Source organism: Melospiza melodia, chromosome 11 (genome assembly GCF_035770615.1).
Source record: "Melospiza melodia melodia isolate bMelMel2 chromosome 11, bMelMel2.pri, whole genome shotgun sequence".
Classification (NCBI taxonomy): Eukaryota; Metazoa; Chordata; class Aves; order Passeriformes; family Passerellidae; genus Melospiza; species Melospiza melodia.
This window is the reverse complement of record NC_086204.1, coordinates 30243093-30314579: the sequence shown is the minus strand read 5'-3', so window position 1 is coordinate 30314579 and position 71487 is coordinate 30243093. Positions and strand designations below refer to the sequence as shown.

Below are 71487 nucleotides of genomic sequence, written 5' to 3'. Positions count from 1 at the left end.
AGAGAAGCAGGAATCCATCCCTAATTACAGGTTTAAATGACAAACTCCCCACGTTTGAGAGGCAAAAAAATTAATAACAATCCACTGTTATTTAGATTCCTGTTGAGAGATGAGGTTGTTTTATATCTAATAAAAAAAGATAATTTGAAATTATCAAATTGTCAAAGATATCAAAGATAGTTTGAAATTATCCAGTCTGGATCTCCATTCAATTCCCACAGATTTGGGGAGCCTGGAATTTTTGGGAAGGGAATTTTTGGTTGGGAAATCAACCAAAAACTGAACTAAACCAACCAAAAGCTGAATTAAACCAACCAAAAGCTGAACTAAACCAACCAAAAGCTGAACAAAACCATAAGTTTTCCAGTATTAAAACACCCAGAATCTCAACAAGGCTAAGAAAACCAAAAATAATTTCCAGATGAGTCCCAAAAGATCAATTGCATCTTTAGGAAATATTCCCTGGGAGTGGTTGGGTGCTCATCTGCTCACCCTGAATTGATCCCCCATGTCAGGCAGGCCCTGCCTCTGTCCGAGCTGAGCTTTCCAAGGCGTTCCCTGGCACAGGAAATTATTTGCATTCAGCACACGCATGCAGGGTTTGGGGAGAACAGCAAACCTGGTGCCTTTCCCTTCCCATTTGTCCTAAACTGGATTTGGAACAGTTTTTTCCATATTAAATCCCCCACAAAACACAATTTATCTGCCAAAAAATACAACTTCATACCACGCTGTGATGCCCCTTTTTTCTTACAGGTATTTCTCCTGTTCCCTCCTAGTAACTGGGAATAAATTGATATTTATAAGTTCATTATAAATTTATATCATTTAGATTTTATTATCAAATTATATAAGCCACCAGGGTGTGATGTAAGAAGGGAATTTGCTTAGCAACTTGGGATTGTGCCTGATTTATTCCCAGAGAACACTGAAATGCCTTCTATATATCCAGAGTGAGTAATCCCATATGTCAGAGCAATCTGTATTAATTGTGATTATTTCCTCATTTCACAGCTATAGATTACAGAAGGTATTTGTAATATATTATAAAAAAAAAATCAATTTATTCCTCACAGGCAGAGACCTCTAGGGTGACTCCAGAGAAAGGACAAGCTGATGGGAAAACTCTAAAAATTTTGTATATCTTGATGAGAAAAGGTTTTGTGTTAAATACAGAGATGGAGCAGGGAATATTCCCTCCTGGAAAGGCTTTTCCAGCCCAGGGCAGGGGTGGAATCTCCATTTCTGGTGGGATTTAAAAGCTCTGTGTGGATGTGGCACTTGGGGACACGGATGGATTTGGTGACCTCAGAAGCTTTTCCAACCCAAACAATTCCTTCAGTTTTTAATACAACGACAAATACGGAAAAGAAATCCAAAATATTGCTCTGTCACTTCTTGGTGCTACCAAATAATCCCCTGGATCTAATCCAGACACCCACTTTGCCCAGCCATTTTTGCATCCTGCCATGGATTCCCATGGAAAACTGCCCCAAAAAAAGACAAAAAAGGAATTTTGGAGCACCCTCCTCTTCCTTGCCACAAAAGGACTGAAATCATCTTCACCAACCCACAAATTTCTCTGATATTGGTCCCACAATGGCTGAGGAACAGAAAATTACACCTTTCATCCAAAGTTGTGTATTTCCCTCCTGCTTTCCCAGACTTTCAGTTGATTTACACAAATAATCCCAGTTTCATTCCAGAAATTTTATTTCTTTGTGTCTCAGCTCATCTCCCCCTTATCAGCTCCCTCAGATTAACCAGAATCAGGTTTATAAAGTGGATTTTTTTACAGCTATTTTTCCCTAAGGAATTCCAGGCAAAACCCCCAACATTCCCTGCCCCACAGCTCCCAGCTCTGCCAGTGCCTCGCGTTTTGGAGCTGGGAAAGGGCAGGATTTGCTCTGCTGACAGAATCCCCGGGAAGCTTTGTCCAGTATGGCTTAATTAAAGGAATCAATCCACAGCCAGAACTCCTCGAGAGCAGCTCGGTGCCACTGCCAGCAGAAACAGGGTCAGGGAGGGGTGGCTGGGGCTGGCCAAGAAAAACAAAAATTCCATGATTTTTTAAAGGGATTAACGTCTCCCGCGCTGGGTAAAAGCCCCTGCAGCTGGGGTGAGGCAGCAGCAAGGGACAATCCTGCATTCCCAATCCTCTGCTTCCTCCCAGGGACATTCCCAGGGCTCTCCAGGCCTCTGCTCCAAATATTCCAGCAGGGAATTGCTTTTTACAAAAGGGAAAGCTGGAAATATTCCAGATGGAGGTACTGAAAACACATCAGGAAAGGTCCAAAGGCATCGCAGCCTCCCAGGGCCAGGTGGACCAAGAGGAATTTGGGAAACTCAGGGAGCAACTTGGCCACAAGTGTTTAAAAGTGGGATTTATAGGTGGATTTTGGGGAGTTCTGCTGGGAAATCACAAAATCATGGAATCACAGAAGCATTAAGGTTGGGAAAGACCTTTAGGATCAGCAAGTCTGACCATCAGCCAGCACCACCTCCATGTCCACCACTGACCGTGTCCTCAGGTGTTACAAACTAAAAACTGAATGAAACCAACCAAAAACTGAATGAAACCAACCAAAAACTGAAGGAAAACAACCAAAAACTGAACAAAACCAACCAAAAACTGAAGGAAAATAACCAAAACTGAACTAAACCAACCAAAAACTGGACAAAACCAGCCAAATCCTGAACCAAAATAACCAGTTTTCAGTTTAAAAACTGAAGCAATCAGTTTCTTTCTGTTAAAAAACTGAAGAAAATCAACCGAAACCTAAACAAAACCAACCAAAACCTAAACTAAACCAACAAAAAACTGAACTAAACCAACCAGCAACTGAACTAAGCCAACCAACAACTGAACTAAGCCAACCAACAACTGAACTAAACAAATAAAAAACTGAAGGAAAATAACAAAAAACTGAGCTAAACCAACCAAAAACTGAACTAAACCAGCCAAATCCTGAACTAAAATAACCAGTTTTTCAGTTAAAAAACAGAAGTAACCAGGGTTTTTTTCAGTTAAAAAGCTGAAGAAAATCAACCAAAACCTAAACAAAACCAATCAAATTAGGAACAAAACCAACCAAAAAAACGGAACAAAACCAACCAAAAACTGAATGAAACCAATCAAAAACTGAAGGAAAATAACAAAAAACTGAACTAAACCAACCAAAAACTGGACAAAACCAGCCAAATCTTGAACTAAAATAACCAGCTTTTCAGTTAAAAACTGAAGTAATCAGGGTTTTTTTCAGTAAAAAAGCTGAGGAAAACCAACCAAAACCTAAACAAAACCAATCAAATTTGGAATAAAACCAACAAAAAACCTGAACTAAACCAACAAACAATTGAACTAAGCCAACCAAAAACTGAACTAAACAAATAAAAAACAGAAGGAAAATAATCAAAAACTGAACTAAACCAACCAAAAACTGAACTAAACCAGCCAAATCCTGAACCAAAATAACCAGTTTTTCAGTTTAAAAACTGAAGTAATCAGGTTTTTTTCTGTTAAAAGACTGAAGAAAACCAATCAAAACCTAAACAAAACCAATCAAATTTGGAATAAAACCAACCAAAAACTGAACTAAGCCAACCAAAAACTGGACAAAACCAGCCAAATCCTGAACAGAAAAAACCAGTTTTTCAGTTAAAAAACTGAAGTAACCAAGTTTTTTTTTTAGTTAAAAAGCAGAAGACGACCAATCCAATTCGAAACAACACCAACCAAAAACTGAACTAAACCAACCAAAAACTGAACTAAGCCAACCAAAAACTGAACTAAGCCAACCAAAAAGGAACAAAACCAACCAAAAACTGAACTAAGCCAACCAAAAACTGAACTAAGCCAACCAAAAAAAAGGAACAAAACCAACCAAAAACTGAACTGAACCAATCAAATTCTGAATAAAAACAACAAGAAAAGGAACAAAACCGACCAAAAACTGATCAAGAACACAACTCTGATGCTGGAGCCACGGGAGGGTTTGGGCTGGGAGGGCTGCAGAGCTCAGCTCACCCCAGGGATGGATGCCCTGCAGCAGCCGGGCCCAGCGGGTTGTGCAGGTGAAAACAAACGGGGTTTGCTCTTTCCCTGGAGATGAGTTATCATTAGTCAGAAAATCCTGTCAACTTCGTGTCTGATTCAGCTTTTCCATCAACTCTATTTCCATAATTTTCATTTATTTTCTCTGCTAGCGAGGGTGAAGTTTGAAGAAAATATTTCAGAAGCTTCGTTGTCTTCTGCTGATTAACAGTGACTCATTTCTTCCCCTTCCACACACATCCCAAGCTGTCTTTTTGCACTCAGGATTGAGGTGTATAATTAAAATTGAATCATTAAAAGCCTTTTTTTTTTGTGTGCTTCTGTTTCCAACCACTTTCATCTCCAGGCAAAACCCTGCAGCTCTGAACTAACAGGCTCATCCTTGATAAAATTATTGGGATCACCTTGCAATTCACACAAAAAGGGGATGTTATGTGGAGTATTTGGAGTAAAATTCAATGAATTCAATAAATGGAAAGGAATTAAAAGATTAGGTGGCAACAACAAAATACAAGTTGTGGACAACAAGTGATGTTGAAATAACCATAATTTTAATTCCTGACCTATGATTAATCCATCTTAAAATTCCTCTGGGTAACTACACCTCATATTAATCATAGCTCTTTTATTTAGGCCTCCAAGAAAACATAAAGATACAGGTTTTTGAAGCTGCAAGAGCTTCAGAAACTGATGGCACCAGCCAAAATCTAAATATAGGCAGACAAAACACTTCTCTGGGTATTTTTAGCTGAGAAGTAACAGCAGACTCAAGTCAGAGAGAGCAAAATCACCTTTTTTTCCCAGGTTTTTTTTTGGGATAGGTTGACATTTGCAATGACACAGCAGCGGCGACCTTGGGATATTTGGCCTGCCCACGTCTTTTTTTGATAGAAAGGAGTTTTGGGGTTTATTTTGATAGAAGATCTCCAGGATTTGGGGTGGGATGTCAGATGTGACCCCTCAAAGCCCTGAGTGCCACACACGGCCATGGCCTGGGTCTGTGGCTCTGGCAGAGCCTCAATTCCACATGGGAACAACCCCATCCCATCCACAGCAGGAATGTGGGATATTCCCTGTGGGAACACCTCAGAACATTGGGAATAACCCCATCATAATCACACCAGGAATGTGGGATATTCCTGTGGGAACACCTCAGAACATTGGGAATAACCCCATCATAATCACAGCAGGAATGTGGGATATTCCCTGTGGGAACACCTCAGAACATTGGGAATAACCCCATCCCAACCAAGGATATATTCCCTAGAGGAACACTACAAAATATTGGGAAAAACCCCATCCCAACCACATCAGGGATGTGGGATATTCCCTTTGGGAACACCTCAGGACACTCCTTCAGGTTTTTTATTTTTCTCACCACATGGGAAGCTTGCTCATTTTTTCCCCTATTTTAAGTTTACAGCACATTCCATCAGTTCTTATCTCCTGGAGTTTGAAATTATCTAAGAAATAAAACTCCAATTTCCCAGGGTATTATCACAAAGTCAGAAACTGCATTGAAAAAACAAAAGAAAATTTAAAAACCTCAAACCCACATTCCTCCAAAACATTGTCTCCTTCTGAATTTCTGGGATTCATCCTATGGCTCCTGTTAAACCTTCCCAGATATTTCATTTCATCCATGGGATATGGAAGGAGCTTGGTTTCTCAGCCTGATTCCAGCTTTGTTATCCTTAATTCTCCATGCAAATCTCAACCCCTTTATCATCCTAAATTTCCTTATCTACCCCTCAATTAATCCCCACTTACCCATCCCTCAATTAATTCCCATTTTATCAATTGCCCAATTAACTCCCATTTTATCAATCTCTCAATTAATTCCCATTTTATCAATCCCCCGATTTCAATCTCCCATGTAACTCTCATGTTACCAATCCATCAATTAATTCCCATTTTATCAATCCATCAATTAATTCTCGTTTCATCAATTCCCCATGTAACTCTCATGTTATCAATCCAACAATTAATTCCCATTTAATCAACCCCCATTTAATTCCCATTTCATCAATTCCCAGCAGCCTCCCAGGGAGGACGGGCTGGCTCTGGCTGCAGCCAGAATTCCCGAGGAATGTTTGGAGTAACTCAGTTCCCAAAATTATCCCGAATTTCGGGCTGATTTAGCTCTTAACGCTGTTTTTAATTTGCTGCCCACCACCACCATCTGGAGAACAACGGGAGTACTACAGGAGTAGAGACTGAGTAGATTTATCCCAGTTCCAGGTGGATGTGGGGAATAGGATCAATCCCTTCATATTTTCCTTACAGATTCTCATCTCCAGGCTCCACAATAAAATTATTCCAGAAGAAAAAGGCCATAAATGAGGGATAATAAGGCAGTAAATCTATATTTTAATTAAGTATTTATTGCCACATCCTAAATATTTACCAGCCTCTCCAATCCTTGAAAAAGTGCATTCCAATATTTAATATTAAACCAGATCAACTCCTCATGGAATTCTTAAAGCCTTGATTTCTTCACGCTTTGGGATTCACCACAAATCCCTTCTTTGTTTCAACACCAAAATTTGCTGCAAACCCTTCAAAATATCCAAATACCCCCACACACCTGAGGGAAACGTGGAGAAATTATGGGAATGAGCAGCCAAATCTAACCCAGGAGATGCTAAGGAGCAAAAAAAATTGGGAAAAGAACTCTTCTGGATGCTCCAAGTGTAGCTACAAATTTATTCTTCACACCCTCACTCTTCCCTCCTGCCTGGATTTCCTAACACAAAGCTGGAGTCAGAAAATATGGAGCAGGATTGGGGAAACATTTGAACAACTTGGATGAAAACAGGGACAAAAACTGTGGAGAAGAAGCTTGGAAGACTTCTCCACTCAGACTGTCACCTGAAGATCCCTATCCCATGTCCGTCCCGCCTTGCAGGATCCAGAAAAGCTGTTTTGTGGGAATATTCCCTTCCTTTTCCACAGAAAATGTTACTACATCACACCTGGTTTGGAATTACTGCTTTGGGATCAGCCCCCCTTGTTTTTCTGGCTGTCTCCAGAAACATCTTCCATGTTTTATCCACTGTTTTTTTTCCTTCAAATCTTCAATTAACTTGGGTTTTGGATCACTAACAAGCACTGAGCTTGCAGCTCTGTTGGATTTCTATCCCAAATCCACGATCTTCTCCAACCTTAACATTCCATGATCCCATGGCTGTACTCCTGAGAGGGTGGCAGGTCCTGAGTCATTGGGAATTCTGTAGGGAAAAACTGCCTGGAATGGGGCAGAACTCAGTGCTAACCTGGTCCAGAACCCCTCAATGCCTAAAACTCCAATAAAAAATTGGAATGTTCAGCCCAGTTTTTACAGGATCAGCCAATGTAAGTGGATAGGGAGGTGAGGATTAGAACTGAAATAAAAAAATGGGAATTCTGAACACAGTTTTTGTAGGATCAACCAAGGTAAGCGATCAGGGAGGTGAGGATTAGGATGTCAATAAAAAATGGGAATTCTGAACACAGTTTTTGTAGGATCAGCCAATGTAAGCGATCAGGGAGGTGAGGAGGACGCAGGAAGAGGAGCTGGGACAGCGCAGCATCCCAGTCACACCAGCAGCTCCCAGTTCCTGTGGAAAACCGGGAATTTTCAGCACTACAGAACAGCAACAACCCGAGCAGGGCTGTCAGGGCTCCAGGAAAATCCACACGAGCGGATCCTGCTGGGCCGGCAGAGAGGAGCAGCGATGCCCTCTTGTGTTCCAAGCGATAAATCCATGACGAATCCCTGGCAATTCCTCCCAAACCATGGACAGAGGCACATTCCAAGCTCAGAGCGAGTCCATCCTTCCCAGCCCACCCTATGGAAAGGCTCCCGCTGTCGGGAATGCAAATTCCTGCCCCACAAAAGGGAACATTCGCACAATGCCCACAAAGGTGAGCCAACCCTTTTATTGCCAAAATTCCCAACCCATCTGAAATCAGGGAACTTGTTTGGTTGCATTTATCCCAGCAATTAATCACAAAACCTGGACAAAAGCTCCTGCAATTCCTCTATCTCAGCTATTCCAGGGCAGTTTAGAAATCCTATTTTCAGCAGGAAAACTCTTTCCAAAGGACTTTAACAAATGGATTTGGGACGTCCTCTAGAGCTGTTCAAATGGAAAGTGCTGAGCTTGATAGAAAACCAGACTCCAACTTGGAATAATGACGGGAGCATGAACCAGCAAACGGAGCCAAGACAGGAAAGTTTGGAATCTAAAACCAATCCTAAACCCAAGTGTGAGCACAGAATGTCAGGTGCAATTAATATAACCTCAATATTCCCATGAAAAGCACAAGATACATCCTTATTTTGCCATAACACCCAAGGCTTTGCCTTCCTCCTCTCCCTCTGGATTGACTCCCTTGTTTTGGCACTTCACCCCAGTTCCAGTTCTGGATCTCACCTCGGAGCAGCCCCGTGTAATCAGCTCTCTGCTGCTTTCTTGGGACTTACCTCGAGCTTATGGGATCCTCTCCAGTTGTACAAACGCAGAGAGTGCTGAGTTTAACAGAAACCCAGACTCCAGCTTAGGAACGTGAACCAGCAAATGGAGCTGAGAGTGGAGCATTTATAAACTAGAACCTAAAACTGACTCTAAACCCAAAGTTGAGAGCACAGAATTTAAGGTCACACTGATATCACCTCAATGTTCCTATGACAAGCAGGACACACATCCTTATTCTGCTGTAAAATCCAATTCCAGCACAGGAGAACTCTCCTCTCTCTGGATTGATTCCCTTGTTTTGGCACTTCACCCCAGTTCCAATTTTGGAATTCACCTCAGAGCAACCCCCTTGTAATCAGCTCTCTGATGCTTTCTAGGGGATTTATCTGCAGTTTAACTTTAGATCCCAATGGGATTTTTCCAAGCCTTTTTCCTCACACAGGGGATGAGAAACATACAGAGAGTCAGAGCCTTTTCCTCAACCCTTTGTGGCAGAGTTTAGCACCATTCTGAACTTGTGTGGGTGCCAAGTTAGGAACACAAATCCTCCGGTTGAGATCAGAATCAGAACTTTCGAGAGAGGTTTTTAACCAAGTAGAATTTAAAAAAAAAATTAAAAATAATTTGTTTTATAAACTTATAACCGTGATACAACAACCGATAGAGGTTGATTAATCAGGCTAATACATATGAGATAATCAGACGTGTGCTTATAACAAAAAAGAAGGGAAAAAAGCCAATTTGGAACCAGAAAACACACAAACGGATCAATGAATCACTAAAGGCAGACGGAAAGGAGACTCACCAGTCGTGGTAGGTGGTGATGGCGATGCTGGGGGGCGGCAGCAGGGGCAGGGTGGTGGGCCTGCACACGGTGTCCCTGTCGGGGGTCCTGGCCCGCTCCGTCTGCCGCTGGGCCAGCGGGGGCAGCTGCAGGTTCCCCGAGCAGCAGCGGCGGCCCCGCCACAGGTCAATGCCCAGGGCGTGGCTGGACGTGCTGTAGGATTTGCTGAGCCCACACTCCAGGTAATCCAGGGAGCCCTGCAACACAGAGGCCTCTGAAACCTTCTGGAAACAGGGCATTTCCTCCACCAGGGTGAAACACATTCCATTCTCCGGCCAGAACTAGCCCACCACTCCAGAACTGAATTCTCCAAACAAGTTATTTCCTCCATGAGGGTAAACTACACTCAATTCTCCAGCCAGAACTATCCCACAACTCCAGAACTGAATTCTACAAAGGATTTCCTCCACGAGGGTAAAACACATTCAATTCTCCAGCCAGAACTATCCCAGGAGAACTCCACAACAACTCCAGAACTGAATTCTGCAAACAAATTATTTCCTCCATGAGGATAAACCACACTCAATTCTCCAGCCAGAACTATCCCACAGCTCCAGAACTGAATTCTACAAAGGATTTCCTCCACAAGGATAAAACTCAATTCCTCAGCCAGAACTATCTCAGGAGGAAGGGAACTCTACAGGTCCAGAACTAAATTCTACAAATTATTTTCTCCATGAGGGTGAACCACACTCAATTCTCCAGCCAGAACTATCCCACAACTCCAGAACTGAATTGTACAAAGGATTTCCTCCACAGGGATAAAACACATTCAATTCTCCAGCCAGAACTAACCCAGGACATGAGAACTCCACAAGTCCAGAACTGAATTCTGCAAATTATTTCCTCTGCTAGGATAAACCACACTTGATTCTCCAGCCAGAACTACCCCACAACTCTACAATTCTACAAACAAAGAATTTCTTCCACAAGATATTTGCACATAAAAATGTGGGATCTAGAGCAAATATTCCATAAATCCCAGCAGCATTCCCTGCTCCCTGCCCACACCACACTGTGTCTGCCCAAAGACCATCAGAGCAAAAACACCTGGATAAAACAACTCCAAACCTTTCCAGGGCTTGATTTGTTCATTTTTTAATGTGCTGCTTTTATTTTCTTCTTCCTATCTAAAAATCCTCCAAGATCACCCATCAGCAATCAAAGCCAAACCAGTTTACATTTACCAAAGAAGACAAAATCGACTTTTTAGCTCATTTTCAGAATGTAAGGAAAAGGAAAGAAGAATAAGGAAAAATAAACCTTCAGCAGGAGCTCACCTCATCTGCAGTCACGGTCATGACACTTCTGCTTTTCTTCATCATCAAGTTTCAAGTGCAGCCCAGGATAAAAAACTTCAGGTAAACAGAATTTCCTCAGAGGGCCAACCTGAAAGAAAAAATGGTTATATTATTTTATTTATAAACACATGGAAATTATATATCTATATAATTAAATTTAAATATATGCATATAATTATATACATATAGTAATTACATATAATTATATGTTGCTTATATATTTTAAAATTAATATCTATGAATATGTATGAGTTATTTAGATGTAATTATATATAATATATCTAATTATGTATATAAATATGTAATATATATTATAAAATTATGTCTATAAATTCCATACAATTATATATAAATGGTATATATATTTATTAATTATATATTATATAACATATATTTATATCAATACACGATTATACATTAATTATTTAATTATATAATAAATTTCTATTAATTATACTAATTAACTATATGATAATCACTACATATATATTTGTATATAAATGTTTACATATTTGAATACTAAACTACATACATATTGAATACTAAACTGGGTTTGATAACAAATAAGCCACTAAATTCCCCGCTGGTTTATTCCTGACTGCCCATTTGGATAAAATTTTGGAATTTTTAAGGTTGGAGAAGATTTTTAGGCTCACCAAGCACATCCCTGAAGCAGCCCCACTGTGTCCCCAGTGATCCATGTCCCCAGGTGCCACCTCTCCCCATCAGCACTGCCCTCCTGCAGCTATTTCCCAATCTTATCCCAAATTTTGCATGGCTCCAGGGGAGCTCTTTTCCTGAGCACGAGGCTGCATCTCCTCAGCCCTTGCTGATTTTCATGGAAAACCATCTCCAATCTGCTGAAAACCCTGCTGGGCAAATTAAAAACTGAACAGCTCAAGCCCTGGAAAAGTTGGGAGTTGTTTTATCCAGTTTTTTTTTTTGCTCTTGTGGTCTTTGGGCAGTGTGGGGTGGACAGGGAGCACGAATGCTGCTGGGATTTATGGAATATTTGCTCTGGATCCCACATTTTTTATGTGTAAACATCTCAACGTTCCAGCAGCTCAGCACCTGCGGTGGTGATGCATTTTTTATTTCATTATTACTCTAATCCTCATCAGAATTCCCTAAGAATTCAACTCCAGTTCCCATTCTCTAGTGGGTTTAGGGTTAGGATTGGGATTAAGGTAGGACCTGCACAGCCCCCAGGGTGGGTTTGGGGTTACAGTTAGGCCAGGATCTGCACAGCCTCAGGATGGGTTTAGGATTAAGGTTAGGGTTAAGATTAAGGTTAGGGCATGACCTGCTATTCCAAATTATTCCAAATGTCCCTTTTATCCACCGTGAAAAATTCCCTCCTTTGCCCTTTGAGCAGCAGAAATGTTGTGCTCAAGCAGCAGAACCCAATTCCAGGTTATGTGCAACGATTTTATCAATCCCTAACAATGAAGAGAATTTTAAACCCTGTTATTAAAAGGATTAAATGATAAATCCCCAGATATCAACGGTAAATATGGCCACGACATGCCCAGATAGGGATAACATGGAATGAATGCTCACTGCCAGAAAAAATACAAATTCCCTTTGTATGTGGACAAAATTCATGGAAAAACCAAAAGGAAGCAGCAGAATGAAGCAGATTTGTGTTTAATAGAGTCCAATTTGGGCTTAATAAAGCCCAGTTTGGGGTGTTTGTCACTGCCCTGATCTGCAGGGACTGGGATCCCAGCATAAACTGGAGCAGCTTCCTGAAAATGTGGAATTGCACAAGGAAACACAAAATGAAGAAACACCCACATAAATAAATATCCAGAGCAACCCCTGAGAATCAAGGAACCATCAAGGCCAGAAAAGACCTTTAAGGTCATCAATTCCAACCAGCACCACCTCCATATTCTCCACTAAACCTCAATCCACACATTCTTTGGGGAAAAAAATCCAAAGCAATGAGAGTTTAAGGATATTTCTCAAATTTTGCTGAACTCCAGGATCAGGCTGGACAGCAGGAAGTGGAGGGAAGGACCAGACTGACTGGAAGATCATTCTGTGAAAATCTGACCCCTCTCACACCACAGCTTTATAAATATTTATTGATTTGTCAAAGTTAATTTAAGCAGAATATGGATAATGACAAAATCTAGCTTTTGCTCTGTGGGGATTGCAGTTCTGAGGCCTGAAGAAAACCCAACACTTCCTTTAGTCATGACTAAATTCCCATTAAAATCTGACTCATTCTTTCCTGTGCCTTCCCAGAAAAATCTGACACCTGGGATGAACATTTAAGGGGAGAATAAACCAGAGCAAAACACTCCAAAGAGGCTTCCTGGGAATTCTTTCCTCATGAACATTTCCTCATTGATGCAGACTTTTATTACAATTCCAGTACCCAAATCCTCCAAAAAAGCTCTGTATCCTAGAACATTAGTTGGGTCTGGGCTCAGGGAATGCTGCCCAGCAGCAAAGCTTTGCATTTGTTAATAAATTGTGAAGAATCAGCTGGGTCTGATCCATTTTCCTGGAACATATCCCATGTGGAATATGAATTTTCTTTTTACACCAAGCTTCCACCTGAATATTTTTGTGTTCCATGTGTTTCAAAACTGGGAAAACACTCCAGCAATTCCAGAGGGATCCAGCCAGGGGATGAATTAAAGGGTTCCCAAGAAGCAGCTGGCAATGAGGATAAAATCCCATGGATGCTTTTCCTGATTTTCCTACACACTTTCCAGCTCATGCAGTGTGAAATCCATTTGCAGCAATTCCTAAAACACATCCTCATGTGCAGCTTTGGGAGGGTTTGGAATGTGAGACCCACGTTCCACCCTGTGCCTTCCCACACGCTGGGGCTTCTCCATGGGCAGGGTCAGAGCTGCAGGGGGATGTGAGGGGCAGAGGGATCCCCTCGGCCCTAAAGGACCCCCCTGTCCCACAGACACAGCCAAGGCTGGCTCCCAATCCCATTTCCCCACTCCAGGAACAGCAGTTTTGGGAAGCAGAGCTGTTTATCCAGCTCCTCCCACTCTTCATGGAGGCAGGACACAAACACAGAGTGAAACCCAAAGCAAATCCCAGTGAAATCCCAGCAAAAGCACATCCCACTGTCCCATCTGCTTCTGCCTCACTTCCACCACAGCACCAGAGCAGGATTTTCCCTCCCAACAAGATGGGGATCCTGAAAATGCTCAGAGATAAACCCAGGCACCTGAATTGTGAATTACTGCAGAAGCTTTTCTAAGGAAAGGGATGAAGGAGATCATCTGATCCCACAGGGAATTACATCATTTGTGAGCTGGGATTCAAACTGGATTCTCTTTCAAATCCATGAGCACTTCACAGGGAGAGGCACCAACTCAGACAGGGTGACAGCCACCAAAAAAAAGTGACAATCTCAGGTCTGGCTCTCCCAGGAGGAACAGATGGGCTCCTGCTTCACATAAAATCATGGAGTGCTGTGGGTTGGAAGGGAAATTTAAATTCATCCCATTCCACCCCATCGTGGGCAGGGACATCTCCCACTGTCCCAGGCTGCTCCAACCTGGCCTGGGACACTGCAGGGATCCAGGGGCAGCCACAGCTGCTCTGGGCAATGAGAAAGGAGGGAAAGGCTGGAACCCTTCCAGATGGAGTCACTCCAACACCTCCCTGGGCAACTTATTCCAATGCCTCACACCCTTCCAGGAAAAATACCCAACATGAACCTCCTGTGGGACAGTTCCCTCTGCTCCTGTCCCTGATCCCTGGAGCAGATCCCAAACCCCTCCTGTCAGGAGCTGTGCAGAGCCACAAGGGCCCCTGAGCCTCCTTTGCTCCAGGCTGAGCCCCTGCCCGGCTCCTCAGGGATTCTGCAGCCCCTGCCCAGCTCCTCAGGGATTCTGCAGCCCCTGCCCAGCTCCCTCAGGGATTCTGCAGCCCCTGCCCAGCTCCTCAGGGATTCTGCAGCCCCTGCCCAGCTCCTCAGGGATTCTGCAGCCCCTTCCAGCTCCTCAGGGGTTCTGCAGCCCCTGCCCAGCTCCTCAGGGATTCTGCAGCCCCTGCCCGGCTCCTCAGGGATTCTGCAGCCCCTGCCCAGCTCCCTCAGGGATTCTGCAGCCCCTGCCCGGCTCCCTGAGTCTCCCCTGGGGCTCCAGCCCCTTCCCAGCTCCCTCAGCTGCTCCAGCCCTCCTCGGACACGTCCCTAAGAATTTCCCCTTTTTATTACTTATTTGCTGAGGAAAATGTTGTTCTTTTCTGTGACATTTTCCCGTTTCTTGTGAGCAGCAACAGCTCAAGTGCTCTGCGGCAGCTCTGAGAAATTCCCTCCTCCTCAGCAAACCCAAGCTGTTCTCTTTTCCAGCAAAAGCTGGGAAGATTTCACAGAGCTCTGCAAAACATAAGCAAGGGCATCTATTAGCACTAAGGGCTGGAACTTGGGAAAAGGGATTCAGAAAAGAGGGATTTCATGGAATCATGGAGGGGTAAAGAGGGATTTCATGGAATCATGGAATGGTTTGGGTTGGGAGGAACTTTAAACCTCATTCTAACTGCTGCCATGGGACACCTTCCTCTCTCCCAGGTGGCTTCAAAACCCCAGTGTCCAGCCTGGCCTTGGGCACTGCCAGGGATCCAGGGGCAGCCACAGCAAATCTGGGAATTCCAGCCCAGCCAGGAATTCCTTCCCACTATCCCATTTCAATCTACCCACTTCCAGCTTCCAGCCATTCCCTGTGTCCTGTCCCTCCATCCCTGTCCAAAGTCCCTCTCCAGCTCTCCTGCAGCTCCTCCAGGCCACACTGAGCTCACCCCAAAGCCTCTCCTCTCCGTGTGAACAATCCCAGCTGTGCCAGCCTTTCCTCCCAGCAGAGCTGCTCCATCCCTGGCACCATCCTGGAGATGGAGGATACAATCCCATGGATGCATGGGATGGAACCTGATTTTCCTACCCAGTGGTTAAAGAACAGCTGCCAGCTCATCCAGTGTCTAATCCACAGAAATCCCTAAAACACATCTTCACGTGCAGGTTTGGGATTCCCAGCCTCTGGATTCCTTCCAACAGCTCCCTGCTGGATTCCATGGGCTGGATTCTCCCTTGGAGCTGCCACAGCCTTCATCTCCCATCACTGCCATTCTCATCTTCAACTGCTTTGAGACCTGACACCACCAGCACCATCCAGATGGAGAAGGGATTTTCCCACTCTGGCCTCTCCCAAGGTCCTAAAGAAGTGATTCCTGCACTTTGGCCTCTCCCAAGGCTCTGGAGAAGCAATTCCTCCACTTTGGCCTCTCCCAAGGTTCTGGAGAAGGAATTCCTCCACTTTGGCCTCTCCCAAGGTTCTGGAGAAGCAATTCCTCCACTTTGGCCTCTCCCAAGGTTCTGGAGAAGCAATTCCTCCACTTTGGCTTCTCCCAAGGCTCTGGAGAAAGGATTTTCCCACTCTGGCCTCTCCCAAGGCTGCCCTGAGCTTTGTCCTAATTGCCAGGCTGAGTTCAAAACCCGAATTTGTTGGTTGAAGCCATCAGGCATCAGGATAAAGTCACAAATTTATCTCCAGGAATAAATCCAACCAATTTCCTTGCTATAAAAATGGCAAAGGAAGGATGATCTTCGTAGAGGCTTGAGAAAATTCCAAGCAAGTTGGGCATGGCCAAAAATTATTCTGAAATAATTAATTATTATTAAAACTGTGCCTCAGCTTTAATTAGGAGGCTCCTTCCCAGGATATGAGCAAGATTGCAAGGACTCCTCTTTCTCTGGAGTCGGTCCAAGCATTAAAGTTAGGAATGCCTCAGCCAGTCTGTCCCAGAAACTCCAGGAATTCCTGGATTTCCTGCAGAGGGGACAACCAGGTTTCCATTTCTCTTCACTTCTTTCAGTTCCAATTAAAAAACTAAATCCACATTTTGCTGTCCTTAGGCCTGACATGCTCTATGGAATTCCCATGAAACACAATTTGCAAATTTTAACCAGTTTTTTGGTGACATTTTTCCAAATTTTCACAGATTTATTTTTCTTGAATTTTCACTAGCCCATTTTTTTTATAGGAAACTTCCAGACAAATATTCACAGCTTGAGCAGAAAAAAAATTCTACTTTCCTGATTACGTCAGGGATTTTTAATCTTATCTTTCTAAAAAGCTCATGTCCTATTGTGCAAAAATGAAGCGAAATTAACAATCAGCTCTGACAGCTCCAAAGGATTCAGCTCAAGTGTTCCCCACATCAGGACTTCCAAGGTAATTAAGGGAAAAATGAGGCAGACTATTAAAAGATGCAATTTCTCTCCTTCTTGATCCTTGAACAAATTATTTGCAGAGCCTCCCACTCCTCAGGGCAGCCGAGCAGCTCTCAGAGACCAGAACTATTGTTATTATTATTATCATCCTTACTATTATCATAATAACCATTATTATAATTTTTACCATTATCACGATTTATTTTCTTTTATAATTTATTTATTTTATTTTATTATTATCACAATTATTATAATTTTGATCACTATTTATTAATATATATATTATTATTTAACATTATTATTGTTATAATATCAAATTTTAAATATACCAAACCCCAGAAAATTCAGCCATGCAGATTTTCCCCCTATAGATTTTTAGCCTGATTTTTTCTAAATTACACTTGATGTTCCCCTTGTGTTTTTATTGTCATCCCTAAGCTCTGCTGGGTCTCCCAGAAAATGGGAATGCTGTGGATCCATGGGATTATTATGGGATAAACTCTGCAGAAATAACGCAACCCTCACCTCCTGTCCCTCATTTACTCCCTCCCTTCCTAGACTCTCCCACATGTTGAATTTCAGAACCTTTTCTCCAAAAGAAAAGGTTTTAAAATCCTCAGATCTCCTTCCCCAGGAGTTTTTCTGGGCAAAGCCAAATTGCCAGAAAAGAAGGAAATTTCCCCTTTTTATTTCTGAATTTTATTTCAGAGCCAAGAGCAAAGCCACGCAATGACCCCTAGAACACCAAAACAGAACCAAGGCTACAAAGAGAGCACCTCATCCTCCAGAAGTCTTGGAAAATAGAGAATATTCCAAACCTTGCCCCTTTTTCCTGTTGGAAAAACCCACTAAGAATAATGGGGAAAGATGGAATCCAGAATTACAGCAGCAAATTCATTTTTAAGCTTTTAAATCCACTTTTTCAAGGTTCTCCAAGCTTGAAGTCCCTTGGGAACTCCACAAGAACACCAGAATTCCATGAAGGAATTCCTGGCCGAATCTCCAAACACCTCAACCCCAAAATTCCATATCAGAGCCAAAAATTGCCCTAAAATTCACTTTTTAATGCTTTTAAATCCCCTTTTTATGGGCTTTCCAAGCTCAACCCCCGGAGGGAACACCATAAGAACTTTAGAATTCCATCACAGAATTCCAGGCTGAAACCTCAAAGTCCTTCAACCAAAATTCCATCTTTGCAGGGCCAAAAATTGCCCCAAACCTCCATTTTTTAGGCTTTTAAATCCACTATTTTTAGGAGAACCCTGGAGAACCAAGGGAAAGCTGAGACCTGTAAGGAAGGGGCTTGGAGTAAATTGGAAAAATGAGCTTTAAGGTCTCTTCCAACCCAAATCACTCCAGGGTTCCCACCCAGAAAATGGGAGGTGAGGATCTGGGCTCTCCAGGATGGAGCATCCTGGTTTTCTGCCCAAAATAATCCAGCTTTTCTCACATCCCAGATTCCCAAACACAGCCATGGAACAGCAGCTAAAACCAACCCCAGGGCCTGAGGAAAAACTCTTTCCATGGCCAATTAGAACAAACACAAATCAATTATCCAGCTTTTCTGACCACGGACACGCACAAAATCCAAATAAAAAGGGAAAATGAGGATTTGTGCCACAGGAAATTCCTGCTGCTGTACTCTGTGTCCTCTCCTTCCCAGGAAAAGGATTCTGGAGCAGAGAAATTGCATTTTCCTCAATATTCATCCAAAACTGCCAAGCCTGGCACTGGGAATATTAAACAGGACACGACAGCACCGTGGTCAACTCCAAATCTGATTTATCCCAGGGTTTTTTCCATGTTAGCAATTTCCAGACTGAAATTTCTGTCTGGCCATCCAATAAAAAAAAGGAAATTAAGGCTACAGAAAAAGCATTTGGCATGCTGGAAATGCTCCCATGTTTTCCACCAGCCACTTCCATATTTTATTTCAGATATTTGAAGTGGCATCTTGGACAGCAGTAATCTATAACAGGAGATGAAAGGGGAAAAGCCTGATTTAGAGGGACATTTCAGCTCTCTTACTCCAGGATTTTTTCCTCAGAGCCAAAGCAGATGTTCCTGTTTCCTTAGACTGTGGTTGTTTTCTTTCCTTCTGGATCTGATATTTTGCTTCTTGGGCAAATATTTGCATTATTTCTGATGCCAGGCAGAATGATCAGCATTTTTTTTTTTTTTTAATGAAAAAGTGATTTAGCTCATTCTGCAATTTTCTCCCAAATGAGGTGCTCTGAAGTGAGGTGAAAGTGGCAATTCCAGCATTTTCTCCCAACTTCTCCTGGTAATTTCTTTCCCAGTTATCAAAAAGTCCTTTAATTACCAGGAGTGATCCTCTTGCTGAACATTTTGGGAAGTTTTTATCCAATTCCATCACTTCAAAGCCTGCAATTAACCCTGTTCAGTAACCCCTGCTCCCAAAATCCCAGCGCTTCCCCCAAGAAATTCTCATTTCCCAGGGACCAGCTCCGTGTCAGGGTCCTTGTGTGACACCATAAAAAAAAAAAAAATCTGCCTTTCCTGGTCAAATTATTCCATGCTGAGGTTGCAGAGGGAATTGAAAAAGTGGAAATTCCAAAATATTGGGATGTAGGAGGGTGCCAGGGTGATCCAAGAGGAATCCCAACCTGGATCCATCCAGCCTCATCAGGAAAACCCCAATTCTGTGATTGAAAATGGAAAAAGCTGCCAGAGGATGGGATTCCCTGGGATATTGGGAAGGAATTCCTGATTGGGAGGGTGGGGAGCGGCAGGGATGGGATTCCCAGAGAAGCTGCGGCTGCCCCTGGATCCCTGTGGAAATTTGAGGATTTTAAATTTCCCTTCCAACCCAAACCAGTCCTGAACTCTGGGATTTTGGAGGCTGAGGCCTTGAGGTACAAAAGAACCATTTCAAGCTAATCCAGGAGATTTTTCCACCCAAACTTGAGGCTACCTGGAAAAAACAGTATCTCAACAACATCCAAATACTTTCTTTTTGGGCAACCGGTGTTGCAAATATAAAAATACAACACAAAAATTCTCCAAGTCACAGGAATGACCCAACTTCTCCACGGGTTTTCCCATTTTAGTCTTAGGATGCATTTCCCTGGGACAAAAAAATGCAGATTAAGAAATCCCCACCCAGCTCCCTGGATTCCCAAAGCAGCTTCAGGAGAGGAGATTTACAGCTCTCATTTTTCGAGATTGCTGGAAAGCTAAAGGGCATTCTTGTATTCCTGGGGGGAAAACCATTAGGATTTAATTGCTACATGGATTACTTGGGGAGAGTTTTCCCAAGTTTTCCAGGATGACATGACATGCAGAGGGACAAGAGGGATGGGCTGAGCTGGTTTTCCTGCTCAGGGTGCGGAGGATCCTTGTCCATGGCCATTCCAGAGTCCCTGGGAAAGGGAAGCTCCAGCTCTCCCTCCGTGGGCTCCTGATCCCTTCCCCCAGAGCTGAGTCACTCGGATCATAAATTCCAACCTCACTTCCCAGTTACTATAACAACTTCATGGATTTCTTCTTGTTATTAATTACACTCAGCCCTAATCTGCTGCTCCAGGATCAGGCACTCCAGGAGAGCTTCCCCTCTCCCTTCTCCCTTCTCCCTTCCGAAGGTTTTTCATTCCCAACTCGCTCCCTCATTCAGGTGCTCCCCTCATGAATCTGCTTCCACTGAGATAAGGAAACGCTGATATTCCTCCCTTTGAAAACTCAGAATAGAAGGAAATGGGTTTTTTCCTCAAAACAAACAAGATGCCCAAAATAAAACTGCAAAATCTGGGCCCTCAGCTGTCTTCCTGCAGCAAATGTGGAGCAGGGAACAGCTTGGAATATAATCCAGCCCAGCACGGAGGGAATGAGCCCTCTGGAAGCAAAGCTGGGAGCAGAGCACAGGAGCAGCTGCAATCTGATTTACTGGGGCTGAATTCACATCCTCGGGGGCTGAACAGGAAACCTCTGCTGCTGGAAAAGGCAGGAGAAGGCAACAAACTCCAGGCCAATCCTGAGGTGTTGGAGCGAGCACAATGAGCCCCTTTTATTCTCCTCTGGATCAGCTTTGGAGCTGGAGAGCTGAAGGGACATCTCTACCCAAGAGAACAGAGATTTCCCTTTTCCTTCCCTTTCCCTTTCCCTTTCCCTTTCCCTTTCCCTTTCCCTTTCCCTTTCCCTTTCCCTTTCCCTTTCCCTTTCCCTTTCCCTTTCCCTTTCCTTCCCTTTCCCTCCATCATGGGATGGGATGGCATGGAGAAAATGGAAAGTTTTCTCAGCCTGGAGAGCAGGGAAGGGGAGCAGGAGGGGGAGCAGGGAGTAGGGAAAGAGGGCATTTCCTACTCCATTCCCACAGAATCACAGAATTCCAGACTGGTTTGGCTTGGGAAGGACCTTAAATCCCATCCCATCCCATCCCACCCCTGCCATGGCAGGGACACCTTCCACTGTCCCAGGCTGCTCCAACCTGGCCTGGGACATTTCCAGGGATGGGGCAGGCAAAGATTCTCTGGAAAAGCACCTCTTTACCCTCAGTAAGGAATTTCTTCCCTCCCACCTGAATTCCCTCAGCTTGGGAACAGCCTGTGCCTCCTCCCAAATGACTGCAGGTCTCCGATGGAAGTTTTGGCAGATCCCCTGAGAATTTACAAATGAAAATTCCAGTATCACTCGATCCGTTTATTTTTAGCAACGTGTCACCTGCTCGCTGAAAGAAGAAAGTCCCGCTCCAAATGCCAGCCCAAAAGCATGGAAAGCACTGAGAGCAGCACTCCCTGCAACTGGAGGGGCTCAGGAATGAAGCACGAGGGGCTCAGGGATGAATGAAGCATGAGGGGCTCAGCAATGAAGCACGAAGGGCTCAGGAATGAAGCATGAAGGGCTCAGCAATGAAGCACGAAGGGCTCAGGAATGAAGCATGAGGGGCTCAGGGATGAATGGAGCATGAGGGGCTCAGCAATGAAGCATGAGGGGCTCAGCAATGAAGCACGAGGGGCTCAGGAAGGAATGAAGCACGAGGGGCTCAGCAATGAAGCACGAGGGGCTCAGGAAGGAATGAAGCACGAGGGGCTCAGCAATGAAGCACGAGGGGCTCAGGAAGGAATGAAGCACGAGGGGCTCAGGAATGAAGCACGAAGGGCTCAGCAATGAATGAAGCACGAGGGGCTCAGGGATGAATGAAGCATGAGGGGCTCAGGAATGCAGCATTCCTGCTCCCTTCCCCACCGAATTCCCCAGGTTCAGGCGTGCAATGCAGAGCTGAACTCATCTGCAGAGCCACCAAAACACAGGATCGTTTTAAGCCCCCAGCCAGATGGAGAACACTCCTTCCCCTCCTCTGCAGGAAAAGGGAAGAGCATCCCAGCCCACAGAATCCCAGCAGGGAAAGAAGCCCTCTCCAGATATTTTCTGCTTTTAAAACTCATGGAAATGATGGTTTGATTCTATTTCCAGCGTGAAAACCCGCGCTGCTTTAGTCACCAAGTCACGGATAAACACAGGGGAACATTTTTGTGCTGCCTTCGATTTTTTCCATCTCAAATGACAAATTTCCATGAATTCCATCGCTCTGATTAAAGGGCAGTTGTTACACACCTACAGATACCCTTTAAAAACCCACCAGTGCAACCACAATTCCAAAAAAAATTTATGGAAGTGTGGATCTGAAATCCAAACCAGAGCAGCTGCAGGGTTCCCAGCATCAATCCAGGCTTGCTCCCAAGGGCACAATATCAATAATAAAAACCAAAATAGCTTTGGTTTGCTGCAAAGTTAAATAAAATCTGGTTTATCCAACTAAAATTGTAGGAATCACTCTACTGGCAGCACCAAACTGGTGCTGGATCCATGAGACAACCCAGGATGGACCAAAAAAAGGAATAATTCAACAACTCTGATGAGTAAAATGGGAAAAGGAACAGCCAGGAATAGCCAAGAATATTCCAACTTGATCATACAGTGAATTATGGGAAGGGAAAAGGGAATTTTGGGGGATTGGCTGCCATTCCATGACAGGAATTCTCCTGCTTGCTCCTGTTTTATGAACAAACAACCCCCAAAATGCCGCCTCAATTTCTCCAGCAAAATCCACACCAGGAACACCTCAGGCCATGGAAAAATCCAATATTAAATTCAGGAAAACTCACTGAAACTTCTTAAAAGTCAGGAAGAGTCTGCTCAGAGCTAAATCATTATTTTTTAATCATAAAGCATCTCTGGTTTTCCACAAGTCTAAATAAATCCCTTCTCCTGTGCTCAGGAAATTCTTCCTGAATTTTCCTACACAGTCCTGACTCAAGGAATTAATTACAATTATTTCACATGACTGGAGTCTTGCACTAAATATTTTTATGCTGAGAGCGGGTGATTAGGAAACAAGGAAAGATGACAAAAATGTGTTTTCCTACTTCCTTTCAGTGCCTGTGACTGGATTATTTCCCCCTTTTTTAAAACTAACTGGATTTCTGGGAATACAGCTCCAGAAGGAAATGAAGAATGAGGTGAAATAAATGTTTATTTTTATAGTTCTTCTGCCTGACTTCATTTGAACACTGCCTTATTCTTGCTTTTCTGGGAAAAAGGCATGGAAAACTTTCCTTTTTTTATGGAATTGATTCATCAGTGACCCACAAGATGGGAAAAACCCCACAATGTTCCCGTGGCTCCTGCAGGAATAAGGAAAATAGGAAAACTACAGCGCCAGTTCTCCCCCAGAACTGGACACACACCAATAACACCTCAAACAATGGAAGCACAGGCAGAGATTTCATGGATTCCTCAGGACAGTGCAGGGAAAGGGGCTTGGAATTGGAATTTGGGGTTAGAATTCCAGGAAGGAAATGCAGAATTGAGAACTGAATGCAGAGGAAAGAAAGAAGGCAAAGAAAAAGCCACAAAAACCAACAGAGGAATATTCCCTTGTCCCAGCCTGGGAGGAAGCAGAGGGAAAGGGCATCCCAACAATTCTTCTGGATGAACAGTAAGAGTTATAGCAGGGGAGACACCTCTCCTGGAATTCCAACTGGGAAAGAAGCCCTCTCCAGATATTTTCTGCTTTAAAAAAATCATGGAAATGATGGTTTGATTCTATTTCCAGCGTGAAAACCCGCGCTGCTTTAGTCCCCAAGTCACAGATAAACACAGGGGGACATTTCTTGCCATGAGGAGCCTCTTTTGGAATTGTGTCCACGAATCCCACGGAATCCCTGGGGTCAGCAGGATGCAGGAACCCCAGAGCTGCTGTCCTCCTGCCCTTCCTGGAGAGGCCTCTCTCTCTCCAAGGACCATCTGGACAAACTTCCTGCTCTTCCTGGCATCCCAAAAGATCCACACAGAGCTTTTCCCGGAGGGAAGAGCAGCACCCCTGGAAGGAGCAGCGCTGGGAACCCAAGCTCTCCAAAGAACATCACACATGCTGCTCTGCTCCTGCCCAAGCTCACTCCTCCTGCAGCCCACAGGATAACAGGAAATTTCCAATATTCCTTGGGTAACCAACAGGGAAAGCTGAGGGGAAAATCCCAACGGGGAATCCCAGAGGCACAGCAGGTTTTAATGGAAACTGGGTCTGAACTCCAGCTCCTCTCCAATCCAAAGGGGTTTTGCCCTCTCGGCTCCAGCAGCTCCCCACAGCCCCCAGCAGCCATTCCCAGGTGGAACATGGAGAATCCTGGGCTGTTCCAGGGGCACTTTTCCAGCATTAAACGGGATGTTTTTCCCTCCAGGCAGGAGTGGGTTCAGCCCTGGCACCACAGGCCCTGGGAGGTTCCTGATCAGTATTCCTGAGCATGCTGGGCATCCCGAGGATCTGCTGCTCCTGGAGCAGAACCCCATCAAACAGAGCAGCCTGGCCCCGAAGGTTTCCATATGTCTCACACTGACTTTCTCCTCAAGAGCTCTTGTGCTGCTGGATCATTTTCTGTTCTCATTTGAGCTGCTGCTTTCAGAAACAGGGACTCCTGAGGATTCCTCCTTTTGGATTCCTCTCCTCCCCAAGTTCCTGCTCCCACTATTTATAAGCACCCTTGCAAGTGTCCCTGCTGCAAGGAGCTCCTCTCCACATTTATCCCCCACATTTCCCAGGAGCTCTGGCAATCCCAGGTTCTCTGTGCTGTTTATTCCAGTGGGATCCTGGCTGTGCCTTCCTCGAGCAATTGCTGAATTACAAAAGCGTGAATGGGACAAAAATCAATGGCAAGAATTTATTTTTCCATCTGAGCGCAGCCCTAATCCTTCCCCAAAGCTCAGGAGGGATTTATCCCTCAGTGCCCATCCTGCAGACAGCAAATATTCAACCCAGATCCATGGGAGTGACTCAGAAGCTGAGCTTTGTTTAGCAGCAACAAGGTTAGAGAAGGTTCTCCTCCATTGGGGGAAAATTCTCCCTTTTTTTCCTTTACATTTCAGATTTTAGACACCAAAGCCAATTCCTGCACATCAGTGAGAAAACTCCAAGTCTCAGATTCCTTCTGAGCTCCAGGCTGTGCCTTTATTTGCCTTAGCTCCCAGAAGAAACACAATTCCTTGGATGTGCCAGAGGCACCTGAGCTCACAGAGGAGCCCAGGCAGAAACAAAACTGAAAACTTGGTGCTTATTTACTCAAGCAAAGGGGCAACTTCTTGTTTCCAGGTTCAGCAGCACTGACATAAAAGCACACCATCCAAAAGAATGGCGAGGAGCAAATCCTCTGGCAGCTCCACTCAGCTTCCCTGTGCCAAAAACACCCAGGGATTGCTGTCCCCACAGCAGGCAGAGATTCCCTGTGCATTCAGGAGAGCTCAGGGGAGTTCTCTGGCTTACAAACCCCCCTGGCAGCAGTGTGTTCGCTGTCCCCTGTCTGCTGTGCTTCCCTGCCCCTCCGGAGTCTCCAAGGCTGGATTGTTCCCTTGGGTTTATTTTAGCTGACCTCTCTTTCCCCTCTTCTCCCTTCCCACACCCTGGCGTGCAGCACAGCGAGCTCTGCCTGCTGTTCCACAAGGTCTGCCCTGAACTGTGAAAATAAAATAAAATCCCTTCATTGCCAACACTCCGTGTGCTGCTTCCTGCAGGCCAGGAGGGCCGGGCCGAGGAAGGGAGCAGCACCTGGAGCAGACTTTTGTGTGTTCTCTGTGTCCCCTGGTCCTGAGCTGTCCCCAACACCTCCTGCACGGGAGGCAAAGCCTGTGCCAGCATCAGCAGCTGCTCCCACCAAATCTGCTGCCAAAACCAGGTCAGACGTGGGGTATTATCCCCCAGCAAATTAATTAGAGAGCAAACGAGGCTGAGTTAACTCTCCAGCAGCTCAGCGGAACGCTCTCGACAGCTGGCTGCAAAGGAATGTTCCAAATACTCCTCAGAAACGCCACCCCAGTCTGCACCCACGGGAGCAGAGCAGAACACAGAGCCTCTGGGGAGGGTTCCCACGGGGGGCAGAAAAACCCACCAGTCAGAGAGGGCTTTGCCACAAATCAATTCCCTTCCAGGACACTCTGAAAAATGAGGGGACATCGGTGTCTCAACTGGGGTTTCTGCTGCTTTTCTGTCACCAGAAATACACCTCCCTTATCCCCTGAAATACTGGCATCTCCTCGCTCCTCCTGCAGCCCACAGGACAACGGCAATGCTGTGATATCCTTGGGTAAGGAAAGCTGAGGGGAAAATCCCAATGGGGAATCCCAGAGGCACAGCAGGTTTCCATGGAAAACTGGGTCTGAACTCCAGCTCACCTCCAATCCAAAGGGGTTTTGCCCACTTGGCTCCAGCCCCCACAGTTCAAAGACCATAATTCAGCATTTTCAGTGTTCAGGCCTGAAGTTTTATAATTTGCTCTATAAAATATCTCATTCTATGCAATATCTTTGCTCCACACTGTCCCAATTCCCAGCCTGTATTTTCAGCACCACCAAGATTGTCCTTAATTTCTCCCAGGCCCTGGATCTGCCTTGGTTCCAATTCATTCCCATCAGTAAAAATATCCACAACCCTCTTTGCTTCCAGAGAGGAGAGAAATTCAGGAAAGAAAATGGATGGAGGAAAGGAAAGAATCCCACAATCCACACATGGTCAGACAGAAAAGGGAGAAACAAAGACCAAAAAAAAGGGAATTTTCTGGATTTTCCTCCCCTGAGTTCTCTATAAACAAAGTGTATCCTTAAGTGGCCAAACACGAGGAAAAGCCGAAGTCAGGGTGCACAAAATGACATTTTTTAAGCACCTGAATAAGCAGGGATTTAACCCAGCCTCATCCTCTAATCTATTTTCTCATCACTGCCAGCAGTGCCAGATGCTGCAGCAGAAAGTGCAGGAATTCCACTGGAGGCAGACAGGGAATAATCTGCTCTCCCAGGAAGTTCCCTCTTATCTCTCAGCCTGCTTTAAAATACAAAGGATAAACCACTTTATCTTTTCTTTATTGTTCTCTAAAATTGTCTTTTTCCATCTGCAAAGTTTCTCAAGACTCCTGGAGACTTCTGAGATTGGCAGGAATTATTTTGCCATGGTTTCTGCTCCAAGAACGCTCTGGCAAACGGACCCTTGGTCCAATTAGACATCTAATGAAAAATTAAGTTAAAAATTAAATTCAAAGGCTTGGATTTTTCAATTTTCCTGCATAACCAAGAGAAAAGTTCTTAATTGACTTTCTCTGTACCATTTGTCAATCTCTTTCTAAGATTTTAACTTGAATAATGGATATATCCCTGAATTATTTGGGACATGAAGGGCTCACAGACGAATGGAACACTCAGAGATGTAACAAGCACAGCCAGGCTTCCCCTGCATGTTTTAGCACAACAGGATGGTATCAATTTGTTCATTTTTTGTACAAACAAGCTTGAAGCTGAGAGCTGTTTCCATAATTAGAGAAATTCAGCTGAAATTCACCTACCCCAGCTCAAGCATCCCCTGCATCGCCTGAAACCAAAACACTGCAGCAGCAAGGAGCCCAAAGAGAAACTGATAAATTCTTTTCATTCTCTAAAGTGAAGGAAAACGGGGAAAAAAACCCCACAGAGTGAGTAATAAATAACATCAGGTTAAAATCTTTTCCTTCAAAGCAATATTTCACATAAATATCCACTCACCTGTTTGCAACAGGCATCAAGTTTAAGGGAGTTTTTTCACCTCATTATTTGTCCTACACCTTCCCAATGTTTTCTTTTTTGGTTTCTTTTTTTTTTTTCCATCTGCCAAGGCTGTATTTATCCCACTGCTGTAATTATCCAATTTTATTTGCTCAGGGAAGCACATAAAGACTGAAAATTGGAAAGACAGGCACTTAATTTAAAGGAATAAAGGTGCTCCCAAGCACTGTTTTGTCACTATTTTTCCCAAATGTTTAAAACTTTCCCCATTTCTGCAGGACAGCTCCACGTGGATCACCCCAAGGACAGGATTTTTGGATAAAACAAACCATTCCAATTAAAAGCTGCCATTTTAGGCAGGATTTTCCAGCTCTATCTGTGGCTATCCATTTCAAATATGGAAATTCCAGGGATTTGGTTGGAATGACTCTTTAAAGGAGCCCTGTGTTCCCAGAGACGATTACTCAGCTAATCTGGGTTAAGCTTCCTGATGGATAAATCAGGATTTGAATGCTGAATAAGGAGAGGTTTCCATGTGACATGGGAAGAGCTGGGAAGTAAATACAGAAGTGGTGGAGAAAAAACCTGAATATGTTTTTGGAAAAAAACAGCCAAAAAGGCTCAATATCATCCTTTACTCTAGCTTCACATTAAAGCATTGCACTAAAACTTATTTCCTGGAATCTAAAATGTCCAAAACCGAGAATAAAGTAGGATACAGCTGTACTTGGAGCACCTGAGCAGGCACAAGGAAACACTAAAATAGATGAGATGACAAGAGAAACAGAGAATTCCAGTGAATAATCTGCTGGGAAAAGCACTTGTTGTGCTAACAAGCTTTTATTCCAGATGATTTATAGATCACAGATTTGTTCAGAACCTTTTTAACCATCAGCTCCCTCTCTGGAGCTGATAATGAGGGACACTACAAATGAGCATCTCTCTCACAGTGGCCTAAAAAAGTTCCCTGTTCCACTGGATTTATGACCTGCAAATGCAATTATTCAGCTTATTCACTGCAGCTTCTTATGGACACCAGGAGTCCAGAGGAAAAAAACAAAAGGCAGTGCATGGATTCTGCTGGGAAGAGTCTCACACAAGAGAGATCCACCGGGAATTCTCTCTTCAGTGGAGGATCTCTTGGGATGTCTCCTGTAGCAACAGATACTGAGCATCACACAAAACAACTCAGCGCCCTCATGGCTCCATCCCAGCCCCAGAGACCACAGCGAACACCTCTTTCCTCAGCAGAACTGATTTATGACTCACCGACCTCCACCCGAGGAGGGCAAAAAGCTCCTCTCTGTGGAGCCACACCGAGGGAACAACTCCCAGATCCTCTCTGAACTCGCAACTCCCACCAGGCTCCGAACTGGGAAAAGGAGGCTCAGGAAAAACAAACTGACTCAAAGCACATGGCAGGGAAATGATGCAGAGGAAATGTCTCCGGCAGAGGAGCATCGGCAGGGCTCATCCCAGCCGGAGCGCCGGGGATCCAGGCTGCAGAGCGCTGCTCAGGCTCTGCGATGGGCATGGCAGGGAAGGGGAGCCCGGCAGGGCAGCCCCGGCCCACGGCGCTGGGAAGGCGCAAATCCCAAAGGGGATTTAGGGATTTGCTCCAGGGAACACCGTGGCCAGCATCAAATGAGCCACTCCGACAGAAATTCGAGGCGGAAAGAACACAGGGAGAAATAGAAGGGAAATTAACATACACATAGAATACCTAGAAGGTGCAGAGGGCGCAGAAATAAAGTAATTTTAAAAACCAATTAAAGTGTACGTCCGCTCTCTGGCAAACCGCAACCCTCGTTTGTTTGGGGTTTTTTTCCTCTTAATGCCATGTGGTTCCCCACCACAAAACTTAAGTGGGGCCAGGCAAACACCCCACAAGCGGCTCGGTCCCTGGGCTCTATGGGGCACGGAGCGGGACCCGCCGGGACCCCCTCACGGCAGGGCCGGGCCGGGCCGGGCAGGGTCCCCTCACAGCCCGGGGCCGCCTCAGCCCCAGCCCCGGCCCCGGCCCCGGGCGGCGGCCGCGGCCCCACGGGCGGGCAGCGCTTACCTTCGGCGGCGGCGGCGGCTCCGGGGGCTGCCCGCAGGTTCTCCTCCGGTTCTCCTCCGGTTCTCCTCACGCTCCCCTCAGGTTTCCGCCCTCAGCGCTCCATGGCCCCGGCGCTGGCGGCGGAGCGACGGCCGCGCTTCCCCAGCGCTGCGGAGCGAGCGGGGCCGGCTCCGCGGGGAGCGCCGGCGGCTCGGCTCGGCTCGGCTCGGCTCCTCGCCTGCCTTCCCTTCGCTCCCCGCTCCTCTCCTTCCCTTCCTTTCCCTCTCCTTCCCTTCCTTTGCCTTTCCTTCCCTTCCTTTGCCTTTCCGCCCCTTCCTTTCGCTCTCCTTCCCCGCCTGCTCCTCTCCGCTCTGCTCCTTCCTTCCCGTTCCCTCAGCGCTCGGCTCCGCTCTCCCCTCCCGGTTCCGTCCGTCCCGCCCCGCTCCGTCCGTCCCTCCCCCGCCGCAGCCCCGGCCCCGGGTCCTCCCCGGCCGGGTCTGGGCCAAGGCGAGCTCCGGCAGCGGCTCTGCAGCAAACCCGGCCAAATTCCAGCCTGGATGGGGCTGGGAGCAGCCTGGGCTGGTGTGTGGTGGCATCGCTCGCCCATGGCGGGGTGGGCTGAGGGGAGCGCTGAGGTCCCTCCCAACCCAAACCAGTCTGGGATTCTGAGGAATCAAACACAAATTTATCGATATCATTGCATCCACAGGGGCAGAGCAGGAGAGAGGAGGCAGCTGGTGGTGGCTGGAGCAGCCTCCCTAGGGAATGCTGCCTGGAGCAGAGGATGCTCCACACCCGGGGGAAGCAGCAGGCACAAACCCCGGGCACGGCCGGGCTGGGCTGGGATTTTGGGGAGGAATTCTTCCTTTCCCTTCCTCCTGGCAAACAGGAGCTGCTCACCTCGAAGGTTTAATGCCACATGTCACACCTGTGGGAGCTGCTGGTGGTCACACCACCCCAGACACCCAGCAGATAAAGGGCAATTCTCTCCATATCGTTGTTCACTTCTGCTTCATCCTAAACATGAGATCTTGGCGTGTTTGATGTCCTCATCAAAGGCCAAGTTTCTGGAGTAATAACATGAAGACTTGGCTCACGTGGTAAAAGAGGAATTTTCTGGTCTTCAGGGGCATGGAGAAGCATTTAAAAGGCTTACAGAACCCACCCCAATTCCCCAAAACCTCAGAGTCCAGCAGGGAAAAATAAAATCTATTCATTATAAAACCTTTTAAATTAAGAGCTAAACTGGTTATTTGTGGATAACACACAGCCCCTTGATTTTTTCCAGGGATCTGTGACTGCAGCCTCTGAAAAGTGAACAGAAGGCTGCTGTGTTGGGATTCCTGCTCAAGTCCCATCCCATGGCCCAATATCCCACAGGCCCACAGGCCAGACCACAGCAGATCTTGATAAACCACTCTTTATGCAATAAAAGAACAATATTGAATGGAAGTTTTGTGCCACGTAATCCTACAGAGGAGAAAAGATTGTCTGTCCAGTTCAGTAAAATTTAGAGTTAATAATTAATGGAGAGATTTCTATAACATACAGGAGTTTCTTTTAAAATACAAAGGTAATTATCAATCAAATTTTAACACGCCAATACCTTTTACAAAATATGGGCTGCAGTGAGGAGAACCAAGGTGAATTTTTGTCCCTCTCTGCTGACTCGGACACAGATCAAGGAATCTGGTCCAGAGTTTGGTGTGCAAAGGTGTTAAACTTGTTAAACTCTTGGAAACTCCACAGAGAAGTCACTTCTGCAATCCTCCCCTGGATTTTAGGTGTAAACCCTGGGGTTTAGGCTCAGGCAAATCTTTGGAATATTTAAGAGTTGTCTGTGAGGATTGAACAACGCAAATTAGGGCAGAATTCCCAAATGGCTGAGAGAAATTCTGCTTTTCCAGACTCCAAGGCCAGGGAAATTCAAATGCTGCTCTTGGTCATTCCCAGCCTCCAGGCAGCACACCCAAGCTGTTCAGCTCCCTGGCAACAGGAGAGAGCAGCAATCCTGATCCAGGCTGCGATTCAGAGTCATGGATGCAGTTCCAGAGGCTGGGAACAGCAGCAGGGCTGCACCTGCTGGGCAGGACGGGGCTGTCCCTGTTTGCAGCTGGCAGCAGCAGCAGCTCCTGGTTCCTCCTCTCTCCCTGGCACCCTGCTGAAGCCCGGCTGCTGGGAGGGAGTGCTGAGAGCAGGAGGGTGCAATGAAATGGAATGAAGCACTCTCAGAGCTCCTGCTGCGATCCCATCATGGGCTCGTGTTCCTCACATCTGCCTCTGCTGAGCCTGCCAAGCCAGCCCAAGAGGTCATTCCTGAGATATTCCAGCGGCCCTGAGCGCTCCTGATCCACGCCAAAGTGAGTCCTGAGAGCTGCAGCACTCCCTGCCCTGCTGCAGTCGCCGAGTGCCACTCACAGGCACCAATTTTTCACTGCTGAGAAGCTCTGACCATCCCAGAGGACTCCATATCCATAAATCCACTGAGAAGTCGGCAGCCTTGGGAAAAGGTCACTTCCCAGTGACCAGCCCTGTGCACTCCCTGCCTCTGTCCTTCCCACAGCCTGAGCTCTCAGACACACAGCAGCAGCTCTGAGATCAGGTTTGAGGCCATCTCTAAGGTCCTTTTCCCAAACCCTTCTGTCACTCTGTGAAATCCTGGAGATTTTGGTTATCCAGCTTCTCTTCCCGGCCAAACCTCCCCGTTCCTGGCAGAGTGCTCAGGGGAGCTGCCCAAAGGCTCCTCCAGAAGCATTTCTGTGCCAGACTCAGGGCAGGAAGGAATTCTGAGGGCAGTCAGAACTGGACAGCTCCCTCGGCAGGAGCAGCGGGACGGAGGCACCTCCTCTCCCTTCCCCATTTTAGCTGGGATCCCGCCGCCTTCCACACTGCAATTCCCAGGACAGTGCACGACGGGGCCGAGCTGCTCCCTGAAGGGGAACATCCCTTGTTCCGTGTTCCTCCCCCGGCAAGGTCCCAAAACCAGGCAGGGGATGAACATTTGTGGGTGAACTCTCGTGTTCCAGAGTTCGGAGTGCCGGCACACAGGGAATGGCTTCCAGAGGGCAGGGCTGGATGGGAGATTGGGAATTGGGAATTGGGAATTGTTCCTGTGAGGGTGGGCAGGCCCTGGCACAGGGTGCCCAGATTTGCTGTGGGTGCCCCTGGATCCCTGGCAGTGCCCAAGGCCAGGCTGGATGGGGCTTGGAGCACCTGGGACAGCGGGAGGTGTCCCTGCCATGGCAGAGTTTGGAATTAAATGGCTTCAATGTCCCTCCCATTCCAAACCATTCCAAGGGTTATTTTAAATGCCAACACCACAGAGATGATGCACAGGGATCACCTTGGGCTCAGGAGGGTTTTTAGGATTCATTGTTGACACAGAGCTCTCACCAGCCCAGGTGATGCCTTTCCTTTTCTGTCCCATTGTGGTGCAAGATTCCCACATTCCCAATCCTGCAGCCAAAAAGCTGCCTGGTGAGAGGAAAAGTATATTTTTATTCCTGATATTCCTGACCCCTTCCCTAGAGCTGGGCGGTGGAGGGATGGTCCAGCTTTGTTCTGGAAAGTAAAACTGTCTCAGGATCAAAGCTGAGGATGTGGATCCTGTGGGGATTTGTTTTCTCTACTAGAAAAATAAAACTAAAGCAATGTTTGTGGGAGAGAGGCTGGGGGAAAAGTCCAACTTCCTAAAATAGGAAAACTGTTGCACTCATTTCATTTTTTTCTCCTGAGGAGACTGAGAGGGAAAAAAAAATAAGCTGGCAGATGTCTGTGGTTGTGTTGAACGCACTCAGATCCCTGGGTGATAAATGTGGCAGGAGAGCTGGAACACAGCAGGATAAATGGATTCGGTGAGGTCCTGTCAAAGGGAACATTTCCCATTAAAACAGGAAGGGAGCAGCAGGAAATGAGTTTGGAATGAGAGTGGCTGATATAAACAGAAGGGGGTCCTGGTTCCTGTGCCCTCCAGCACCCCCAAGGCAGCCTCAGAACCTCCACTGAGGTTCAAAATACCATTTTGGGATATTTTATACAATTTTCTGGGTTTGTTCTGGACTTGGTGCCCTCTCCTCTCCAAAATCCCTCTTTTCAGGGAGGATCAGGAGATTCTTGGCACTGCCCACACCAAGCAAACCCAGCCAGGGACTCCCCACAGGATTTTTTCCCCTCTGTGCCCTCAGCTCATCAAACCCAAATGTCTTTGTCATCTTCCCTCCTCTTCCACAAAGATCTTGGTGCCAGGAAAAGGGATTCAGCTGAAAACTGGGGGAGGCTGTGGACTGTTGGGAGATGAGCAGGACAGGATGGAAACAGGGGAAGGAAACAAACACCCCGGATACTGTAAGAGATCCATGAATTAATTAATTAGCTGGGCAGAATTAATGAGTGCTTGTGCTCTCTTCTCTGTCCTTCCAGCTGAAGGAGCTCATGGATATCAAATAAATGGGAATTAAATGGGATATAACAGATGCTGGGATCAGGCAGTGGAATTTCCCCTCCCCATTTCACAGGAGTAGAACAATTGTTGGGTTTGATGTCAAGAGGGAGAGAGAAGCTGAGCTAGGAGGGAAGAGGTGCAGGGCGGACATTCCATCCCTCTTGGAGCTTTATCGGGGATTTATCTGGGAGAAGAGCATGGAGCAGCAGCTGTGAAGTGAAGGACGTGCTTCCTACCCTCCAAAAATCCCTTAGGGAGGCGTTGATGAGGCTTTTCACTCTCAGGAGTGGCTGAGGAGGCTGCTGTGGATTCCCAAATCCTGCATGGAAATGGATAAACCAGCAATCCAGGCAGCTCCCTTCAGCAGGGCGGCTTCCCTGAAAAACACCAACCAGCTTTCCTAGGAAAAGGGCAGGAGCTTATGGAGCCACTGAAGCTTTTTATTACTTTGGAAATGCTGGGCAGTTTTTAAAGGCAGACACTTCCCTGGAGCAAGGCCAGGGCTGGAATGGAACCCCTGGAATTTCTCATCCATGAGGGAGCAGGCAGGTGGAGGAGATGGGAAGTGGGAAGGATTTGTCATAGTCCCAAAACAATGAGGGTAATTCCATGGATGATTTCTCCTGAAACAAACCTGGAAACCCAAATGTTTTGGCTAAAGACAGCAGCAAGGAACATTGCAGCACTTCCTGGGATGTGAGGCCTCAGATTCCCAATTTTCTCTGTAGCTGGGCTTTAGGAGGGAGGATGGGCTTGAGTCCTGAGCCATGGGCATCATCCCTGACAGAGCTGGGAAGTGCTGGATGCTCTGGAAAAAAACATGGAACAGAGCAGAAAACATCCCAGCAGGAAGCTGGATTAGGATTATGTTGTGCCTGCTTTGGAAAAGCTGAATGCTCCCACTGCCTCAGCTTTGCTGGCAGCCCCAGAGGTGCCACCAAGGGCTCAGGTGTTGGTGCAGCAGGAAGCACAGGAAAAGGTGCATTTTCCAAGACAGGAATTGAGAAATGAAGAAGATTCTGTCACTTTCCTCCTGTGCTGCAGCTTCCCTGGATCAGCACAAGCTCCTCACTCCTCTTCCTCCCCCTCAGCACCAGGCTGGCAGACAGGGAGCTGACTCATCCCACCGAGTTCTTTGGGAGCATCCCAATCCCTGAGAGGGCCAGGAGGAGCTGTGGGTTAGGGCTGAGAGGTGCTGGGGAATGTTCTCCTCTCTGCTGCCAGCCCTGAGCCCACAGCCTGTCCCCAGCCCAGTTTATCCAGCTGGAGGAGGATTTGTGGCTGGGTGTTGATGTACTCTGGGAAAAAATAGCCACTGACAAGATTATTCATCCTGCAGAACAGCCAAGGCTGGAAGGTCCTTGGGTTTGAGGAAGGAAGGAGCTAACATTTGGTCTAAATAAACACAAGTTTATATGAACAGATGTAAGGAGTCCTGACATTGAATTCCTCATGGAATAGGTTTGGGCTGGGAGGGAGCTCAGGGATTATCCAGTCGCCCTCCATGGGCAGGGACACTTCCACCACCCCAGGTTGCTCCAGCCTGGCCTGGGACACTGCCAGGGACAGGAAATCTGTGCCAGGGCCTGCCCACCCTGCCAGGGACAGTCTGGGAAGTGCCCAGGGAAGGGATTTTCCTCACTGCAAAGAGCTCAGCTAATTCACATCAGCTCCCTAAAACCACACCACAAGAGTGGTCAGAAAGATTTTAGCCCCTAATCCCGGGACTGGTTTTTTTCGGAGTGGGAAAATGGATCTCAAATTGGCAGGAAAGGTTCCACTGTCTTTTTGCCTACAAAAAAAAGAAAAACAAAACCACCAAAAAACCACCAAAAACAAACAAATCAACAGAAAACACAAAAACAAATAAACAAAAACATAAACAAAATCCCCCACAGAGTAGATTTTTAAACCAACAAGAAACCTTTCTGTGTTTTAGCCTGGCAACCCTGGCTTGTGTTTCTGGGTGCTGTCACCACTGATAGGGTTTGGGCAGGTGACACAAAGCAGGACGTGCAGGGAAATAATCTCCAGATCTCCTGGATTTCCATCTCTGCAGTTTCAACCTGCCTATTTCAGCCAGAGAGGCCACAGAGCTCCGAGGGGCTCAGGGCAATCTGTCCCAGCTCCAGACAGGGAATTGGATTGGAGTCCTCACAGGGCTCCTGCTTCAATATCTATTTCCACATCCAGCTGATGGGAAAAAGAGAAAAAGGCTCCCAGAGTTATAAAATCATAGAATCCTGGAACCATTAATCTTGAAAAGTCCTCTGAGACCACAAAGTCCAATTGTTTCCCAGCACTGCCAAGGCCAGCACTGCCCGTGTCCCCAAGTGCCACATCCACAGGGATTTTAAACCCCTCCAGGGATGGGGACTCAGCACTGCCCTGGGCAGCTGTGCCATGGATGGAAAACCTTTCCATGAAGAAATTTTCCATCATCTCCAAGCTGGACCTTCCCTGGGGTACCTTGAAGCCCTTTCCTCCTGCTGTCCCTGTTCCCTGGAGCAGATCCCAAACCCCTCCTGTCAGGAGCTGTGCAGAGCCACAAGGGCCCCTGAGCCTCCTTTGCTCCAGGCTGAGCCCCTGTCCAGCTCCTCAGGGATTCTGCAGCCCCTGCCCAGCTCCTCAGGGATTCTGCAGCCCCTGCCCAGCTCCTCAGGGATTCTGCAGCCCCTGCCCAGCTCCTCAGGGATTCTGCAGCCCCTGCCCAGCTCCCTCAGGGATTCTGCAGCCCCTGCCCAGCTCCTCAGGGATTCTGCAGCCCCTGCCCAGCTCCTCAGGGATTCTGCAGCCCCTGCCCAGCTCCTCAGGGATTCTGCAGCCCCTGCCCAGCTCCCTCAGGGATTCTGCAGCCCCTGCCCGGCTCCTCAGGGATTCTGCAGCCCCTGCCCGGCTCCTCAGGGATTCTGCAGCCCCTGCCCGGCTCCTCAGGGATTCTGCAGCCCCTGCCCAGCTCCCTCAGCCCCTCCTGGTTCTCCAGACCCTCCCCAGCTCCATCTTCTGCTCCGGATCCTTCCCAGCTCCAAGACAAGCAGCAGCCTAAAACAATCTTTTCAAAATGCTGTCACCTGAAAACAAAAAGGAACCCAACATCCTTCACTTCAGCTGGAGCTGCTGGAAGAAATCTCTCTGGAACCATCCCTGCCCCAGCCAGAAGTTGCCTCCAGGGAGTGTGGGATGGTTCAGGGGGCAGAAATGGGGAGCAGGGCTGAGCCCATCACTGTCCCTGCTGCTCCCTATGCTGAGGAGGGAGGTGGTGCTCTCCCAGCTGGAGGTCTCATGATAATCCAGCTGGAGTTCTCCTGACCACCCAGGTGGAGTTTTCCTAATGATCCAGTTGGAGTTCTCCCGATGATCCAGCTGGAGTCTCCTGATGATCCAGCTGAGTTTTCCCGATGATCCAGCTGGAGTTTTCCTGCCCACCCAGCTGGAGCAGAGGGATTCCAAGCTGTTCCTGCAAACAGCAGCTGGTCTCTGACAAGCTCCTGACATTAGGCAGGCACAAGATTAAATAATTCTTTCCCTGCCAGATATTTAATCATCTTTGGAAGCTCTGAGTGCTCCTTTGCAGTCTGAGCTGGGTCTCCTGCCCACCTGTGTGTCCTGGATGGATTTTGGGGATCTAACAGAGCTGTTCCTTGGCTTTCCCATCCCATCCATTCAGGGAATTATAAAATCCTCTTCACAGAAATCACAGAATTCACAGAATTCTAGAATCCCACAGTGGTTTGGATTTGGATGGAGATTAAAGCCCATCTCATTCCACCCAAGGCTTGGGACACCTTCCAGCAGCCCCAGGTTGCTGCTTCTCCTTTGCCAAGTGCTGGATCCATATGGAAATTGCTTTCTTTGCTGGGAAGGTTTGTGTTTGACACCTGTCCCTAACTCTCCTCTTGGATCTGAAGGCAGAAATGGCTGCTTCTGAACGAATTTTCAGGGATAGGAAATGAGCTTCATTTGCATCACAAAAATCCCGGTGTTTTACTGGGAAAAACCTGCATGCATACCCCAAATACACTCAATTCAAAATTTGAGACAAGTTATTTTCCCAGCAGAGGGAAGATTGGAGGAATGGGATCCTTCCTCTTGCAGAAATTCCCCCCAGGAACCTGCATTTTAATTCCCTTTTCTCCAACAGGGAACACAAAATCTGGAATGTCCACGACAAAATCATGGCCTGGTAAGGATTTGAAGGATGTATTGGTCCCTTCTGTGCTTTTAAATCAGGGAATCATGGAATGGCCTGGGTTGGAAGGGACCTTAAAGATCATGGAGCTCCAAATCCCTGGCACTGGAAGGTTTGCTGCTTCAAACATCAATCCCAGATTAAAAAACAAGAAAAGAAAGGGGAATTTAACTGTAGCTGCAAGTGACATGGAAAAGGGAAAATGACACATTTGATTCATTTTCTTACATAAAAGAGCTGCAGTCCTGAATGCTCTTCAAAATGAATCTGCAGGATCTTAATTTGTACTTCAGAAGCTGCACATGGCTCCTGTAATTGCTTGGTTCAAACTGAAAAAGCCTTTCCTGGTGAGTGTGAGGCCACGGCCAAAAATCCCATTTCTAAATCCCATTTCTCTGTAAAAAGCCCAGATTCCCTGGGAATTGGCTCAGGATTGTTTGTGGCACAGGAACATTTCTGGAGAAGCAGCAACATTTTCCCTGGGAAGGAAACAGGAGCTGTGCTGGGTCACTCCTGTGGCTGCTCTTGGGATGCTCCCAAGTGCAATTCCAAAGGTTTTTCCTCCTCCCCATGCCCAGGGTCAGGTGGATCCCTTTGGATCTGCCAGGCACTGAGCCAGGAGTGGAGGAGCCCCCTCAGAGCAGAGCTGCAGGTGAAGATCATCCCTTGAAAGCCATTTTTGCCCCAGCACAGATCCTGGTGTGACCCTGTTGCCCACTTTCCCCCTGCTCCTGGTTCCTTTCCCAGCTCTCCTGGGAGGGGCAGTGGGCACAGATTCCCTGCTCCAGACATTCTCACATGGAACACAGCCCCTTCCAGCCCTCCCCGGGGTGACACCTGTGTCCCCTGCAGGGACAGCTCTGGAACGAGTGGCAGCTTCTTGTGGCTCCAGCAGAAACGTCCTTACCTTCCACAACACCCAGGCACTGCACATTCCCATCTCCAGCTCAGCCAGGCATGAGCCAAGGAGATTCTGTTCCTCAGGCTGCCATCACAGCAATCCCTCAAATTGGGAAAGGTTTAGCTGTGGGAAACAACCTGACCTGAAGGCGAGGGGAAAATAATGATGGAAAAGAACCCAAAGCTCCCAGTTCTGCCCAGCTCCCAGTTTTCCCTGCCCGAGGGAGCGGCTGGAGCTGTAACCCGAGCCAGAGGCAGCAGATGGAGCATTCAGGATATGCAGATTTTGGCTTTCTGTGGGAGCACGGAGAGGTGAGGAGCAGCATCGAATGTCCCTTCCATCAGGGTGGAAATGCCACTTGCAGGAATTATTGATGGAGCTGTGGGGCAGGACCTGGATCTGCAGCATCCTCAGGAGCACTGGGACTGCAGGAACAGGACAGGAAGGATGCAACCCCTTGGTTCTACACTCATCACACCCCAGATCTTCTCTTTTTGCTGCAGCAGCTCAGATTTGCTGTATTTCCTGCAGGGTTTTTGCAGAGGAGATCCATTGGTTTTCCTGAGGAGCACCAGCTGCTCTGGCCATTAGGAAATCATGGGACGGCAGTGATAGAGGATGGGCTGGGCTCCCAAAGGAGGGGAAACCTGGGAATCTGCCATTGAGGAGAGACCTCCTGCACATCTCCTAATTCCTGAATTCTCCATGTTCCCAGGAAAGCCCTCCCTGGTCCCTCAGCTGATCATTCCCATGGTTAAGCTCCCCCTGTTTGTATGGAATTACTGGGAAAGGTCTGGGCAGAACAAAATCAACATCAGCTTTTTATTCCTGGAGAAAGATGACCTTCAAACACAACCAAATAATTTTTCTGGACACTTCCAAGAAAGGATCACTCCATTCTCCAGAAAAATGGGCTCTCCTGTCCCTTCCCAACAGCAGAAGTGCATCCTAAATCCAGCATCCATCACAGCTTTAGCTGGAATGCCACAGGAGCCTGCAGGTTTATCTCCAACCACAGTGACAAGTCCTGGTTCCTAATATAAAACAAGCTTTAATTCCTCACCCCACACAAGATTTTGGAAACCAGAACATCAGATCTGTGTCACATCTAGCACCAAAGAGCCCCACAAGAGCCAGGTCAGCAGCCCAAACTGGGTTTAAATTCACCCTTGCTTTGGTTTTTAATTTTGGTTTTGCCCTTTGTGTTTGTCTCTCTGAAGTTTGACAGAAATATATTCTTTGGAATACACAATAAATTCATCCTCCTTCACTCCTCAAAATAGTTCTCTGAAAAGGCAGGTGTAGAAAAATATTTATGAACTATGCAATAAAACAAAAAAAATAGCTTTGGCTTGCAAATCGGTGTGGGTTTGTTTTCCTGCTTCTCCCAGAAAATGCAAACCTGATTTACTCCCACCTGAGGCTTCCTGACAGGGTTGTAGAGGCAAAGTGACCTCTCCAAGGCCATACAGACACGTTGGATCTCCCAAAATCTAAAATGCAGGGTCCTTGGATCCAATTCCTGTCTTTTCTCCCATGGAATCTTAGGAAAGAGCTTGGGAAGAGATGTCAGTGTAAAACTCACCATTTGGAATCTTGTGTTCAACAATAAAATGTGGTTACCTTACTTTAAATACATAATTTTATGCAGTTAATGGAGACACAGGAATTTGGATTCTCTTCCTCTTCCTGCAGCACCCTGAGCCTTTCACTCCTTGATCCATTCCTTGCAACCACATCCAGGCTGACTCGATGTCACACATCATCCCCAGAGAAATGGCAAATTCCAGCTTTCCTCCCTCAGAAATATCCCAGGCCCTGGATCAGCTCTCTCACCCTTGGGGGCTCCAGGTGAGGCCTAAAACCAGAACAAGCCGGATAGAGCAAGAGAGGGAAAACAGAGGAATGCATCAACACCTGGAAAAACTTCAGGAATATGGAATTTTGGGTGATTCTGTCACTTTTTCTCCGTGGCCTCCTGCCCCTTGGCTGCAGCCATCCGGAACTGCGGAACATAGGGAACGGCGCCTTTAGGCTTGAGGCCGCTCTGGATAAACTCCGTGACACCGTTTGGGACGTGCTGGAGAAGCTCCTGCTCCGTGAGCAGACCCATGCTCTGGGGCTGGCCCGTGCCCCCGGGGGTGTCTGTCAGGCTGTCCCTGTGCCCTGTGCCCATGGCTGCTATCCCCAGGTAGCACAGGCTGCGCTCGGCCTCCTCCAGAGGCTCCGAGAACCCCTCCGAGGACAGCAGGGACAGGGCCCTCTGCACCAGCACTGCCCCTCTGCCCACGTCCCAGGCACCCCTGCAGAAGGCCCCCAGCACTATGGGGTGCTGCCCTAGCAAGCAGCTCCCCAGGCAGCTCCCTGGGCAGGATTTTGGCCGGCACGGCCCGCTGGAGGGACAGCTGCTGATGACTGTGGCGTATCTGAGGTCACCCCGCGCCAGGGCTTCTCCATCCTGGCAGCTCCTGCAGAAACTGCTGCTCTGGAAGGGGCTGCTGGAGCAGGCAGAGTCACATTCCGAGTCCTGGGGGGGGTCGATTCCTAAAAAATCCCCTGGCTCCTCTTTTCCCAGGGTTTTGGTGATGCTGATGTCCTCCAGCACCATCTCTGCCTCCAGGAGAAGGGGCTCACACGACATCGACATTGGCTCGGGGTGCTTGGCAAAGAGATGCTCCAGAGTCTCAGGCTGGAAGAAAAGAGGGATTTTAGTGCTCATTTATTATGGAACTGCTTTATTTCACTCTCCAGGTTTTATGGGTCACAGCATCCAACACCAAAGGTGGTTCCCAGCAGCCTGGAATTTTGCCACATTGAGTTCACACATTGTTTTTTAAGAATTTATAGCTGAAAATCCTCTATGACAAAATTTCCTTGACTGATTTACCATTGATACATCAGCTGAAGGAACTTTCCCTGCTAGGATTGGATTATCCAGGTCAAATTCAGCCTTTCCATGGGATTTTTGGAGCATTCCCACCTGAGTAGCAGCTGCATGTTTGAACTGAGTGAAACTCCTCTGTTTGGGAGAAATGCAGGATTTACTACTCCTAATAAATGCAGATGTAAATTATCCACCAGGATGAACTGACAGCAGCAAGAAAGCTCCAAAGGAAAATTCCCTTGTATTTCCTAATGAATTCAGGACAAAACAGATAAATCCAGGTTTTGGTGGATTAACAAATCATGTTTTACAGCAAGGAAGCTGCCAAAATAATGAGGAAAATGTCAAAATAGTCAGAGTAGTGGGAAATCAGAGCAAGGAGTGAAACTCCTGGGCTCTACTCAGCTCAGACTCACTGTTGGTGACACCTGGGCCCTGAATTTGGGATTTTCCCACACAAATCCATCACCTTCCAACATCAAAATGAACAGGGAGCTTTTCAACAATGAAAATAACAATTTTTTTCCTCATGCATGTGGTTTATCCCTTCAGGAGATGTTTGTGTCCCTTCCCCTCTCCATGGACACCACAGCAAACACAGATTAAACCCCTCCCAGCCAAGGCCAGGGCTGTTTTGGCAAAGGCCACCATCTGTCACCTACTAAAAAATCAGTTTATTATTTAACAGTTCATCATTAAAAGCAGGTATCTCATGTCCAATGTATAATCCAGAGGCCTGGGGAACGGGAACCTCTGGATGGAGCCAGAGGGGGGAATGGGGCTGGATTTCCACTGGAGACAGAGATGGAACAACAGCCCCAAGTGGAGGGAGCAGCAGCAGCCTCAGGGAAATACAAACCTGCTGGAAATTAACTCCTTGTGCCCATGAGCAGTTCTTGGGGTTGGGAACATCCTCCCAGAGCAGCTTCTTCATCCTGAAATGTCAGGGAAATGCTGGAGTTGGTGCTGTTTGCACTGTGCAGGGAAGGAATCTCTGCCATTTCATTTATCCCCAGCACTGTGGCCATGAAATAACCATTGGAGAGATGAGAAATGGCCCAAATTTAACCCAAACCACAAAGAAGGGACATTCCAGGTGCCAGTTTGGGAAAATGTAAAGGGTGCAGCCTGTGCTGAATGACCACAAGCCACGGGGCCTGAAGGGCTCCAGGAGAGCTGGGGAGGGACTGGGGACAAGGGATGGAGGGACAGGACACAGGGAATGGCTAGAAGCTGGAAAAGGGGGATTTAGATGGATATTGGGAAGGAATTCCTGGCTGGGAGGGTGGGCAGGGGCTGGGATGGAATTCCCAGAGCAGCTGTGGCTGCCCCTGCATCCCTGGAAGTCTCCCAGGTTGGACACTGGGAGCAGCCTGGACAGTGGGAGGTGGCCCTGGGGTGGCCCTGGGTGGGATTTAAGGTCCCTCCCAGCCCAAACCAGTCTGGGATTCTGTGACACCAGCTCAGCAGAGTGCCACCAGTTCAGCTGCAGCAGCTGGACTTTGGATAACAGGAACAAGAGCTGGATTTTGGATACCAGGAACAAGAGCTGGATTTTGGATAACAGGAACAAGAGCTGGATTTTGGATGACAGGAACAAGGAGCTGGATTTTGGATGACAGGAACAAGGAGCTGGATTTTGGATGACAGGAACAAGGAGCTGGATTTTGGATGACAGGAACAAGAGCTGGATTTTGGATGACAGGAACAAGGAGCTGGATTTTGGATGACAGGAACAAGGAGCTGGATTTTGGATGACAGGAACAAGGAGCTGGATTTTGGATAACAGGAACAAGAGCTGGATTTTGGATACCAGGAACAAGAGCTGGATTTTGGATACCAGGAACAAGAGCTGGATTTTGGATGACAGGAACAAGGAGCTGGATTTTGGATGACAGGAACAAGGAGCTGGATTTTGGATACCAGGAACAAGAGCTGGATTTTGGATAACAGGAACAAGAGCTGGATTTTGGATACCAGGAACAAGGAGCTGGATTTTGGATAACAGGAACAAGGAGCTGGATTTTGGATAACAGGAACAAGGAGCTGGATTTTGGATAACAAGAACAAGGTACCTTTGGTGTGAAAGCAGCAATGCTCCCAGCAGCAGAACTGAGGTGGAGAAGACAATGGGCAGAACCACGTGGAGGCTGCCAGAATTCCCAGTTTCAAATCCCCCTGGAAATAAAGGAGTTCAGCTATTAATGCAGCAAAGTGATTTGTCTGGGAGCAAATGGTTGGCAACAGGGAAATAACAAACAGTAGAAACAACAGCTTAGATGGGGAAATAACCTTGAGCAACAGTTTTATTGCACATGGACAAACCTTTCCCTTGGGAATAAACAGACAAAAAGGAATTATTTAAATAGGAGTTTAATCCTTCACTCAGCTCAGCCCACAGAGGGTTTTCAAATTAAAGCTGTTCACTGTTTGTAGGTACACTACAGTGACTTTATTACTAGTTAGGGTTTTTTTTCAGAAAAGACAGAGATTTTACACTTAAAGTTCACTTTTACTTCACAAAAAACAGGGGGAAAGCCCCTGACAGTCACCTTTGGCAAACTGATCCGTGGCTCTGGCTTTGCCAACCCCTCCAGCAAACACAGGGTAGAGGCTGAACTGGTACTTCTCAATCAGGATAAAGTGATCTGCAAAGAGAAATCAGCCTTTGGAACCCACTGCCATCCAGCTTTTAAACAACTCCCTCCACAGAGGCTCTGGGCACAGATCAGAGCTCAGATCAGCCCAGAGAGGGCAATAATGGATCCAATCTTTTACAGATCCCTACTTCAAAATCCCAAGATTCAAGCTATTAATCCAGCATTATTCTGTCATGGAATGAACACCTTATGGAGCTCCTGGGATAATTTCCAGGAGTAAAGTCAAAATGCAAAGGAAATGCAGATATTCATTTGAATAATTAGCTGGTGTGTTCAGTATTCCAGAACTAATTTTATTGTAGTGCCACAAAATGAACTCACTCCAGAGCTTAAACTGATTATTAATGCAACAGGCAATCCTCTAATGAGCATCACAATTTGGTTTATTGGTCAATAAAAGTGATTAGAAACACAGAAGGGAAAAAAGGGCTCAGAGCTCAGAAATTCCACATTTTTCAGTTCCACACCAATTAACAGCACAAATTATATTTTCAAGCACACACTCACCATAAATGAAATATTTCCTGAGGTTTGGAGGAACTCGCAGCCATTTCACCTGCTCCTCTTTGTTCAGGTTCCTCCACTCAATCACAAAGGATTTTATCCCAGGGATTTGGGAGGAGAGGCTCCAAACCACAACCACACAGGTGCTGTTCACCAGGTAAGCACTCAGGGACTGCACAGCATCCACTGGGGAAACAGGGAAAGCACCTGGGATCCACATCCCATGAACTGCTGAAGTGTCACCACGTTCTCACTTTAATTGTCTTTTGTATCATAAAGCCACATCAGCAGAGAGGTTTTTTCTTCAAGCCACCAAAAATTTGGGTTGCACTAAAGCAGCCCCAAGCACAAACAGATCAGGTTTATCATAGACATCAAATATCCCAATTCTCACCTGCAATTCCTTAATTATCCTTAACCAAAAATTAAAACCTCCTGAAATCTCAGGAATATATTAACAGAGTGCAGCCAAATCCAGGGATTTCTGCTCAGGAGGTGGAGCAGGAATTGCTGCTCGGGAAGTCTGAGGGCTTTGTACCCTGGCAGCCCAAAACACGACCACATCTCATTTTGGAGACAACAAAACATTCCCAGCAGGAACACTGGGTGTTCCCAAAACAAAGGGGATGAAAGATCAGTTTTCCAGCAGGATTTTCTTTTTCTTTGATTAATTACTTTATATTTAATTAGTGAAGTATGACAACTTTTTTCCCACCCTAAATTCACAGGATTTTCATGAAGGAAATCTGAGTTTTCTAACAGCTCAGTTGGTGCTGAATGTATCCCCATAAAAGATTCCTTATTCCAATAGAGGGAATTTTATCCCAAAGAAAGCTTTGCCCATGAACATCACCAGGATTCCTGGCATTTCCCACATCCCATTCCTTGCTGCTCTTACCTGTGCTCATTTGCTGGGACAGAGTTAAATTGGAATTAATTGCAGAGATTCCAAGTGAATTCATGGCCAAGATGGTGACAGTGTGGGTTGGCTCCATCCACGGGAAAGTCCAGCTGGTGCCATGATCCACAAATTCCTCCCAGGGGGGGCTCCCTGGGCTCTGGTGCCTTATGATGTACCTGCTCACGCTGCACAAGGAGTCATTCTGCATCAGGGGCTGCAGCAATTAATTCATGGGCATTAATTCCTGAATTCCATCCTGATTCCCAGAGCAAAGGTGTTTGGGCAGCTCCAATTTTAAGCAAGCGGGATCCAATAATAAAATAGAAATAATAATAAAACAGGGCCCAGAATGGTCCTGGCTCCTGTTTTTTATCCAAGGGCTGGAGTTCTTTTAAAGGCATCTTTTCCCTCTATGAGAACTGACTCTCATCCCTCTCTTCCCAGCAAAGGGAAGTGAAGGACAAGGAGAGCCAAACTTTCAGATTCCCACAGCAAATCCCTGTTTTGCACATTTTTCAGGGTTCAAACCCCAGAGCAGCACATGAGCAAACAGGAATGGGCACTGAGGAATTTTCTTCTGTCCTGCATTAGCATTTTAAGGCAAAGAAGGCAAAACCATCTCCCATTTTATCCCAGATTTCCCACCAGGATTCACCTCTTGCCTCTAGGATGAGCCAAGCGATTGTCAGGAGCCCAGAAAAAGGCAAATCCCAATTCCCACAAGCCTCATGTGCCTGTCAGACTCCACTCCTGGCAACCCCACCTGGTTTTAGGATCACAAGGAAAGCCCCAAACTCAGCTGCTCCCACCTTCCACAGGAGCGTAACATTCCTCCGCTTCCTGGCTGGATCCTCAGAAACAATCCTCCAGAACTCCGGGCCTTGCAAGGGAGCTGCAAAAACACCAGTTTGGGAGGGACAGTCACAGCTGAGCGTGGCACGTGCCAGCCCCGGGGATGTCCCTGGAGCACAGACCTCTGATGTCCTGCACGAGGCTCTGGGCTGCTCTGCTCCAGTCGCTCCAGTAGCCGGATCCCTGCAGCTCCCGGCAGCGCACCTGCACCGCGTGCTGCACACAGGGCTGCTGCACCGGCACCACCGCCCAGCTGCCTGCAGGCTCGGGCACTTCATATAGCTGGGAGAGGGAAAACAGCCACAGTGAGGGCTGAGGGGTGTTTGGGCAGCTCTGTGATAGTGTTCACTGAGCACAAAGGGGTGTTTGGGCAGCTCTGTGATAGTGTTCACTGAGCACAAAGGGGTGTTTGGGCAGCTCTGTGATAGTGTTCACTGAGCACAAAGGGGTGTTTGGGCAGCTCTGTGATAGTGTTCGCTGGGGCCCGAGGATGAGGGAAGGGACGAGGATCTGACTCCATGGTTCAGAAGGCTTGATTTATTATTTTATTATATATATTACATTAAAACTATACTAAAAGAATAGAAGAAAGGATTTCATCAGAAGGCTGGCTAAGAATAGAATAGGAAAGAATGATAACAAAGGCTTGTGGCTCAGCTCTCTGTCCGAGCCAGCTGACTGTGATTGGCCATTAATTAGAAACAACCACATGAGCCAATCCCAGATGCACCTGTTGCATCCCACAGCAGCAGATAATCAATGTTTACATTTTGTTCCTGAGGCCTCTCAGCTTCTCAGGAGGAACAATCCTAAGGAAAGGATTTTTCATAAAAGATGTCTGTGACACAGCTCTAGGAGTCAAAATTCCTGAAAATGAACCCCGTGAGGAAGCGGGAATGTGAGGAAAATTCCTTTGTGGACACTGCAACTGCTTTTGCATTTTGTGATTTTCCCCCATGGATAAATTCCATAAAAGCCATCTCCACACTTCAGCAGTGCCATGACCCCTGCTCCAGGCCAGATGGAACATACCTGCCATGGAACCTCCTCCCTGCCCCCTGGCTTCCAGCGGATCTGGAATGTCAGGTCCCTGCTGGCAAACACGGGCTGGGCCCAGCTCACGTTCAGCAGCCCCGTGTTCCTGGTCACTTCTGCTCCCACGTTGGAAGGGGGCAGAGGCTTCACTGGGAAATGGAAAAATTAAATAATTACTGCAAAGTCTGCACTGGCACTGCCCAGTAAATCCAACCATGGATGGCCTCTCCTTGTCCTGAGGGTGGTGGGTAACACAAGGCCTCTGCTGTTCCAGGGAAAGCAGGACTGGAAACACGGAACCCACGGGAATGTTTCCAGGTATTTCATTTTCATTTAAAGCACAACAGATTCTTTTGTATTTCTTCTGTAGAGGGAATAACAGGCAGAAGTGGATGTTTCATTTAAAATCCTGTATAGAAATAACATTTAAACCAATTTTTCTTTAAGGTAATATCAAACCCTCGTGTTTTTATTGAAAACCTGTGGGAAAATTCTTTCCCTACACCATTTAAAAATTCAGGGGCACAAGGGAAGGATCTTGACCTACCCACATCTGCTGGGATGACACAGGTTGGGGAGGATTGCAGGGTTCCCAGGGCGTGTTTGAACTCTATCCACAGGGTATATCCAGATAACAGGAAAATGGGCTGGAATGTGCACTCGTAGGAATGGTTCCCCTGCAAAAGGCACTCCTTCACCTCTGAGTCTGGAGATGGGCTTGGAAAGTCAGAGCAATAAATTTGGCTCCTTAAAAGAGGAAAAAAACCACATTCAGTTGATGCACTGCAAGTGTAAATCTGGAGGGAATTAAAGGAATGGAGGCACTGCAAACTCCTGGGATTTTGAGGATTATTTGGATCTTGAACCTGAGTCTGCACTGAAAGGATAAAAACATTTCAGAGTCACTCCTCAAAGCTTTGGCTCTGCAAAAAGCAGGACAAACAACAAAAGCAGCAGGTACAACAAGAGAAGGCAGCTCCAAATCCTCATCAATTGTGGGATTTGAGGGATTGGCAATGAACACAGCAAGGCAAATCTGCCAAGAACTGACTCCAGTCAGGAATGACTTCCAAAATCCCAACTGGCAACCAGGGGGAAGCTGCCACAGACACCCAGTGAGGTCTCCAGGAGATGCAAATCCCACCAAAACATCAACTCTGGAATAAAAACCCCATGTCCAGTCATCACACCTGGCAACAGAAGAGAGGAGCCTTGGCTTTTGGACAAAATGGAACTGGATAAATTCCTGGAGTGGGAACTGTTCAGCTTTCTCCTCAGACTTGTGACGAGAGGGGCTGGAGGGGGTGTGAGTTACTCAGAGGAACCACCAGAGTTACACTGGGTGGAAGTTCCCCCTTTGTGCCCCCAGGATTAGAGCAGTGCCTGGTGCTCTGGAATTGGGGTTGGAGCATTCCCTGCTCCCACAGGATCATCCCTCTGGAGCTGTTTCTCCTGGCAGCACTGCCTGCAGGGGAAGATGTAGGAACAACCCAAGCTAAACAAAACCCCACAGGCAGAGCATCACACACAGCACAGCACAGCAGTGCTGCACTCCAGCTCCTAAAGGGAACAGCAGCAGCAATTTTATTGCATTTTCCTCTTTCAGGTCTCACTCTGAACAAATAACCACAAAAACCAGAACAAAAAGAAGGATCAGCAGCATCTGGGAAGGATTTGCAGGCAGTGGTAATGTCACTGTTTGATCTTGCAGGAGCATGAACAAATCTCCACATTATCACCTCCTACTAGAAAATGACATTTTTAGCTAAACCTGAGCAGTGAGGAAGTGGGAATAAAAGGCACCACGAGCAGCATGGGGTTTATTCCCAGCTCCCTGCCCAGCAGTGCACTCACTAGATCCATATTTGTCAAGGCAGAGTAAACAAAAGCTACCCCAGCACTCAGCCAGGCATTAATCCTGCCCCAAAAGCCTCCACTTGCACTTTCCAGCATTCCAGTTATTCCTTCAGTCCACAAACCCTGGGAAATATTCACCTGGGCACCAGGATCATCCAGAACTCCACCAGAGAAGACAGGCTGCCTTTCCAAAGGATTAGGCAGGGCTGATGGAAGCTGTTGGCCAAAATTCCTGCATCTCCAGCCCAGCAAAGCAGTAAAACTATGGATTTTTTGCCTCAGGAAGAGCTGTCTGTCTGTCTGTCTGAGTGGAAACCCTCAAGCTCAACACATCAGGGATGGAATGGGATGAGCTTTGAGGTCCCTCCCAACCCAAACCAGTCTAGGATTCTGGAATTCTGGGAATTGCTGCCTTCACAAAGCAACATTCCCTTCACCAGCTAAGGTTTGGTTCTTCAAACAAGACTTTTACCAGCTTGGAATGAATTGGTTTCATCCTCTGTTTTTACTTGTGTGTACATAGAAAAAAATATAAAAAAAGTTATAGGAGAATCAAAGACTGAGTGGAGACCTCAGGAGGTCTCAAGTCCCATGGCAGACTCAGAGCAGAGTTAAATTCAGATCAGATGGAGCTGTCAGGACCTGAGAGGCTCCAAGGACAGGGATTCTACAGCTCCCCCAGGCCAGACATTCCCACTGGGAATGGGCTTTTCCCTTATTTCCTTACAGCTTGTAGATAGGAGCAACTGGAATCATTTTTTAACTGATCCAAGAAATCTTCTTGAAGAGAACTGATTCCCAAACAGGTTGAAAAATGCTGAAAAACCCTATAAATAAAATCTGCTCCATACTCAGCTATCTCTGGTTCCCTTCCTGCACACAGAATAAAGAATCTGTTCATTCTATAATTACATTCTGCAGAATTCTTTGACACTAAAATATTTTGAGCAATGCTTTCCAAACATAAAAAGAGAATTAAACTCCATCCATACCTGTGATATCTTAACTGCAGACTCCCCAGGAGCAGGGTGGTTGGGTTTGCAGACCACCTGCAAGTCATTTTAGTCTGGTAGCCATCAGTCTCACAGGAGATATTAAAATCCATGTCTAATTAAAAGACATAAAAGCTTAATTAATAACATACAATGGTTGCTACAAAACAAAACTGTGAGGGATTTTTGATGTAATTTGAGATGGGAGTTTTGAACTGGTTTTGATGATGTGGTTTATTTTTTTATCTTCCACATAAGTAAGAAAAGTGAGTTCAGCTCACATCTTCACAGCATAGTTTTAAAAGTCTCAAAACTCTTAGTTACAAGACTTTTAAAAGAGTTATTGACTAATAAAACACTACCAACAAAAATATTTCTGTTTTTGGCTTAATCTTTAAATATTTTGTCTTATAGAGTCATGCTACAGTGTAAGCCCTCTTAGTCAATCATGTTATAACACACAAACTTACAATGCTGCACTCTAAATTTCTTGTTTACCTTTATAACTACTTTTATTTTTTCTATATCTTAAACTCTAAAACTCTAAACTTTCCTTTACTTAGCATGTCTTTAAACTATAAATCCATATCTTGGCTTTCAACACTTACTTACATTTCCAAAGCCTTAAATCAAATCTTGTGTTTAATTCTAAGCTTTAACCTTTTCACATTTGTGACTGCTTTTATTTTTTCTGTATCTTAAACTCTAAAACACTAAACTTTCCTTTATTAAACGTGTCTTTAAACTATAAATCCACATCCTCACTTCTAACACTTAAGTTTAGAAGCTTTTTCCAAAGCCTCAAATCAAACCTTGTGTTTAATTCTGAGCTTTAACTTATAAACCCGAAGTTCTGAGAATTCCCTACATTTTAAATTCCAACACAAAATGAAACAACAACAAAAATATTTAAAAACCCCCACAAACAAAACTCCCAAAAAACAAACTGCCACTGTGATATTTTCTGAAAAATCCCTTGTACCAGGATTTCTTTTCCTGGGAAGCTGAGAAGCCTCAGCTTCTCCATGTTTTGCTGCTCTGGAATGTGGTCTGGAGATTGTTTCTCCAAACATGTGAATTGTTTTTGCTTCATGACCAATCACCATCAGCTGTGTTGGACTCTGAGGAGTCAGTAATGAGTTTTTATTATTCATTCTTGTTAAACCTCCTGTCTGCATCCTTCTCTTTCTTTAGTACAGTTTCAGTATAGGAGAATGGAGTGGAGTGGAGTGGAGTGGAGTGGAGTGGAGTGGAATGGAATGGAATGGAAAGGAATGGAAAGGAATGGAATGGAATGGAATGGAATGGAATGGAATGGAATGGAATAGAATAGAATAGAATAGAATAGAATAGAATAGAATAGAATAGAATAGAATAGAATAGAATAGAATAGAATAGAATAGAATAGAATAGAAGGAGTGGAATGGAATGGAATGGAATGGAATGGAATGGAATAGAATAGAATAGAATAGAATAGAATAGAATAGAATAGAATAGAATAGAATAGAATAGAATAGAATAGAATAGAATAGAATAGAATAATAAATCAGTCTTCTGAGAACATGGAGTCAGATTCTCATCTCTCACCTCGTCCTGGGGACTCTCACAAACACCACAACAAAGAAACAAAAAACCACAAAAACAGAAAACCCAACCTAAACAAACCCCCCAAGGGCAATAAAGGATTTTAAATGGGAACAGTCCATCCCCGCCATGACAATGGCCAAGAGCAGCACGGAACGTCCCCCCGAGCCTCACCTACGACGTAGAGCTCGGCGTAGGCGCGGTGGCAGTGGCGGCTGCGGTGGCAGCAGTAGAGCGCGCTGTACAGGAAGCTGCCCCGCGGCTCGGTGGCTCTCAGCGCGGGCAGGGTCACTCGGCTGACGCGGCCGCTCAGCAGCGAGGTGCGGCTGGCCGGCAGCGGCTCGGCCAGGTTCAGCCACCACACCAGCTCCCGCGCCGGCACGGGCTCCGAGCCGTTCCGGAACGTGCACAGGAAGGACACGCTGGAGCCAGCGCGGGCCAGAGCCCTGGCGGGGAAATACAGCACCTGGGCTGCGGGAAAGAAAGGGGAAATGCAGTCAGCAGGGTTGGAACTGAACCACAAAATGTAATAACAATAACAATAATAACAATAATAACAATAATAACAATAACAATAATAATAATAAGAAGAATAATAGTAATATAAGAATAAGGTATATTACATATAATATAATATAATATAATATAATATAATATAATATAATATAATATAATATAATATAATATAATATAATTATATATTATTATACTATCTATTGTGTATTATGTTTTATGTTATTATTATTATTATTATTGACTATATTATATTATCTATTATGTGTAATAGTATATAATAATATGAAATAATAAGATGTTATATTATATAATAATATATACTATTATTATATTATTAAATATTATAATATTGGAATTATATTATAATTATCATAAACGAGAAGAAGAAGTATAAGAATAAGTATAAGGTATTATACATACCATATAATATAATATAATATAATATAATATAATATAATATAATATAATATAATATAATATAATATAATATAATATAATATAATTATATTATATTATATTATATTATATTATATTATATTATATTATATTATATTATATTATATTATCTATTGTATATTATGTGTTTTATGTTGTTATTATTATTATTATTGACAATATTATATTATCTATTATGTGTAATAGTATATAATAATAGGAAATAATAATATTATATATTATATAATAATATATACTATTATGATATTATTAAATATTATAATATTGAAATTATAATTATCATAAACCAGAAGAAGAGGTAGAAGAGGTAGAGGAAGAGGAAGAGGAAGGAGAAGGAGAAGGAGAAAATAAATCACAAATTGAAAATAAATCACAAATCAAAAATAAATAAATAAAATGAATCCATTTTTCCAGGAGTTGCTGTTCCTCCTCCTCCTGAAGTCAGCAGGAGATCCAAGTCCCAAAACCTGGTTTTACACTGCAATTAGTAGCAAATTGTAGCAGTGCTCCAATGCAGGCTCAAATACACTGAATTTTCCAAGGATTGAAAGAAGTTTAAACTCAGCCCCCATCAGCGAGGGATTCAGGGAAGATACAGGTGGAGCTGGAATGGGGCTGTTTGCAAACAACACCCCAAAACCAGCATTAAGTCCTTTAAAGGTCAGGTTTGCTTCTCCCACTGAGGAACCAGGCAGGGATTTTTAGGATTTCCCCTAAATTTCCCTTTCTCTGGCAGTAAAGCAGATTTAGGATCTGCTGTTTCAGGTTTTATAGGAAAAAAGCTTTTTTTCCCAAGGTTTAGTTCTTTCTTTGGTGCAGGTGCCTATATAAAGAGTTCAGAGAATTCCTGTGGCAGCACAGACCAAAACATTCCCAGGGAATTCTGAGCAGAGCATGGAAAAATACAACAAAATAAGCAGAAAGTCAGTTTTGCACAGGGCTCAGCATTACAAACCAGGCTGGACTGTATAAAAAGCACATCTGATTTTGCTCTGGGCCTTCAGCTACAAAAGCAAAACCCGAAGTGAGAGAAAGCACCAGGAGAAAAATCCTGAACTGAGGGGAGGTTCAGGGCTGCCAGCTGGAGCTGGAAATGGAAAAGCTCTGAGGAAAAGAGCTTAGTGTGGGTGTGGGCAGGGAGTGCCAGCCCCACAGGTGTGCTCTCCAGAATCCCAGCCTGGCACAGCTGAGCCTCAGGCAGGAAAGGCTCCCACAGGACCTCTCATCCCAACTCAATTTCCAACACGAAACCCACAAACCAGCTGGAAAATCAGCTTTGTCCCCAAGGCTGCAGGTGTCCTACCTCCCAAACTGAGGTTGTAGGGTGAGCTCCAGTCACTCCAGAAGCCTGGAGCATGGAGATTCCTGCTCCTCACTTGCACTGAGGATGGAGAGTCCAGCAGGGCGTTGTCCATGGCCATGGAGCTTTCTAGGGCAACCTGAAGCATCTGCTGGATTGTCCAAACATATTATTGTTGTCAAAAGAAACAGGAAAAGAGACAGAAGGAACATAAATAAATTGTACGGAGTCAGAATTCCCTGAATTCTCTTTCATGCTTTCTCTTTCAACTCAGTTTTTAAGAAGGATGGGAGTGCTGAGCAAATAAATTTGTTACTTAAGAGACATGAGATAACATCCTTATATTCTAGACAAGGATTTTCTATGTTTTTAGGTAGCAAGCTGGGTTAAAAAAATCTTTCTTCTTTAAATTTACTGTCAATTTGAGACTGCTGGAAGTTGTATAACTCTCTGGAAAATGAGTTGTTTCATTATGGGTTGCTAATTAACAGCTGCTTGTTATTCCAGAGCCACTTGCATGGTAGGAAGAGAAAAAAACCTATTTATAATAAAACTTATAAATATTAAACACAGATGAGTTACAGAACATATAGAATGCTGAAAGAAAATGGATTTAGACTTCACAAAATCCAGGATTTCACCCAAGGAGAAAAATGGGAGTTTGTTTGTGAGAGCCAGCAGGAGATGGGGCTTCTCTCAGTGGGGACAGATGTAAAATCCAGCTTTTCCAGGGAGAAGCAGAGAGCTAAGCCCAGCTTCTGCAGGAAACAGCAGTGAGCTAAGCCCAGCTTCTCCAGGGAAAAACAGCCAGCTAAGCCCAGCTCCACCAGGAAACAGCAGTGAGCTAAGCCCAGCTTTTTCAGGAAACAGCAGTGAGCTAAGCCCAGCTTCTTCAGGAAACAGCAGGGAGCTAAACCCAGCTTTTCCAGGAAACAGCAGCGAGCTAAGCTCAGCTTCTCCAGGAAAAAGCAGCGAGCTAAGCCCAGCTTCTCCAGGAAAAAGCAGTGACTTAAGCCCAGCTTCTCCAGGAAAAAGCAACCAGCTAAACCCAGGTTTTCCAGGGAAAAGCAGCCTGCTAAGCCCAGCTTCTGCAGGAAACAGCAGTTAAGCCCAGCTCCACCAGAAGAGCCCCCCTCCCAATCCAAGGCCCAGGGGAGCGGTGGCAAAGCCGGGATTCAGGAATGCCGGGATTTGGGAATGCCAGGATTCAGGAATGCCGGGATTCGGGAATGCCAGGATTCAGGAACGCCAGGATTCAGGAATGCCGGGGTTCGGGAATGCCAGGATTCGGGAATGCCGGGATTTGGCAAAGCCAGGATTCGGGAATGCCGGGATTCAGGAATGCCGGGGTTCAGGAATGCCGGGGTTCGGGAATGCCGGGATTTGGGAATGCCAGGATTTGGGAATGCCGGGATTCGGGAATGCCGGGATTCAGGAATGCCGGGGTTCAGGAATGCCGGGGTTCGGGAATGCCGGGATTCGGGAATGCCGGGATTTGGGAATGCCGGGATTCGGGAATGCCGGGATTCAGGAATGCTGGGATTCGGGAATGCCGGGATTTGGGAATGCTGGGATTCGGGAATGCCGGGATTCGGGAATGCCGGGATTCAGGAATGCTGGGATTCGGGAATGCTGGGATTTGGCAAAGCCGGGATTCGGGAATGTCGGGATTCAGGAATGCTGGGATTCGGGAATGCTGGGATTTGGCAAAGCCGGGATTCGGGAATGTCGGGATTCAGGAATGCTGGGATTCGGGAATGCCGGGGTTCGGGAATGCTGGGATTCAGGAATGCCGGAATTCGGGAATGCCGGGGTTCAGGAATGCCAGGATTTGGGAATGCCGGGGTTCGGGAATGCCGGGATTCGGGAATGCCGGGATTCGGGAATGCCCAGCCCCGGAGGAGGGCACAGTGCCTCTCACCTGGCTGTCCCCGCGGTGTCCCGGGGGAGCAGAGACCCTCACTTGGTGCTGCAGAGGGAAGGGCAGCGGGGCAGGGCTGGACCAGCAGAGCTTCACCTGGCCCCTCTCCGCCAGCTCCAGGCGCAGCTTCACGGGGGCCTCAGGCTTCACTGCACACAAATCCACCCACAGGTTAGCCCCAGCCTCACCCAGGGTGCTGGGTTTTACTGAGTCACAACTCAGACTTAAACTCAGTTCTTTTAAACTCAGTTTCCAAGAGCTGCTCTACTGCATGGCTTGTGTAACATCCCTGGAAAAGTCATCCTGGTGCTGTTGCAGTCATCAAGAAATGCTGTTTGACCTCCCATTTCCCTTAAACCTGCAGAAATTCCTTCCCTCTGGCCACAACTTTTCCCAGTAGCCAAGCCCTGGCTTACCTGCCTTGTTGGGAAGAGGGAATGAGGAGGAGAGGGATGGGAATGCTGAGAAAATCAATTTGTTCCTTATAGTGTACACTGGGATCTCCTACACATTCCCATCCTTCCACAGGGATGGTGGCTGGGAAAGGAGGTGTCCAGGAGAGTGAAAATAGAGAGTTTGGATATTCCCATGGGGATGAAGGGAGCTCTGGGTGGGAAATGCCCAGGATTCCATTCCTTGGACAATGCCAAGGAGCCAAGGCCCTGCTTCTCCCTGGTACTCAGACCTTGGCTGGCCCAGTCCTCATTCCCAGCCAAGTTTTGCCCATGGAAGAGTAAAACCCCGCAGAAGCTGAAGGGAAAACATTCCCAAAATTCCTGGGCAGTGGGCAAATGTTCCCCTCAAATCCCACCTGCTCTGGGGTGCAGCTCTCCAAGGGTCCCATTTAACTGCATTACTGGAATGTCACTCAGTTATAGCACATATCTCTAATTATTTTCAGTATAAATCCATCAACCAAGTCAGATTTTATTTAGTTATGTATAACAAAATTCTCTTATTATTTTCAGTATAGATCTACCACACCAAGTCAGATTTTATTTAATTTCTACTTCTGGACCGTCTCAAAGCAATTAACTTCAGGAAGGCCAGCAGGGAGTGATTGGGGAGGAAGCAAATAAAAGTCAGTGGCTTTGCCATCACATTTCCCTGAATCAGATCCCACAGATAATGATGGTTCTGATGCCACCTGCTCCCCTATCAGCAAATAAAATCCACGTGGCACAAGCACTCAAGAGTTTTACATTCAAAATAGTTTTAATTGAGCTAAATCTTGGCAGAACATATATTAATATTGTGCATTTTAAAAACATGCTTCACTAAGCAGAGCTAACTCATTGTGTCATTTTTAAATACTGGCAGACTCCAGCCTGAATTTTTAATTTTTTCCTGCAGCATCATTTTAAACCAGCAGGATGAAAAATGCCACTTCTCATCTTCCAAACCAACCCACCCAGAGATTTTAACTGGTTCTGTCTGCAGAGCACATCAGTTAGGAGGAACTTCATAAAGTTCCTAAGTTTTTAAGTTAATAAGATGTTCATAAAACTTTAATTTTTTTCCCCTGCAGCTGACAGCTCCTGCCTTTATGAAATCTGCCCAAATCTGCAATAACTGGGCACATTGGATAGCAACACATCCCAAATTCATCATGTCAGGAGAGTTTGAGCTTGATCAAACACACAGCAATGTTTTCCAGCTTGGGGTTGCATGGGTGAGGAAAAAAACATCAGGATCAGAGAGCTGCTTGGGAAAATGGGTGGGATTTCTTGCTAAGCAACTGTGGGAACAGCTTTTTGAATTTAATTGAAGCCCTCAGCAACAAGCTCCACCACTGGGCCAGTCTTGTGCACAGAGAGGTTCTGATTGGAAAGGAAAAAATGAGAAACAACCAATATTTGAGTGTTTGGGCTGTGCTCAGTGTGGTTTGCACTGGAGCCCAGACAGGGATTAGGGAGCTTTTCCTGCCCTGTCTGTGCCCCTTTGCCAGCAGAGCCATCCTGCTGCTGTTGTGGAGCATGGACAGATGACTCTTCTACTAATTAAAGTTGAAAAGAGGGTACATTTATTAGAGTGCTGAAAAGAGCACATTTAGGTACATAAAGGTACATTTATTACAGCACTGGACAGCTGGGGAGTAACCTACCAAAGACATGTGTAAAAAGTCACAAACTCCTACTCTCTATTTATCCAAAAAGGTTTTCCATATTCAGATGGTTTCCAGGACACCAGTTACATAACCATTAACTCTCTCACTTTGTATTTTAATTAGCTGGATGTCCATTAGGGCTGTGCAATTGTCCTCTTTGATTGGCTTGGTGGGCTCTGAGATGGGTCAGAAGAGCCCACCATGGGTGGTGGGTTCTGAAATGGGTCAGAACACAAAGAAATGGGTTCTGACCCAAAGAAATGGGTTCTGACCCATTTCAGAACAGTAAGTTCTGACTCTTCCTTTGAAGAGGAAGTAAAACCTCTTCCTCATGGTGAACTCTCCACCCATGCCAAGCTGGCAGGGCTCCTTGGCCTGCTGGTCCCAGTCCAAACCTCCTCTCATTCTTAGTTGTATTTATGGCTCCTGCACTCTTTCAATACTTCATTCCCCACCTGTCATTCCCAACCTTGTCCCAGTTATCCCACCTGGTACCAATCAATTTCCTTGTTAAGCTCTAATCACATTGTATGACCTTTGCTAACACACTTCTAACCCAGCCCTTGATCCATGGAAGCTCTCAACTCAAGCCCATCATTTTCCCTCTCCCAGCTGCGTTCCCAGCTCAGCCCCCTGGCTCAGTGCTCCGTGGCCAGGGGCTCAGCCGTGCTCACCGATGTCCCAGGGCTGCAGGGCCATCAGGGGTGACCCCAGGGCTGTGTCCCCTGCCACCATCTCCAGCCACAGCAGGTAGGTGTGGTTGAGGCTCGGGGTGCCCAGCAGGCACTGGCAGCTGGCCTGGTCCCTGCAGTCACACGGAGCCACCCTCACTGTGCCCTGCAGAGAGCTCGTGGATGCAGCCCCCAGGGACAGCTCCGACCTGCAGGGGGGAAACAAGCCAGGAAACAAAACCATTTTCTGTATCTCAGTAGGTGTGCCCACCTGCATTTGGTTTATTGATCAAAGAATTAAAATAATTAATGAAAAAAAAAACAAACTTTGCTGCTTCTCCCTTTTTAAATGGCTTTCAAGTAATGAACACAATTCCATTACAGAATTCCTAGATTTTCTTTAGGCACACAGTGCTGTTTTACCTTCCCATGGCAGCTTCCTGCCATCCCAAAAGAGATGAATTCTCAATTCCCATATGTGAGGCACTGAAATAATACCAAAACAAGTTAATGCTCCTTCTATCTCCTGCTGCAATTAAGCATTATAGGGAATATTATAATCATGGGATGGTTTGGGTTGGGAGGGACCTTAAATCCCATCCCAGCCCCTGCCATGGACAGGGACCTTTCCACTGTCCCAGGCTGCTCCAAACCCATCCTTGGGCATTTCCAGGGATCCAGGACAGCCACAGCTTCTCTGGAAAATTCATTCCAGGGCCTCCCCACCCTCCCAGGGAACAATTCCTAATTCCCAATATCCCAATATTCCTTCCCAATATCCCATCTGAATCTTCAGAACCAGCAGTTCCCAAAGCATTCCTCATTCTCATCTCTGCTCTTCAGGCTCTTCCAGAACCCCACATTTATGGAATTCTGCAGGTATCCAGTGACTAAAGCCTCCCCAAGGTTGGGAATTTAATAATGCAAATCATTTGAGGCCAAATTTCTCCCAGCAGCAAAGCCAAGACAAACCCTGACAGCTCAATCACCTCAGATTCTTTCCTGCTTTTCACGTTTCATCCTTACCCAACAAGAAAATAAAAAGCTCCTGTTTGGAATTGTTCTGAAATGATTTTGGAATTATTTCTGTCCATAAGGGTTTTGTTTTACTAATTCAGAGAAAGAAATGGAAATTCATGGAATAGGAGCCTTTCAGTACATTTTTCCAATGGTTTTATAGCTGGCATGAGTCACTGGAACACTTGGATTCAGGCAGGGCAGAGATCTCTGCATTGAAGGAGAGGGAAGGACGAGATCTGCTGCTTTATTTTTTGGGTTTGGTCCATTTGTTATCTGCTCCATTTATCTGAGAGCAGAGCACAGGGAACTGGCCATGATTCACCAGTTCCATTTCCATATCCTGCCCTGCTTAGAGAGGAAAAGATCAAAAAACTGAGGGGAATTATGGAGGATGGGAAGAGCTGAGGCTGGGACTGCAGGGAGCCACTCCTGGATCATCCCAGCCCCACTCCCCTTATCCCTCACTGATCCTTCTGCATCTTGGGATCCTCTGAGGCTGGAAAACCACGGAATTTGGGCAGCCCTGCCCTCCCAGCTCCTCTGCAGGAACAGCCCCAGGCAGGTCCATTCAAGGTATGCTTCACATTCATTAATGCTCCAGACAGTCCACCCTGACATTCCTACAATAATTCTCACCAGGACTCGCAGGAATTATGCTGATGGTATCTGGCAGACACGGAGCTCTGAAATTACTTGGAATAATTTGGTTTTTCTCGATGTGGCTCCGCTGTTTTCTCCTGAATTTCCTTTCAAAAACTTTGCAGAATTTGCTTTGAAGCTTCTCTGCCTTCTCCTGTTGCTCTCAGATTTTATTGGTCTCCAAAAGCCACAACCAATCCATATTGAAGAAAACATATTTCTTTCTTCAAACCACGTCTTTGATCTGATCTATCTGGAAAGTGGTTACCACCACGCCAGCCCCTCATCATTCCTAATAATTATTTCAATTTTTAACCATCCAAATGGACTCGTTTGCACCAAAAAAAAGCAGTGTAAAGGGAGAAAAATGCTAAAACCTCCTCTCCTGACTTATTAACCCTCACAAGCTGAGGAGAGGTCAGCTCCTCCACCCAAATCCTGTCACAGAGAGTTCTTTTAGCCAACACCTTGGAAAAGAAACATGCAGGAAGTCCTAAATGTTTTATATTTATATTCAACCCCCTTCAGAAGGTGATGCTTCTCCTGCTAAATTCATCTGTGGCCCCGTGGGGAACTTGGAGACTTTCAATAAGATGCTGCAAAATGTCCTGGCTGAATTTCAATCCCGTTCTTGCAATTGAGAAGAAAAAGTAAAACTCCTTTCAGGGCAAATCACCTGAATTTTCAGGAAAGGTCCATCCCAAGCAGGTGGCTGTGAAATAGCATCACCATTGTAACTCTGCTGTCACATTGTTCCCATATCCTTCCCAAGCACTGCCTTGACTGGGAAAGGATGGAGCAAAGCTGTCTGAGGCTTCCAGGATTTTCTCCATAAATATTTCCCAATGTTTTTGATCAATGGTAGCTGTAGAAAAATCCTTATTTGAAGAAGCTGCCCCATGAAACTGCAGCAGATCTGAGGGCTGCTGAGCTCATCAATCTCTAACGAGAGGTTGGTTTTCTCTGGCTGGAGAGGCTCAATGCACAAGTGATTGAATGATTTATCCTTAAAAAACATGGGAATTTGGGCCCAGAGCTGGAGGAGAGCCCCCCAGGTACTTCAAATAAGTCCAAATATGAATGCAGCCTCAGGAGCTCAAAGGGCAAATGATAATCAGTGCTCAAAATGAAACCAAGGGGATCCCTGAGGCTAAAGACTCCAGCTCATGGAATTAACCCTGGCCTTTACAGCATTCCTGGCATCAGACAGCTGGAAAGATGTTTGGCAGACAATTAACCCATTAGTCTAATGAGGCTTTGGAATAACCTTTTCTTTTTCTATTCTTTTGGAATAACCTTTCCAAAGCCCCATCCTCTCCCTCACTTGAGCCTCTCACAGGGCACTGCCATGGCCAGAACAGAACATTCCCATTCCTGCTATTTCCAAGCAGGAAAAGTGTGGATGTGGTAAAAAAGAGGAGACTTCTCTAATGCTGGGTTAAAAAAAAAAGAAAGGAAAAAAAAAAGGAAAAAGCTGTGAGAGACCCAAGCTTTTCTGTTGTACATTCTCCTGTATCATTATTTTTGTGCAGTGCCCTGCATGTGAGAATCCTGGCTGGATCTCCAGACTCCCAGGGAGAAACACATGCCAGGAATGCATATTTTTAAAACTGGGAATGTTTTCAAGGTATTCTGGCTCAGGAATAAAATGCTAAGGTATCAGAGAGCCAACAGGGAAAGCTGTCACCTTCCCAAAGGCTGAAATGCTTGTGCTTGCTGCTCCCCCAGAACACAGGGACCCTAAAAGGAAAACATTAATATGGAATGTGGGGAGGGGAGTGAGTTCTCCAAGGTTTTGCTTTGCTTCTCATCTCTGCAGCAAACAGAGACCCTGCTGAGCCCACAGGGCCTGCTCTGCTAAACTGCATGGAGCTCACTGAATTCCCTTCCTGACACAAGGAGCCTCCTCAGCCCAGCTGGGGCTCCGGGCTGGTGGCATCCCAAAACAATTCAATACAGAGATTTCTGCTCTGAGATCACTGGCAAAGCTTCTCCTGTGCAGCTGAGCCTGGATGGAGCAGAGCAAAGGCAGAGCTGCTTCCCCCACCAACACCCAGGGAATGGTATTGCAGCACTCACAGTCATGAGGAGCACTGCAAAGGGGAACCCACCTCACCAAAATGGGATTGAATATTGTGTCAGCTCAACAACCATATTTATTCCTAAATAATACATTTGGGTTCTGCTCTGACTACAGGGGTGATTTGTGCCAAATGAGCTCTGGCTGTTCAGGAAGTCCTCTATAAATTCAGCTAATTCAACTACTTCAGTTTATCCTGTTTCATCAGGAAATGAAGTCTCTGTGTGTCTCTTCAAACCCATCAATAACCCAGAAAAACCAGGGTGGTTTCATGGTATCAAACAGATCTTTTTGTAACCAATGTGCACCAGAGCTGCCCATCCCACAGGCAGGAGGATTCCATCTCTCAGCATTCCAGGGAATATTCACCACAGTGCCAATGAGATGAGAGCAGCATTTGCCATTGGATCACATGTAAAGTACCACAGTTACTTCAAGAGAGACAATATTACAGTAAAAAAAAAATAAAAAGCAGAATCAAGACTTTAAAATTAAGAAATGCTGACAACAAAGATACCTTAAGAAGTCAATGCTGATTTCATTGACAGATTTTAAGAAACATGGGAAGGACAGAGAAGGGGGATTTTCCATTCCAACCATTTTTCATTCAAATAACCACAAACTTTCCATCTTATCCAGGATTACTTTTAGACAGAACAAGGTAAAACCTGCAGAGCTAAAGCTCCCACCATGCTGGCAGCTGGAATGTTGATGTTTTAGGAAATGCTTTCAGTTTTCCAGAGGGATTTAACAGTAAATCCTGTACTTACCCCCAGTATAAAAGATTCACCTTCAGGTCAGCTCTCAGGTCCAGCTTCAAAAGCTGCAGGTTACAAACCAACAGGTCCAGCCTGCCCCTAATCCAACATTCCATGTTCCAGCTCCAGTCTGGACAAAAGAAAGGGATCACACATTTCTGAGCTGCATTAAAACAAAATAAAATACCTGGATGGAAGTCACTCACAAAGAGAGGACAAGGAACAGATATTCCTGAAAGTGAGGCTGCACCACAGATGGGAAATTATTTATGAATAATTTGATTTGGGCACCTTAAACACTTCCAAGGCTCACAATCCACGTGGTTCTGCACTGTCATGAGAAAAGAAGGAATATTTTTTACCTGGATTCAGGGACAAGGCTGCAGGGTGAAGGAAAATGCAGCTGATGGTGGTTGCTGTGTCCTGGGAAGTGGCACAGCCCCAGCTGGGGATTTGTGGAATGAAATTCTGCCCACTGAGGTCAAGGAGATTCCTGGCAGCAGGATGCCAGCTCCGTGTTCCTCAGAGACAGCAGGAGAAAAAAATCCTTGGGAAAAAAATCCTAATCCATGTACAGACATTTACTGCACATCTATTATTGAAAGCCTCATAATTCATGTAGAAGTGATGCCATTTGCTCTCCATCTCCCCTGCCTGCTGATGGAGTTTAAAGCCCACATCCACCAAAAATATTTAAAATATTCCTCTCAGTGTCTAAACTCCTTTGAAGATCTGGGTTTATGTCCTTTTATGCAGTGCTCCATATTTTATTCACAATTCCCCTAGAAAGAAAGCCAACTTTTTTTTTCCCTTTTGAAACTGTGCTGTACAATTCCACTACATTCTGAGGAAGGATTTTATCCCCCTGAGGAAGGATTTTACTTCTCTGAGGAAAAATTTTACCCACTGAGGAAGGATTTTACCACACTGAGAAGGATTTTGCCACACTGAGGATGGCTTTTACCAGCCTGAGTAAGGATTTTGCCACCACACTGTGTTGCCTGCCCAGGACAAAAGTGAATCCCCATTAATCCAACCCACCCTCTCCTCCCAAACAACAAAAAACCCTAAATATTTTTGGAATAATTAACTCCTTATGCCCTTGAGTGCTAAACCCACCTATTTTCTGAGGAGCAGAGAGATTTATTTCTGAAGGAATAAACTTCCTTGCCTGCATGCTTGCTCTGTACAAAGAACAATCAAAGTTGCTGGCACTCCAAAGGCAACACAGAAATTTTTCTTCATTCATGAAATGCTTGATTTTGGGTGCTCCAAGTTCTCTCCTCAAACCAGACCAGCTCCCAGCTGAGAAAGGGCTCAAAAAGGTTTCATTCAGCAGCACACAGGGCAGTGTGAAATTCCTGGCAGGAACTGGATGGACCATGCAATGGGCAGCTGCCATCTGAAGGAAGTCTGCAGATATAAAGGGGAAAGTATTGAAAACAAAAGGAAAAGTTCATCTTTTTGAACAAGTAAAAGGGAGTGGTTGATGTGATACAGAAATAGGTAACAATCAGGTTATTTACGGGGGTTGCTCCCTCAGGTAAAGACAAAATTAATAAAAATATCCCTTCTAGGTAAAGACAAAATCACTAAAAACATCCTCTCTGAATGGTGTCACAGATTCCAGATTTTACCCCACCCTCTCTGCACCTGAACTTCTGTTTTCTCAATCTCTTGAAAAAGGCAAGGCCAAGATTTCAGGTGAAGCATCTCTGGGATAAATTGGATTTTATCAACCAAAACTGCAGTGAATCCTAAGCTGGGTGTGAGTCTCATCTCCCCATGCAGTGCTGGAACAGATCCCCCCCCCAGCTCTTTTAAAACAGCTCCATTTCAATACAAATATAATCCTGTTGTAAATATGAAACACAGTCCCACTGTAACTGTGAAATAAAAAAGGACAATATTACTGTGGGTGCAACTGCACAACCCCAGGGCACTATCTGGGAAGTGAGAGGCTGGAAAATGATAATTTTTTTTTCCCACAAGACTTAAAATAAAACCGCTCTGAGCACATTTGTGGATGTCATAGCTTGAATTGTGCTCACAATGGCTGAGGGAGGGATGAGCAGGGAAAACACTGTAAAACACTCTGAATTTAAAGATTAAAGCTCTGCTTACAGCAAGGCACAGGGGCAGGGGTGCACTTTGTGTTCTGCTCAGGAAGGGCAGAAATTTGAAGCAGTTCATTAAATAGAAATTAATTGATGCTCTATGCCCTGCCACAGCCAAAATAAGAAATACCAGAATATCTCTGGCACTGTTTGATTAATAGAAGTTCAGAATTCTCTAGCACAGAGCACGAGTTAAATAATACTAAAATATTAAACGAGAGCTCCAAAAAAGGCTGTTAAAACCAGGAGATGCAGAGTGTTATTCTGCAGAGGGTTTTGCTTATCCCTCCACACAGATTTTGTGCTGCCAGGCTCCTGCAGGGCTCTGCTGCTCCCTGCTCTCCCACTAGACAGAGTTTGTGCCTCTGTAAATCCCAGCTTCATTAGCCTCCAGCAGGAGGAGTGCAGCAAACAAACTCTCAGGCCATAATCCATGATTACAAAAGGACAAAGAAGTGGCACAGAGCAGGACGGAGCAGCAGCGCTGTCCCCAGCTCATCTCTTTGTCTGAGGAACGTCCCCCTCGTGTGTCACAGATCACCTCAAGGGATTCATTAGATCTTCTAAAGTCACAAATGTGCTCAGCCCCTTTCTCCAGAAACAGAAAGAATGAGGTTAAAATGACCCAGAGCAGCAGGGCCATCAGATGGTGACAAACTGCCCTGAAATGCCAGGAAATCTCCCTGGAGCATCCAGGTTTTCCAGTTAAAGCTCCTCAATATGTTCAGATCACAAAAGGTACCTAAAAGAATTTCAGCAATGCACTATTTGAGAATGAGTGGATAAAAGTACATAGAGAGCAAGAAAAAAGGTGTTTATGGATATAAAAGGTACCTAAATGTAATGATTTATTCATCTTTTTGATTCATATTTTGTAAAAATAACACAAATTTTCCAAATAACTCCACTGGATTACAGGGTCTGCTTTCTCCCTAAGCACCACCATTAAAACCCTTTAAATAGTCCTTATTTTAATAAAAAAATTAACAAGGAAGGCAAATACCAGCTGTCCTTGCAGAGCAGATGCCAATATTGTCAGAGGCATTTCCCAGTCTATTAATGCAGCATTTGGAGTGAGCTGAGCTCCCTTTGGCAGCCCTGTGGTAACCAAGGGGGCAGGAATGGCAGCAGAGGAGCTCTCCTTGCACTTCAGGGCAACAAAACAAACTCCCCAGAAGCTTTTATCTCATCAAATCTGTTAGGGCATTTATTTGGATGTGTCCTGAGTCCACATGTATTTTTTAACAATGTTCCCTGATCTGAAAAGTCACCCCAAACTGGGGTTTGGCTTATTTTTTAGTGGCTTACCCATCAGCACAAACATGGTTGGGATGATTTGCCAACACATCTTGTTTTGTAGAGCTGACCTGAAAAACACACAGAAAATTAATGGAGGGTTTATAATTCTCAGTCTATTATTTAATTTCGGCGCATTTCAGTTCATTTGGTGCTCACTCCTTTGTAAGCAGAATCATGGAAAACCACAATGGTTTGGAAAGGAACTTAAAAATCATCTCATTCCAACACTCTGGGATGGGGAGAGACACTCCTCTCTGCACCAGGAAAGGAAGAACAGGCCAGGAAGGGAGGAAAAATCAGAATTTTCCAAGTGCAGCAGACACAGAAGCACTCACCCATTCCAACAGTGAAGACTTCACTAAACCTTACAGCAAAATTTCATTATTGTTCCTTCACTTCAGATACTTCGTTCTTTTGTATTTTCATCCAATAGCTACATAAATTCTGCTAAAATCAAAATATATTTTTATAGTTAGAGCTCCACAGAGGAGAGTTTGGCTGCTCTTGCAGTCAGGAGCTGAGTGCTGAGTAAAACCCACAGCTCAAGGCAGGCAGCAAATGCCAGGGTGAGAAATTCCAGTTAGGGAATCCCTCCAAAGGGCTCCATTCCTGGAATATTTCTGAGGACAGCTTCCTTGAGAGCGTCCCTGGAGCCAAGGGAGGCAGTGCCAAGGTTATGTAATGCACTTTGGGGCTGCATGTCCTGGAAAATAGATTTATTCCTGCATTCCACATCCACCTGCAGCACAGGCAGCTGCCCAGGGATGTCACAATTGCCAGTCCCTGTCTCCTGCCCGCTCTCCCTCACATGCAGTGGAGCTGAACTTCCCCAGCACTGTGCTCTGCAGGATCAGCCATCCCCATCCACTTCCCTGCCATCCACTGGGCTTTCTCAGCTCCATTTTCAGCTATTAAAGAGGGAATCTCAGACTTTCCCACTTTCAGGGGGCAATCTGGCTCTCAGCACAGCTGCTAGGTGCCCATCTCACCTGCTCCTTTTCCATTAGTTTATTTCTAAAGAGTTTATTTATAGAGAGCCATGAGGGCCAGGGGAATTATGGAGCTATCAGGTCGTTTCACAAAGATACAGAAATTCAGTAATTTCCAAATAACTGAAATTAGTTGGATTTTCTCTAATTTCAGAAACAAAAAGTACCTTTTTTAAAAGAGTTTATTTGACACAAATGTACATTATTCACACTATTAATGAGAAACAGCCCATCTTCCCCTTTTCCATGTGCAACAAAAATCCCTGTCCATCCTTCAAGCACTTCCCAGCAGGAAACTGGCAGAGATCACTTCCAGGACAACTGGACATCCATTCCAAAATTTACAAAGTTATCCATAGGCCCTGGATGTTAAGAGTTTCCCCCATGAAATAGCCATTTACACTGAGAAGAAAATAAACACAGAGCCCCAGAACCCCATTCAGAAGGAAAATCATGATTTCTATGTAGTTTAGTGAAGATAAAGGTTTTTTTAATTTCCTGATGGAAAGGGGAAAAATTAAGGGATAATTTGTCCCTGGAAAGGGTGGTCAGGATGGGAAGGGGCTGCCCAGGGAGGTTTGGAGTCCCCATCCCTGGAGGCATCCAAGGAACTCAGGGCTGGGGACAAGGCTGGGCTTGATGGTCTTGGAGGGCTTTTCCAGCCTTAACGACTTTGGGATTCTGACATGAAAAGGGCCAGACAGAGCAATCAGAGATTCTGATGTCAGCACTGATTTCATACTTGGAGCAGAAGGCAAAGGCACTTTTCAGCCCAGCCTGGCATCTCCTGTCACATGGATCTACGCTGGCTTTACAGGTGTTTTCCCAACAACATTCCTGACCAAAGCCAGGGCTCAACAGGACCAAAAAGCCCTGAAAGCTGCATGGCCACAGAACAGCCCCTTCTCTGTTCAAAGTTCAGCCTTCCTTGTGTAAACTTTGGGCAAAAAAGATAAATCCTAAATCCCAGGGCAGGATAAATGCACTGCTGGAACAGACAGGATTCCTCAAAATCTTTTCCAGTGAGAACAGTGAATTTGCCAGAATTCCTTACTCCACTGTAAGAAAGAGTACAAGTTTTACAGGAACATTTACAGGGAACAGGAAGTTAAATAAAGAGAATTATTACAACTTTTAAGCTCTGTCCTGGAGAGGATAAATGAACACAGCCAGGACAAATTGGTTTATTTGAGGCTGGGGAAGTGTCCATACAAAGGGAAGGAATTTGGGTCCTTTTGAACAAATATATCTTAAATTATTCTGGAACCACTGGCTTTGCTACTGCTGGGTACAATAAATTTTCTGATTTCTTATGTAAATACTATATTCCTCTCCATATCAACCACAGAACAGCTCAGCACCAAGAGTTGGGATTAAAACTAAAACACAACAGATATGACAGGCAAGGAGGACAGCAATGAAATAAGATCATTTTTATTTACAGGGCAGGTGAAAAATCCTAGAATTCTCTGACTTATCAGCATGGGAAACAGGTTCAGCACAACCTGAAATGAGCAGGACCCACAAACACCTGCACTGGGCATGGAAATCCATACAAACCATCCCTGATTTTTGCAAGCACTGTACTACAGCTGGCTTTAAATATTAAACACCTCTAGAAAGCATAATTTTTTTTTTTAGCAATGTCTGTGCACAGCATCTTCTGACCTGCTGTTTAAGGTGCCAAGGGCTTTCCAGTCCTGTCGGTCTGAGCATGGAATTCCATTTGCCATTGAGTACACTAAAAACCATTCTTTAAAAAGAGTTCTGAGAAAGTGGTGCACACAGAATAGAAATGAGTAGGACCCACACTGAATAACTTTGCTAATATTAAAGCTTTAATAAAGTCAGCCCAGGCTGGGCAGAAGCACAGCTACAAACCCAGCTCTAAACCTGCTGGTGGAGCCTCTCCCCCAAGAGGAGAGCAGCAAAACGTCCCGAACTCTTCAGAGTTTCTCCAGACCGTGCAATTTCTCTTGTTTGTAGTGAAACCGCTCCTCATTCATGCTGTGCATCTGTCCTTCCTTACAAGCAGAGCTCCTGGGATTCCTTGGCACTTAAAGGTTATATCCCCTTATGGGCACGCTTGGAAGTTAAGGGCTCTCCGTGTGTTCATTATAAAAAACATTTATAAATGCTGTACCACTCATTAACTTTCTGAAGTTCTCTTCTATCCCAGCTCCCGCAGCATCGGGGACTCACAGCCCGCATTCACCCAGATTTATTTTTGTTTTCTTTCTGACGCTGAATCCCAGGGAATAGACGGAGGGAAAGGGCTGAAACCGCCTGGATCTGCGAGCGGGGTGCGGAACAGGCTGCCGGCTGTGTTCAGGGGGATGGTTCAGGAAATTAGAGATAAAGAAAGAGATAAAAAGTAAATTCACCAACCTACTTCTCCTTGCTCTCGGGGCTCCGACTGGCGGCTGAAGCGACGCTGCCACGGCGCTGCTCCGACGGCGAGCCCCGGACGGGCGCTTCCCTCAGCCCGGCTCCCTTCAGCCCGGCTCCCTTCAGCCCGGCTCCCCTCAGCCTCCCCCGGCTCCCTTCAGCCCCGATCCCTCCGTTCCCAGCCCGGCCCTCCTCAGCTTTCCCCGGTTCCCCTCAGCTTTCCCCGGTTCCCCTCAGCTCCGACCCTTCCGTCGCCCCGCCCCGGCCCAGCGCCCCGCCCGCCCCGGCCCCTCACTACGGACAGCCGGGAAGGAGCTGGGAAGGGGCTGGAGCGCCGGGACCTTCACACAGGATAGCCAGGAAGGAGCAGGGAAGGGTTTGGAGCACCAGGACCCTCACACGGGATAGTGGGGAAGGGGCTGGGAAGGGTTTGGAACACCAGGACCCTCACATGGGATAACTTGGAAGGGTTTGGAGCACCGGC

At 45.9% G+C, this 71487-nt stretch overlaps 2 protein-coding genes across 2 annotated transcripts in view; both read right to left on the bottom strand.

Annotated features, from left to right (window-relative positions):
* The window catches only part of PDE4B (phosphodiesterase 4B), a 176094-nt gene extending 146038 nt beyond the window's left edge, over positions 1 to 30056 (bottom strand). Inside the window, exons 1-3 of the mRNA XM_063166284.1 lie at positions 29964 to 30056; positions 10639 to 10747; positions 9320 to 9555 (exon numbers count right to left, since the gene is read on the bottom strand). Of these exons, the coding sequence (XP_063022354.1) occupies positions 9320 to 9555; positions 10639 to 10683 (281 nt within the window). The 5' untranslated portion in view covers positions 10684 to 10747; positions 29964 to 30056. The remainder of the gene's footprint in view (positions 1 to 9319; positions 9556 to 10638; positions 10748 to 29963) is intronic.
* A 10239-nt stretch (positions 30057 to 40295) lies between these two features.
* LEPR (leptin receptor) lies at positions 40296 to 71088 on the bottom strand. Its single transcript, XM_063166283.1, has 19 exons — positions 71004 to 71088; positions 67636 to 67694; positions 65330 to 65623; positions 64223 to 64340; positions 59717 to 59922; positions 56936 to 57084; positions 55018 to 55162; positions 52917 to 53213; positions 51159 to 51273; positions 48857 to 49056; positions 48307 to 48458; positions 47397 to 47556; positions 47232 to 47314; positions 46420 to 46636; positions 45525 to 45707; positions 44910 to 45005; positions 44433 to 44535; positions 43217 to 43292; positions 40296 to 42162 (listed from the first exon to the last, which is right to left on the bottom strand). Exons 2-19 carry the CDS (start codon positions 67673 to 67675, stop codon positions 41431 to 41433), a joined length of 3366 nt encoding a protein of 1121 aa, XP_063022353.1. The 5' UTR covers positions 67676 to 67694; positions 71004 to 71088; the 3' UTR covers positions 40296 to 41430.
* Positions 71089 to 71487: the final 399 nt, after the last annotated feature.

Excerpts from the sequence above, each read along its gene's own strand:
- LEPR (XM_063166283.1), bottom strand. The coding sequence starts at position 67,675 with ATGTGTTGGCAAATCATCCCAACCATGTTTGTGCTGATGG. Across the intron at positions 53,214-55,017 it reads CTACAACCTCAGTTTGGGAG|CCCAGGTGCTGTATTTCCCC; the intron begins GTAGGACACCTG and ends TCTTTCCCGCAG. Across the intron at positions 46,637-47,231 it reads ATGTTACGCTCCTGTGGAAG|CCCCTGATGCAGAATGACTC; the intron begins GTGGGAGCAGCT and ends TAATTGCTGCAG.